Source organism: Ovis aries, chromosome 1, assembly GCF_016772045.2.
Source record: "Ovis aries strain OAR_USU_Benz2616 breed Rambouillet chromosome 1, ARS-UI_Ramb_v3.0, whole genome shotgun sequence".
NCBI classification, from domain to species: domain Eukaryota; kingdom Metazoa; phylum Chordata; class Mammalia; order Artiodactyla; family Bovidae; genus Ovis; species Ovis aries.
This window is the reverse complement of record NC_056054.1, coordinates 235,109,955-235,182,043: the sequence shown is the minus strand read 5'-3', so window position 1 is coordinate 235,182,043 and position 72,089 is coordinate 235,109,955. Positions and strand designations below refer to the sequence as shown.

General features: G+C 38.8%; 1 protein-coding gene across 1 annotated transcript; it reads left to right on the top strand.

The window, feature by feature from the left end:
* Positions 1 to 50,471: 50,471 nt before the first annotated feature.
* On the top strand, positions 50,472 to 55,278 carry LOC114109733 (THO complex subunit 2-like). Its single transcript, XM_027959224.2, is given in 3 exon segments — positions 50,472 to 51,483; positions 51,486 to 52,007; positions 52,010 to 55,278. Coding segments are annotated over 3 exon segments (4,773 nt in total). The 5' UTR covers positions 50,472 to 50,486; the 3' UTR covers positions 55,264 to 55,278.
* Positions 55,279 to 72,089: the final 16,811 nt, after the last annotated feature.

Below are 72,089 nucleotides of genomic sequence, written 5' to 3'. Positions count from 1 at the left end.
AGATCTGTTGTTTTGTCTAAATTTACAGGTGGTAATTGTTAATCATATCTCCTGGCTTAGCTCCGATCAAGTGTGTAATGTACATATTTTGAAGACAAGAGCTACAAGAAAGAAAGAAAGAAAGTAGATTTTCACTGCAAAATGTTCCCAGTAGCAGGGGACATTGCCACAGATTGTGATTTCAGTTTTCCTAAATGCCCATTGGCCAAGTCAATATGGAAACAAATTTATTTTCTATACTATGTGAATTCACAATTCCCATTAGATTTGCAGAGGCAGTCTCAGCTCTGTTAACGACAGTGCATGTTCCCAAGATAGCCACTCCAAATTGAATTAATATTCAAGAGGATGTTCCTATTCATCACATTATAGGTGTGGTTTATTCCTTTATAAAAACTCCATGTTTATTGCCTTGATTCATTGTAAATGTATGATAACAAACTATTGGTTTAATTCAACGTAAATAACTTGTTAAAAATATAATTTCAATTTGATTATAAAAGAGAATAAGCCAGCTCAAGATTTTGTTTCTTTTTAACTCGTACATTCTGTGAAATAAAGTAAACAACTTTTTTTAGTTTTGTCTGTGCCTTATTATGGGCTTTCCAGGTGTCACTAGTGGTAAAGAACCCGACTGCCAATGCAGTGAGACGTAAGAGATGTGAGTTCCATCCCTGGGTCAGGAAGGTCTCCCTGGAGAAGGGAATGGCAGCTCACTCCAGTACTCTTGCCTGGAGAATCCCATGGACAGAGGAGCCTGGCAGGCTACAGTCCATGAGTTCACAAAGAGTTGGACACAATTGAGCACAAACACATTGTGACTTATTATGTTAAATGTCTTAATAATCAGAACTAGATTTTCAAGAGTGCTGTCAAATTCTCATGACAAAAATTTGTTTCATCTGATTTTTTTCAAAGCTAGCACAACTCTCTACAAATCTGAATAGTGAGGTAATTGCGTTTAGGGCAGCCTTCCTTAGCAAGGCTTGATGAAATAATTTAGAGAGACCTTGTTGGCAGGTGGTGCTGTCCCTTGTGTGGTAGCTCCTTTTGGTTGGAAAGGTGGGCCAGAGGTGAGTTTTCTCTTTTCAAAATATAAACGAAGAATGATCTACCTCTGTGCTCTTTGCAAACATCATATGCAATGAAATATTTGGCTGGAAACATGAACAATTATGATTTTCATCTAAGGACCTAAATGTTGAAAACCTGACAATCCTGATAATTACTGCCAACCAAGGAACACTGCCAAGCTTCAGAAGATGCCAAAGGGCATGGCAGCCAAAAGACTCAAAAAAAGAGTAAATCTTCAAGGTAAAGTCAAAAGATAGTGGAGGGAAGCAAGAACATGGGTTTTAACAGTCTGGTTCTGCTTTCTGGTTTTAAGGAAAGGAACCTTGCAGGAAGAGAGCCGGGGAGGATGTGCATAGGAAATCACCTTGTGACAATCTCTAAACACAATTTAGAGTGATCCAACTCCTGATTACAGTTCTAAAGAATATTTGACTGCCCATAAAAGACTTAACTAAACTAAATGAGGGATGTGATAGAATTAGACTGGGAGGCCGTGAGCTATCCCAGCTTTGAGAGTTGCCAAGGCAACTCAGAAAGATTGAATAGGATATCTACAGGGTAGGTTTTCAAAATGAGACCTGGAGGAGGTAGACAAGGGGGAGGACTGGAAAGAAAAAACAGCTAGTATTAAATAGTAGCTAAAGGCAAGAGGACTGGAGGCTCAGCTTGTGAACGAATCTCACTGGGCTCTGCTGCTCATACTGAGCCTTTGGAATTTATACATGAGAGGAATTCAGCAAATCACTGGTTGGTTTCAAATCAATTCTGGACCAAATAATATGCAAAAGCAGGGCTGCATATTAAATATAACAAGGTAATTATATTCTATTTTATTGTTATTGGTGGTACATGTCTCCATTATTTCCTCCATCATTTTTCATGTGTGTTTATAAGAATTCTGCATTTGGAGCACACAGAAAGAAAATCCTAGAATCTCATTCATATTTCAATCGACCAAGATAATGAAAGAAAATTTAGTAAATCTATTGTGCTTTATCTAGCTCCCCAATTTGACATCAAAAGGTTTTACTGTAAGAGAGTGCATATCTAGCCTTCAACAATTTTCTTTCCTCAAATTAGCACTGCCAAATCCCAAACCCAAACCCATTTCCTCTCCCCAATTCCCCCAAAGCCTTGATGTTTTTTGTATGAAAGTGTGTATATGATGAATATTTTTTTCTGGAGTTTAAATCTAATTCAATTTAAAAATAAAGCTCACTTCTTTTAACATGGAATCATTATTTGTGATTATTTAAAAATCCAATCCATTTTCCCAAGGCTTATTTTCAAAACAGCTTTTCGTAGGTGTGTGAAATTTTAATTAAGTCCTGTGCAAGAATGCCTATTCATAGCCTTCGTAAAAGAATTTGATTTTAAGCAACTAGTCCTAAAAAGCATGCAGCCAAGTAGAAAAGTGGATGCTGGGCTTAAAATGTAGCCTTTTGCCACCATCTCATTGTTTGGAACCTACCTATGCCAATTTGGTCATACTCAGTGCCTGAGTTCTTTTGAGCAGATATATGATAGTATCTACTAATGAGGTTTTGAACTGGGTGGACACTACTTATGCGACCATAACTCAGCAGTGTTTTGATAAATGTTTAACAATCACCTTTGGAAAATATGTGTGTGTGTTATAAGGGATGTGAAGCACTTTTCACAAATAGTAACAGCATATATAGTATTCATGATGGCAGATTCCGTATAGCTAATTGAATCTAATCGAATGCCCCACTGATTTTGACCAAACTCTTGCATCTGTAGCCAACCTGAGGTTGCAGTTACTGAATGAATAGATCCTCATGAAGATTAGTTACTGTTTTTGCTTTTGTTAATGAGTAAGGTGGAAGTGAAACACTGAAGATGTATATTGGAGGCTCATTTGACCATCAGTGATATATGTGATTTTGCTGAGTCAGGTATCTTTTCAAATAGAATAGTTCTTCAGTTTTTTGTCCTATTTATAGTAAAAGGCTATATATGTGAAAAACATTTAAATTTAATTTTCATTAATATTTTATCCATCATTTTCTTAAATAATGAAATAATAAATCAAGCCCTGATTTGTAGGAAGTTATTGATAGAGATATGGATAACAGGTACCTTTGAAGAACACTCTTCCTGATTTAAAAGGCAAGTGGACCATGCCACAGGCTACTTACAGCTTTTGGTCTCAGGATTAATGCACAAGCTAAACATATATATATATATATACACACACATATATAATAATTTTATATATTAAAGTATTTTAATATTCATTATAGCTATTGTAACACTGTTATTTAATATCACTGAGATTTATAGGTTATGTATCAACATGTCTGTACTTAACTATATATGCAAATAATGGGGTGCAAGGTCCTAACTTATAAAAAGTGAAGTGCTGGATACTGCAGAGAGTAATGCAATGGTAATATGTACTTTTGTAAAAGAAAAAAAATATGGAAGCACTTAAAGTAAAAAAGTGAAAGTTACTACCTCCTTGCCCACTGTTCTAATCTTATTCCTCTCAGGTAAACAGTTTAATAGCTGATATGTATCCTTTAATTTTGTTCTGCCCACATAGATATTTTGATTAGATTGTATTATAGTATGCTTTACTTATTTTAAATAAGATAATGATATATTATTTTTATTTTTAAGGGACACAATATACATATTGTTAGGCAACATTTGTTTTTTTTCCAAATTATAATAGATTCTGCTTTGTCATATAGCCCTACTCTATATTCCACAAAAGCTGTAGAATATTCTATAGCAATATTCTCCTATTAATAGACGTTGAATCATTATAAGCATTCACTTACCAATAGAAGTTTAGGTTTCCTTCAGGTTTTTACATTTTAATATGCCTTTTGTTTTTGCAAAAAAACAGTAATGAATATCTTTGCACATATGTGTGTAGTGTGTGAATTTCTATAGGAGATAGTATCCTAGAAATAAAAAGTACAGGCTTCTTCAATGACTGATCACATTTGTTTGTTTGTTTTAATTGAATATATATATATATATACATATATACATACATATATATATATACACATATCCAGGTATCAGTAATTTTTACATTTGAAAATATACAATGTTGGTATTACCAAATATAAATCTCTATACATAAAATAGACAAAAAACAAGGTCCCACTTATATAGGACAGGGAACTACACTCAACATTTTGTAATAGGGACTTCTCAGGTGGTCCAGTGGCTAAAGACTCCATGCTCCTAACGCAGGGGGCCTGGGTTCAATCTCTTGTTGGGGAGCTAGACCCCACATGCTGCATCTAAGTTCGCATGCTGCAACTAAGAGTTCACACGCTACGATTAAAGACCCTGCATGCCTTAACTAAGACCTGACACAATTAAAAAAAACAACTTGTAATAAGCCACAAGAGAAAAGAAAACACACACACACTCACACACACACACACACACACACACACACACACAAGGTGTCTTTGTGTTCTTAGGCTTCATTCAGCCAAGTTCCTATTGAAGCATTTCCAAAACACTAACCTTCTCTTTTCCTACCCATAATGTCCAATCTTCTCAGATATTACTTCTCAGATCCCTACTTCAGAAATGGACACACTATAGTGAACTGACCTCAGCATCATTCTTCAGATATCATCTTGATATATTTCCAGACTATTCTGCTAGGGGAGGGGAAGCTGTCACAACATATAAAACTTCTAACCCTGAACTAGTTAGTAACTTAGTTTGTCTCAAAAGGCCTCTCAAAAAGCCCACAACTGGTAAGAAATTCCCTAAATCACTCCTTTAAAATATGGGTTTTAAATTGCAGTAGAATCTCATACAATGAAAGGTCAGAAAAATAAATGAAAAAAAAAAAAGGTAAGTAAATAAATGAAAAAAAGGCAAAAATCACAGTGCATTACTTGGAAATCTTAATGCGTTTCTGTGTCTTTATCTCTGATTATGACATTATCCAGAAGTGGCAAGGATTATACAGACTGCCAACTTTTTTTTAAGGCATGTTCAACACTTTTTTTATTGACGTCTAGATTTACAATGTTTTGTGAGTTTCAAGTGTACAGCAAAGTGACTCAATTATGTGTGTGTGTGTGTTCTTTTCCCTTATAGGTTACTATAAAACAAATGATCACATATTTCTTGTTTTATAATTACTCATGCCATGTTGGGATAAATTCTAGTTTTGTATACAAATATTTGCCAATACATCATCACTAGGTAGTCACTAAATATGCTCCAAGGATACCCCACTTTTTGAGTTCATCAAATTCAACATTATTTTGTTTTTCAATACTCTGTGGTTCAAAATACTCTGTGGTTTGATTCTGGAGTTCACATTTGTTATAGGTGCTTTCGGAGAAGGCAATGGCACCTCACTCCAGTACTCTTGCCTGGAAAATCCCATGGATGGAGGAGCCTGGTGGGCTGCATGCAGTCCATGGGGTCGCTGAGTCAGACATGACTGAGCGACTTCCCTTTCATTTTTCACTTTTATGCCTTGCAGAAGGAAATGGCAACCCACTCCAGTGTTCTTGCCTGGAGAATCCCAGGGACAGGGGAGCCTGGTGGGCTGCCATCTATGGGGTCGCACAGAGTTGGACACGACTGACGCGACTTAGCAGCAACAGCAGCAGCAGCATAGGTGCTTTCATTAATGAATTATCTGGCCATTAATTTTAAGAAGTAAATGAAATGATTTTTTAAACTATGATTATTATTAATAAATCAGAGTAAAATGAATTCTCATTTCAGGGTCCATTAGCACATCTTCAGGATGAGATTGTCAGTATCTTACTTATTTAGGAGAAAAAAGAAAGTCTGTCTATAAGGAATAGTTTTAACTAAAGTGGAGGAAAACATTTAAACTTGTTCAAGTAGAGATTATTGTTCATTCACAGACTAGATTCTGTAATAAATTCTGTGACTTGCTGAGTTATGAACAGGTACATGTGTATTATTCCCGTGATAAGAGATGGAATACAGTAGCAGAGCCCTCAGAACTGAAGCCACTGCTGGATTCTGGAGCAGTCGGATTTTCAAGTCTTAGTGAACTTTATACCATCTGAACCTATGAAAATAGAGTCAGTTTGTTCTTTTAAAACATGTATGGATATCACAAATATATGGCATATTTCTTTTTATTAGATATGTCAGCATCCTTATCTGCAATTATACTAAATGATTTGCAACATAAACTTGCTTCTCATGCATTCAGTGGTGTTATTCAAAGCTTAATTATCTGTTTTAATTTTTTATAAGCCATTCTTTTTTACAACCTTGAAACACTCAGATTGTTCAGACCCAACTAAGTGGAAAATAAGTCTGGCTAAGACATCTCTGATGCAAGCTCTGTTGATGACTAGGAGTGGAGACTGTGTGTTTGGGTATATTTGTACACAAAGCTACTGTATATCTACTCAAATTGGTGACTGAAAATCTGAAGGTGTGGTGATATCTAATCTGACAATAAAACTCACTGGTGCACACTCTTAAGAAATGGACCAGAGTATAAGAATATAGACACTCGGCACCACATGAAATATTTACTGATGGGGGAGCCTGATAAGGTTAACAGAAAAAACTTGAAGAATTCTAGAAAAAAAATGTGCAGGCACCTTCAACCACTGATCATGCACTTATTTTGAAATCATGGAATCATTCTGGTTTCAACCAAAAACCAAGTGCTTGTTTAGAGGACAGAGTCATGGGATCTGAATTGAGCTGATCTCATATATTTTTCTGTCAGTTTACAGTCTAGAGGGACAGTCAAGAGGCTAAATTCTTGAGCCGCTTTTCTTTCTACAGTTGGATGAACTCAGGCATCTGACCCTCAGGCCTTAACATCGTAATGTCAGCACAGAAATTAAAGGAAGTCACTCAGACTCTCACTGAGCTAGCAAACTGGTAGCGCCGAGCAAGGGGATAAGACAATTATGACCTAAGAAGACCAGGGTGTCTCTTCATCTTTACTGAAAGATCATCCGTATTTCGGAGGAGGCAATGGCAACCCACTCCAGTATTCTTGCCTGAATAATCCCAGGGACAGAGGAGCCTGCTGGGCTGCCATCTATGGGGTCGCACAGAGTCAGACACAACTGATGCGACTTAGCAGCAGCAGCAGCACTCATATTTGCTTTATAAGTGTGGCGATTGGGAAAAGGCAGTTAGTGAGACAGAAGCTCCTGAACTATGCTTTCTCTCTGTTCAAAACATTTGATTCTTTTTGATCAAAACCATTTAGGTACTTAATTTTGAGGACATTAGACTGTAGGTTTTAGGAAGGCTATGAGAGTATCTGTTTGCCGTACTCCCCCGCCCCCCCGCCCCAGATTTCTAGGGCCTGGCACAAAATAGGTGCTCAGTGATTACTGATGGATGGATAAATGATGGAAAGGAACTGCATCTTTCCATTAGTGGAGTGTTGAATAAGTATTATCATTATGGTTGGCAGGCTCTAGACTGGCCCTACTGGAGCCAGTCTCTTTTCCTGATGTGTTGTGATCTCTTCTCTTGGAGTGTGGACTGGAGCTAGTGACCTGCTTTTAGTGAGCTCAAGACAGCAGATGGGATGGGATGTCACTTCCAAGATCAGCTTATGGAAAGACTGACTTATCTTGCTTCCAGTCCCACCCCCTCAAAGTCCTCATTCTGGGGAAGCAAGTTATGTGTTGTGAGTAGCCCAACAGAGGGGCCCAGGAAGCAAAGAGCTGATGCCTTTGGCCAACAGCCACATGAGTGGGTTGGCAAGCATAGCCTCCCTGATGGAGCCCTGAGATGACCTCAGCCCTGGCCAATACCTTGATGGCACCCAATTAAGCTGCCTCTTCATTCCTGACCACTACACAAAAATTTGTGAGATAACAAATGTTTGTTGTTTTAAACTGTGACATTTCTGGGTAATTTATTATACAATAGTAGAAAGTCAATACAGTTGAATTGATTTGCTATGTTGAATTTGTTGTAAAAATTTCGTCTAACTGCATAATTCTTGAAAGACATTGACAGTTTGTTGAGAAACACAATTTTTCTATTTCAAAATATTTTAATGGCTGTACCCCACTCCAGTACTCATGCCTGGAAAATTCCATGGTTGGAGGAGCCTGGTGGGCTGCAGTCCATGGGGTCGCTAAGAGTCAGATACGACTGAGCGACTTCACTTTCACTTTTCACTTTCATGCATTGGAGAAGGAAATGGCAACCCACTTCAGTGTTCTTGCCTGGAGAATCCCAGGGACGGGGGAGCCTGGCGGGCTGCTGTCTATGGGGTCGCGCAGAGTTGGACACGGACTGAAATGACTTAGCAGCAGCATAGTTAAAAAACAAGTTATTTTATCAAAGTCACAAATTATTTCAAATAGTTAAAGTAGGGATATTTACCCTGAATTTCTTCATCAAGAATAAGAAGTAGAAACACTCTTGATCTTGTCACTGTTATGTTAGTTTACATTCAGATCAAAATGAATAAATATCAGTACTTATTTAGATATCATGTTCAATGAACTAAACTGTGCCCATGCATTCAGAGGGAATTGCCCATGCAGGGTGCTGTGGGGAAGACTGTGGTCAGTGGTGTCAGAATTTGAGTCTAGCTTTGCTGCTTTATTAACCTAACAAATTTGAGCAAGTTACTTATCTACATCTATTCACCTACAAGGGAAAGTGAATAGGTGGTAAAAAACAAACAAACATAAAATTTATTAAGAAAGGTTTATAGGAGTGATGAGATCCCATGTCCTGATGGCCAATGAAAAATCCGCATTTTGCTTTTTCATGAAGTTTTCTCAAGGAACTTCCATTTTCCCTAGGCTTTTCAATTATTTGGTCCCCTGTTTTGATGGCATTAGTGCATTTCTACATTCACAAAATAAGCAGACGAATTCCACATCAGTGCTCCTTTACAATTTAAAAAAATTTTTTCAAAACCATTCATCTAATTCAGAGTTTTACTGTCATATAAGGTGGCTCTAGCTTTGAGTGGCATTGAAATGTGGCCAGTCCTAATTCACATTGGCTGCAAGGATAAAGTACACCGTGGATTTCAGAATTAGTATGGGAAAAAAAGAGCTAAGTAGATCTTTAATAAATTTTTTGGTGGTGATTGCTGGTTGAAATAAATATTTTGGATAGATTGGGTTAAATCAAATATATTGTTAAAGTTAATTGTCCTTTTTTTTTCTACTTAAAAAAATGTGTCTACTAGAAAATCTACACTTACATATGCGGCTCTCACTATGTTTTATTAAAAGCACTATCATACTTTAAGAAAAATAGCAGTATTCCTCCCTCTTCTCCATTGTCTCCACAACCTTCACCTTCTCTATGTATTTTTACCTCTTTTAGGTCATTCATTTTGGAGATTTGGTCATTATAACTTCTCTGAATAACACAATTTTGCTGCTATTTCTTGATTTTTCAGGCTCAGAAAAACCAGGCTCTTCGAATCCAGTTCCCAGTTTGTTGTCCTTCAGCCCTCGAGCATTATTTCCCAGCCCACAGCTGTATTTGCATCATATGAGAGCCCCATTCATAGCTGAGGCAGTGGGGAGCCATGACTGTCTTTTCTACCCAATTTGCTCTTTGCCTAGGACTAATGTGTCTTCTTGCTTTTTGTTTCATACTCTAGTTTCAGCCTTTTGCCAGCTTCCTGGATCTCTTAAGATGCCAGGTGTGTCTGCTGTTCTCTCAGAAGTCCTTCTCAAAGCCATCAAGTCTACCCCAACCACACTGGGGGCTCTCTCTACCTGGTGCTCAGCTGCCATCTGGGAATCTTTCTTCTGCACCATCCGTGGGATTCCCCTCATCCTGCTCCTCTGCTGGATCGCCTATTTTTTGTACTAGAACTTCCTCTTTCTTGATTGATTTCCTTCTTTTGATAGACTACCTGGTAGTCTACCAAAGATTTTTGATAGGGAGGTAGAAAACAAACAAATTTACCCAATTTTTGAGATGTGCATGTCTGAAAATGTATTTTACACTGATTGGAAGAGTTTGGCTAGGTAGAATTATGTAAAATTTTCCTTTTGACTTTTGAAAGGCTCACTTAGAATTTTCTAGCTTCAAAATCCTGCTATTGAGAAATCTGGAGTCACTATGAATCCATATACTTTGTGACAATATTTTTTTCTCTTTCTGGAAGCTTAAAGGATCATTGTTTTATCCCCAGCATTCGGTCACTTCTACGTACTGTAACTACACTGATGTGGCTCTGCTGCCAACTAACGGCTGTTCCTTCTTTCTGGAACGCTGTTACCCCGTATCCATTTGGCTGTCTCCCTCACCTCTTTCTCAGTGACACTTACTCTGATTGCCCTTAAAGTAGCACTCAGCCCATCCCTCCAGCAGCACTCCTGATCCTCCTCACGCGGTTCTGTTGTTTATTTCCTCATGGCACCTATCACATTATGTCATCAGGTCTACTTCCCGTTTCACTAATTTTCTTGTTAATTTGGCTTAATTTTCTGTTTTATCCCTCTATTTTATTTCAATTATTATATATTTATTTCTAAACATTCTATTTTTTCAGACACATTTGGTCAATTTTTTATATTCTCTTTCTCCTAACTTGTCTTTTTTATTTTGCCTTTTATATCTTTTAACACAGTAAACATATATTTACTTTACATTTAGTATCTAACAATTTCAGTATTTGAAGTCTTTGCTTTTGTTGCTTGTTGTGGCTCTTAACTCCTATTTCCTTGTGTATGTGTGTTGGTAATTATCAGTTCTTAATTTTTTACAATTTTATGAAGGAATTCCAAGAGGACTAGGTGGAGAGAAAATCAGCATTTACTTCTGCTAGAGTGCTGAGGAGACCATATCATCTACTGCTATTTAATAAGATAATGCGTGGAATATTTTGGGACCACCTAGACGTGTGATCCTAGACCTCTGTGGGCTACTTTGTCCTTACTAAATCCTATGGGTATTTTTTTCCTGTTAACTACAACATAGAAGTCAGAGTTTTCTTTTTAGTCCACTATTGCTAAAATGGTTTTCATTTAGATCATCTTGTTTTTATACACATAGTACTACCAAAGCGCCAGCTTTATATGGGGGTGGTGGGTTCAGATGTTTTTATCTATTTCTGCACAGGTACCTGAGACTCTAGGCTACCTACATGAATCCCATTGATGCCCTCAGGTTATGCTGCACATTCAGGCTTTCACACCTGGTGAGGTTTTCTGATTCTATTTTGCTCATGGCTGCAGGGCATAGACTGAAATTTTTTTGGAGACTAGTCCATCAATTAAAAAAAATCCTGTATGGCATTAACATTTTATACATAAAGAAATTTAGAATTATTAGTGTGCCATAATAACGGAAATAAGACACTGGAAAGAGAAATACAGGCATTTTAAAAAGCTATGAATATTATCATACATATATAATGTAAAGCTTAATATACATAATATCCATTCCCACCAACCAGCTTAAGAACTAGAACATTTTCAGTATATTTGAAGCTTCCTGTTTGCTTTCCATGATTACATAGCCCTCCCTTCCTCATAGAGATATCAATTATCTTGAATTTTGTGGTGACATTTGTTTTTCTTAATAATTTCATGACTTATGCAATATCCCTTAAAATAATGTTTACTTTTGTATGTCTTCAAACTTTACATAAAAATCACATTGGTACAACTTATCTGCAACTTGCCTTTTTTTAAATTTGTTGAGGATTGTTTGTGAGATTCTATAAAAAGCTTGTCAGCCCCTTAAAAATAAACTAACCATTATTCACAGAAATGTCATGCCAATGATTAAGCACCATAAAACAAATAATTACTAGAGGGCTTGGGAATTTCTGTCTTTTACTTTTATTGGAAATGAAAGTTCAGTTGAAAAGCTTAATATTGACTAACTGTTCCCCTAATTAGAAAAAAATATTTATCATGATTACAAGGAAAGAAATGCAAATTCTTCTATTGTAGCAGTTTTATATTGTGTTTGAATTCTTCCTACAAACCCAATGTCAACCGCACAATTCCAGATGAGTTAAATAATGTTTAAGTTTAATCTAGCTTTTAAGTTTATAAAGCTAAGCAGGAATTGAATAAATAATAGTATCAAGCTGCTTGTTTACTTCTGTATACACATACAGAAAATGTTAAATTGTTAAGAATTTTGAATGGGATAAAAAGTATTTTCTTTCTAAACAGGCTTATCAGTCTACTATTTCCTTCCTTCTTTGTTTACTTCTGTTTTTTGGGAAAGGCTGCAAAATTCCTTAAAGAATCATACGTCTTACAAAATCCACCCTCACTTTTTCCGAGTCTATTTTCAGATATCCGTGAGTTAATGTTGGGGATGATAGGAGCCAAATGCAGAGAACACAATAAAGAGGGAAGCACTACTGGGAAAAATGTCATCATTTCACCAGAAGAGAGAGTATAAATTCTCAATGTTCTGGGGAATTTCTATTGCATCTTCCATATACTAGTGAGTTAATAAGCCTCAGGCAAAAAAAAAAAAAAAAAAACCAGAAAGGGAGTGTTGACTCCTTTCTTGTTCCACCACAGGCAAATGCCATGCCTTTACAAATAAGTAAATGACTGAGGGCTAGCTACCACTCATCAGACCAGGAGAAAGGGATTTTCCTGAAAAACAAAAGCCAGAGGTCATAAACTACCATGAGATATAGTCTGCCTTAAACAAAGTAGGTACTTAAATGGTTTTTGTGTTAAGTAAATTTCAAGTGTCCATTCATAATTTTACCTTCAACTGCCTCTTAAACATGAATCCTAATACAAATTCTGTTACAGAAACATTAAAAGAACATAGCTTATATTTCTCCCTAAAAGCTATTTAATAAAAAGGGTGCGATCTTTACAGAGATGCCTTAGTACCAAATTTAGCCATAAATATTTCTGGGGTGTTTGTCAACTTTTAAGAGTTGGAAATTATAATATTTTCTGTGGATGTTATCATCTTGACAGTGCTTCTGAAAACACATAGTATGTGTGTTACTTAGCATTTCTGTATCTCACCTTCTGTTTTTTCTTTCTTTATTTGTTCATGTTTTCACATTTCAATCAAATTTTCATTTTCCCTCTGCTTTCTAATTGATATGCACTTGCTACTTTTTCTAAAATATTGTTGGTCACCCTATCACCCCTCCCCAGATGTTTGCTGAGCACCTACTCTATGCTCAGCATTGTTCTGAGGGCTCAGGGAACAAGGATACGAAAGAATAGATCTTTGACTTAGAATTTACTAGTCATTAGGGTCCAGACTCTGCAAAATTGTATATTAACATGACTATAACTGTCCAATTGAAATACCCATGAGTTCTATCAGGCAGAGAATGTGAAAGTGTTAGTTGCACAGTTGTGTCCAACTCTTTGCAATCCCATGGTCTGTCCATGGAATTCTCCAGGCAAGAATACTGGAGTGGCTTGCCATTGCCTTCTCCAGGGATCTTCCCGACCTAAGGATCAAATTTGAGTCTCCTGCACTGCAGACAGATTCTTTACTGTCTGAGCCAACAGGGAAGCCCCTAATTTCATGGTTTGATTGCCTTATAGGATATAATTATTTTTGTGTCTAACATAGGAAATAAATAAGCATTTATTCCACAAATTCTCCTTAGAAAAGCCTTACTTCGTTTGAAGTGAAAGTGTTAGTCACTCTGACTGTGTTAGTCATGTCTGACTCTTCGTGACCCCATGGACTGCAGCCCTTCAGAATCCTCTGTCCAATTCTCCAGGCAAGAATACTGGAGTGGGTAGCCATTCTCTTCTCCAGGAGACCATCCTGACCCAGGAATCGAAACCAAGTATCCTGCATTGTAAACAGATTCTTTACCCTTTGAGCCACCAGGGAAGCCCTTTATCTTGTTTACTATTTTCTTATTAGTAGGTTAAACATTTAATACTATTTCAGGATTAGTATGAGAATCTTGATTTTGACTGAAAATTATAATTTTCAGAGGACAAAGGATGAAAGAGAAAACTTTTCTGCAAAAGGAAGGTTTGAGCTCAAATCTAAATGACATGAGATAGTCACGGGAACAATCGGGACATAGTCCTCTAGACAGACAGAACATGGGCATGCCTATGTGCTCAGTTGGGTCTGGCTCTTTGCAACCCTATAGACTGTAGCCCACCAGGCTCCTCTCTCCACGGAATTTTCCAGGCAAGTGTACTGGAGTGGTTGCCATTTCCTACTTCAGGGGATCTTCCCAACCCAGGGGTCAAACACAAGTCTCCGGAGTCTCCTGAACTGGCAGGTGGATTCTTTACCACTGTGCCACCAGGAAAGCCCAGGGAGATAGAACAGGATGTCTAAAAGCCTGAAGTCTTTAAGGAATGAGTGTGGAGGGTTGAAGGCTCAGAAATTTGTAAAGCAAAAAAGAAGAAGAGTAGGAATGGAGGATTTCAGAAAACTAGTCAGGGGACAGTTATGTAGGGCTCTGGAGATTATGAATAATTACTTCTAAAGAAGGCTAAGCACAGAAAAATTGATGCTTTCAAATTGTGGTGCTGGAGAAGATTCTTGAGAGTCCCTTGGACAGCAAGGAGAGTGAACCAATCAACCCTAAAGGAAATCAACTCTGAATATTCTTTAGAAGCCCTGATGCTGAAGCTCCAATACTTTGGCTACCTGATGCAAACAGCCAACTCATTGGAAAGGATTTTGATGCTGGGAAAAATTGAAGGCAAAAGGAGGAAGGGGAGGCAGAGGATGAGATGATTAGATAGCATCACTGACTCAATGGATATCAATTTGAGCAAACTCTAGGAGACAGTGAAGGACAGGGAAGCCTGTGTGCTACAGCCCATAGGATCACAAGAGTAAGAGACAACTTAGTGACTGAACAACAACAACAAAATTATATTATCTGGGTAATCTTAATTCATATGTTTTTGCTTTTACACCTAAGGTAAGTTCTTTATCCTTTAAAAAAATTTGGGTGGGGAGAAAAACATAAGGATTTATACAAATAAAAGAAAGAGAAAAATAGAAAAAAAAATTCTAATTAAGAAAATATATTGAATCATGCCCTCTGAGATGATGCTTTGATTTAAATTGAAGATGAAAGTGGGTGCAAATATTCCTTTAGGCCCCCTTTTCTTCCTTCTCTCAGTAAAGAGGATAAACTCCCAATGCCAAATTATCAGAGACCCATGGACGAGAAAATAAGAGCAGGGTGCTGTGATCAATTCTGCCCCTGATTGATTGTGTTTTTAATAGAGTTTTAGCTTCCTCAACTCTATAGTGAGCATGAAATTGCCTAGAGATCTGTGTGGTTCCTTTGTGGAAAGATTTAAGACAGATAAAATTAACTGTAAATCATTTTGAATTTCTAAGAGAAAAAGCCCAGACTTTGAGGATTAGGGTTTGTCTTTTTCCACCTTGCTTTGCCTCACATGGCAGACAAAAAAAATGCCCACTATAGTTCCTTTTGTTTCCCTCCTTGAGATCAGAGTGTTCTGTGCCATGAACATTTCACTTCTTAATTTACTAAAGGTCACAGTATGGTGTTTTTTCTACGTGGTTTTGTTTCAGTAAATTGTCTTATTTGCTAAGAAAGGAAATGCAAAGAACTAATGTAAGCTTGTAAGGTATTTTTATTTGTTTTTCACTTGCCTAATTATTCTCATTTCTCTGTTATTAGGCCCTGACCTTTTGGCAAAGTTTATTTTCAGTTTCTATTTTGTTTTCCCTGCATTGTGGAAAGGTCTCAACTGTCACCCAGATGGCAGAAATCCACCAGAAAATCCAAACTGGGGAAATCCTAGAGTTGAAAATACTTTTTTTCTTTATTAAAGAAAACCTTACCAAAATAAACATGCTCAGGGATACTGCTGTTTGCTATCAAGGAGATCTGTAGAAAATTTTAAAATAAGGGATACTGAAAATAAGAAAATACAGGCGTGATTAATTTTCAGAATATCAACCGATGTTGCAAATGTGTCAAAACCCAGCTTCTGCATAAAATATATATTAGCAAACTGCTATGACTTCTGCCACTTTAATTTTGTTTTCAAAAATTTCCATGATGATGTCCAGATATCCACAACCACACTGACACATTTCATGCCAAAATTGGTTTAGGAATTCTGCAGATCAAAAGAGAACGGGATGCTGCAGCGGAGAACAGACACTTCTAAGACATCTCACAAGGGTAAGTTCAGAACTGCATGGTGTCGTGAATACTGTCTGAGTATTGACAAGAAGATTCAAATAGATTCTGTAAACAATGGAGCCTTGGGAACTGCATACATCTTGAGAAGCAATTTGAGTGGCATATATTTAAGACAGTCTTGAGCAAAGACATATTTGAGCAAACTTAAGCAATTCATATTTCCTCAATGTCAGCTTGAATGGGACATTGGGAGAATGGAGATGCTTCACTCTCATTTTAGATAAAAATCATAAGTAATTATGTATTGATCTACATATTAATTTATGTCTCGGAAATATGCCATGTAAGAAAATAAGACCTCCATATGTTGCTGTTGATAGTATAAATTGTATAAAATTTCATGGGGGACACTTTGGAGTTTATATCCAAAAGCTTAAAAATATTCATGATCTTTGACTCATTAATTTTTCAAGGAAATAGGAAGATAGATGTTCAGGATTATACCATTAATTTATTATGTTGCCATTGTGTTTACAGCAATGAAAATTGAGGTAGAGTCTATCAAACCAGAGGTAGAGGAACGATAGATGTGTTTCATTCACACTAGAGAATATTTGGAAGCATATACAAGTGATAATAAAGATTTATAATTATTGACATGAAAATATATTTTTAAAATTTAAAAGATAAAATCAGGCTATAGAATTTTCTCAAAACATATGTGAAGTTTATTAAGCTATAATCTCTAAATTAATCCAGGAGCAATATCCCTTTTATAGTCTCTGGACCCAGGAGGAATATAATTTTCATTTATGTCTCTCTCTACTTTGAAAGAGATATGAATACTAGGATCACAGCAACTGTTATTAACATATGGCATCCTTGCTCTCAGAAGTCTTCTGCTCTTCCGTTAAGCAGAATTTTCTCACTTATGCAACCTATTCTTACATTTTCCCAACCTCCACCGCAAAGTGCACAGTTTCTCACAGTATAGTTGGGACACTTCCTGACTCTGGTGTTTAGCACCTAAGGGGAGAAGTCCTTTGTGGTTCTGAATACTCCCATCAGACCAATTTTAGTTTTTGCACTTTGTACATTTTTAAAAACCCTATTTAGATTAAAAAAAAAAAAAAAACAACACCCTGATCAGTCTCCTAAAAAGACAGGCCTAGGGTTTTATAATCAATTGTGGAAACTATTTTTCTTTCTGCAATCATAGCAAATATTTGTTTGATATTTACTTAACTGAAGTTTGTAGTGGCTGAGATATATTTGGCTCCACTAAAATAAATGCTAAGAAATACATGGTGCCACAAAGAATTTAAGAGTATAGAGATTTCTCTAAGATCTTTTCTGACCATAATGGCATACAACTAGAAATTAACCACAGGAAAAGAAATGAGAAAAAAATGAGTTTATGGAGACTGAACAACATGCTACTAGAAATGAAAGCAGTTCAGGTCAGTTCAGTCGCTCAGTCGTGTCTGACTCTTTGCGACCCCATGAACTGCAGGATGGCAGGCCTCCCTGTCCATCACCAACTCCTGGAGTTTACACAAACCCATGTCCATTGATCAGTGATGCCATCCAGCCATCTCATCCTCTGTTGTCCCTTTCTCCTCCTGCCTTCAATCTTTCCCAGCATCAGGGTCTTTTCAGATGAGTCAACTCTTCACATCAGGTGGCCAAAGTATTGGAGTTTCAGCTTCAACATCAGTCCTTCCAATGAACACCCAGGACTGATCTCCTTTAGGATGGGCAGACTGGATCTCCTTGCAGTCCAAGGGACTTTCAAGAGTCTTCTCCAATACCACAGTTCAAAAGAATCCATTATTGGCTACTCAGCTTTCTTTATAGTCCAATTCTCACATCCATACATGACTACTGGAAAAACCATAGCCTTGACTAGATGGACCTTTGTTGACAAAGTAATGTCTCTGCCTTTTAATATGCTGTCTAGGTTGCTCATAACTTTCCAGCCAAGGAGTAAGCATCTTTGAATTTCATGGCTGCAATCACCATCTGCAGTGATTTGGGAGCCCCCAAAATAAAAGTCTGTCAGTTTCCACTGTTTCCCCATCTATTTCCCATCAAGTGATGGGACCAGATGCCATGATCTTAGTTTTCTGAATGTTGAGCTTTAAGCCAACTGTTTCACTCTCCTCTTTCACTTTCATCAAAAGGCTCTTTAGTTCTTCTTCACTTTCTGCCATGTGATTTCTGCCAGGTGGTTTCATCTGCATATCTGAGGTTATTGAGATTTCTCCCGGCAATCTTGATTCCAGCTTGTGTTTCCTTCAGCCCAGCATTTCTCATGATGTACTCTGCATAGAAGTTAAATAAGCTGGGTGACAATATACAGCCTTGACGTACTCCTTTTCTTATTTGGAACCAGTCTGTTGTTCCATCTCCAGTTCTAACTGTTGCTTCCTGACCTGCTTACAGATTTCTCAAGAGGCAGGTCAGATGGTCTGGTATTCCCATCTTCTGAAGAATTTTCTACAGTTTATTGTGATCCACAGTCAAAGGCTTTAGCATAGTCAATAAAGCAGAAGTATATTTTTTTCTGAAACTCTTTTGCTTTTTCAATGATCCAGCAGATGCTGGCAATTTGATCTCTGGTTCCTCCGCCTTTTCTAAGACCAGCTTGAACATCTGGAAGTTCGCAGTTCACGTATTGCTGAAGCCTGACTTGGAGAATTTTGAGCATTACTTTACTAACATGTGAGATGAGTGCAATTGTGCTGTAGTGTGAGCATTCTTTGGCATTGCCTTTCTTTGGGATTGGAATGAAAACTGCCCTTTTCCAGTCCTGTGGCCACTGCTGAGTTTTCCAAATTTGCTGGCATATTGAGTGCAGCACTTTCACAGCATCATCTTTCAGGATTTGAAACAGCTCAACTGGAATTCCATCACCTCCACTAGCTTTGTTCATAGTGATGCTTCCTAAGGCTCACTTGACTTCACATTCCAGGATATCTTGCTCTAGGTGAGTGATCACACCATCGTGGTTATCTGGGTCATGACAATCTTTTTTGTACAGTTCTTCTGTGTATTCTTGCCACCACTTCTTAATATTTTCTGCTTCTGTTAGGTCTATACCATTTCTGTCCTTTATTAAGCCCATCTTTATATGAAATGTTCCCTTAGTATCTCTAATTTTCCTGAAGAGATCTCTAGCCTTTCCCATTCTGTTGTTTTCCTCTATTTCTTTGCATTGATTGCTGGGGACGGCTTTCTTCTCTCTCCTTACTATTCTCTGGAACTCCACATTCAAATGGGTATATCTTTCCTTTTCTCCTTTGCTTTTGCTTCTCTTCTTTTCACAGTTATTTGTAAGGCCTCCTCAGACAGCCATTTTGCCTTTTTGCATTTCTTTTCCATGGGCATGGTCTTGATCCCTGTCTCCTGTACAATGTCATGAACCTCCGTCCATAGTTCATCAAGCACTCTATCAGATCTAGAAATAAAATGGCAGTGTTTAAAAAACAAACTATCCAGAAAAATGTATGGATGTTTTCCACATATGAAATCTAGGAATAGCAAGCATGGACTTGAATTTTCCTGGTGCGTTAGATGGTAAAGAATCTATCTGCCCATCATGCTGGAGACCCAGGTTCATTCCCTGGGTTGGGAAGATCCCTTGACGAAGGGAATGGCTGCACCCTACAATATTCTTGCCTAGAGAATACCATGGACAGAGGAGCCTGGCGAGCTATAGTCCATGGGGTTGCAAAGAGTCAGATATGACTAAGTGACTAACACTTTCACTTTTCAAGCATGGCCTTAAAGACATGAAAGGAACAAAATATTGTGTTCCTTGCTAACACAGGTCCTTAGTTATCCTACTGATCTCATGTGCTGTCCCAAGGAATATTTAAGCCCATTTCAATGTTGATACATCATTGAATCACTTTTGCAAACATAAAGCCCAAATATTACAATGCTTTATTCTAGTTAAGTTCTAATATGCATGAAAATTCATCTCTGCTACAATGCCTGAAGATTTCATAAAATATTTATGACCAATTCAGTCTTTGTTGAGAATAAGAAAACATGGGAAGTGTGCAAATTACGTTTCCTCTGGTAAAAAACTCTATGTGCCCTTAACTTTATTGGAAGATTTAGGCTACAAATAAATGTAGGTTTTCAACAAATCTGATCCATAGTAGAGTCCAATGTTTTGTCCCCCTGCCATAGGTCACTATGTTCAAGTGCATATGTTTAACAAATTATGAAATAAAAATTATTGACTATGACCTGATTTATAATATTTCAAGCTTTATTTCATTTGGAGTGGAACTGCAGTATAATTTGCAGCTCTGCAACTCAGGAATTCCCTGACTCCCTTATTAAAAACCACATACTTTGGACTCTCTTCCTTATAAATACAGTGGCCTTCCAATATCTCTATTGTAGCATTATTGTTGGTGTTAAATGATATAACGTGGGTAAGGTGTCTAATACAGTGTTTGACACTTGGCAGATTCTCAGGGAATGCTAGTGGCATATCATGTTTTTTTCTATCATTTATTCCAACAAATATGATCACATAAAATATATGCAGGAAAGACTCATTTGGATAAGCTTGAAGATTCAAGCCTCAAGTGCAGCAATAAGTCAGAGTTTGAGATGGTTATTCAGACTTCTAGCAATTTCATGGATCTCTGAAGGTGACAGATTCCAGGATGGAGAACCCACCATATGGAGAGTGTTCTCTCCCTCGAGGGTCCCTTTCACAAACAAAGGTTTGTACACATTTGAGATAAATCACATTTTTGAGTCGTCTTCACAATTTTCCCTATAAATCTAAATCTATTTTAAAACATTAAAAAATACCCTCTGAGAAAATGACCCAAAATGAGAATACACCCACACACACTTTTTAAAAAAGGAATTTATTTTAATTGGAGGCTAATTACTTTACAATATTGTAGTGGTTTTTGCCATACATTGACACGAATCAGCCATGGGTGTACATGTGTCCCCCATCTTGAATCCCCCTCCCAAACCTTCCCCATCCCATTCCTCAGGGTTGTCCCAGGGCATCGGCTTTGAGTGCCCTAGTTCATGCATTGAACTTAGACTGGTGATCTATTTCACATATAGTAATATACAGGTTTAAATGCTATTCTTTCAAATCATCCCACCCCCGCCTTCTCCCACAGAGTCCAAAAGTCTCTTCTTTGTGTCTCTTTTGCTGTCTCGCATATAGGGTCATCGTTACTATCTTTCTAAATTCCACATATATATGCATTCATATACTGTATTGGTGTTTTTCTTTCTGACTTACTTCACTCTGTAGAATAGGCTCCAGTTTCATCCACCTCAGTGGAACGGATTAAAATGCAATTTTTAAAATAGCTGAGTAATATCCCATTGTGGATAGGTATCACAGCTTTCTTATCCATTTGTCTGCCGATGGGCATCTAGGTTGTTTCCATGTCCTAGCTATTGTAAACAGTGCTGCGATGAACATTGGGGTACACTCACATAAACACACTTTTGAGGTGGAAAATTTCAGCAGTGAAAATTTGGAAATAAATTGGGTCTGAAGAATTTTGAACATAACTGAGTGGTCCACAAATAACCGTGGATGCTATATTGTCATTTAAGATTCCAAAAACGTGGAATATCCTGATAAATGGAAAATTATTCATCAGTGAGATATGAAAAAGCAAAACATAAAATAGTATGTTTACTCTGGTTATAAAAATTTCAGAAGATAGCCATATTCACATTAAAAATAATTTTAATGTGAAGATATAACAATGAGGTAGTGACATTTCAAATTTGTGGATAATTTTCTGTGGATGTATCAGGTAAAATATTCTTAAGTATTCCCTTATTCACATGGAAACAATCCTCTCCTTGCTCAGACTTGTTACTCTGAAAATTTATTTTTCTCAACCTAATTGTTAGATTCTTGATGGAAATTACCCTCTTTATTCTATGAGATAGTCACCCAGCTAGCTTACTATCTCCAGCCCTGGTATAAAGTAGGAATTCAGTGAAAGCTCACTAAATAAAAACATTAATTTGTTAAACCTTAAAATCTTTTCTAGACCTTTCTGTTCAATATTATAACCATGTAAACATTTTAAAAATCTAATTTTATTGTTAACAATATACAAACAGAAAAGTACTGAAAGGTGTTCAGCTTGATGAATGTGGTAAATAGAATTATTGCTTAGCAAATATGCATTCATTCTTCTCTCCCCTCACCCCGACCCCACAACCTTTATGGGAGGAAGAATACTCCCCAGCCCTTTGATGTTGGATCTGGCCATCTGACAGGTTTTAGTCAAAGAGATGTTTATAGACATGACATGAGAAGAAGCTTCAGTAGGCATGTACAGTTGGGTTTGAATTTTGCATTTATCCCATTATATGAGAACTTGGGTAGCCACTGGTTCCTAGCAGTGAAAGACATGTGAAATAGACCTGGTCCAACCCTCTTCTGGAGCCAACTTTGATCCAGCTAAATCTCACCTAGATCAAGCACTAATCCATAGATCCAAAAGAGGGAAATAAATATTGTCCAGTGACACTGAGTTTGGGGATGACTTGTTACACAGTTTTATTATGACAATTACTGATGGATACATTTGATGTTGTATTGAATCTATAACAATTTAAAGAGACTGACATCTCTGTATCAAGTCTTCTAATACATAATTGTGATTTACTCTTCTGTTCACTTAGGTATTCTTTAATTATTGTCAGTAATACTCTATGGTTTACTGAATGATTATCTTGAAATCATTGATTATTCTTGGGTTATTTTTATTTTTGCAAATGGCATATTTTTAAAACTTTGAAATTTTTGATGGAAATATAAACATTATACTATTCACCAATCTTGCTAAAATTTTTTATTTAGTCTAATACTTTATCTGAAGGTTATTTCAGATCTTCTATGTACAATTATGTTGTCTATAGATAATGAGAACTTTATTTTCTCCTTTGCAATATTTATATCTTTCATTTCTTTTTTGTCTTTTTGCACTGACTAGGACCTTCAGGCAGAATGTTTAGTAGAGGTGGAAATAGTGGACATCTTTTATTTAATCATGATCTGTCACAAGTTGGGTGGCCTCAGAAACAGATCTTGAGATGGAGATTAGTGTGTAGAAAATGTGTTAGAGTGGTCCTGGGATCTACTGGGTAGATGGGATGAAGTCACAGGACGACTGTATTGAAAAATAGCTGGGCTACAATGTGATCTCAGAGAATGCCTCAGGCAACCCATGAGGACCTCTGAAGCCGAGATATCTCTTTGAAGTCCCTCCAAGTGGGAGAAGAGGACCAAGCCTTGCGTCTCTGTATTAACCAGTGACTGGTTGAGGACTCTCCAGGTGAGGAAGGTGATGTACCTTTGAATGAGGTGATTCTTCAGTCAGTACAATTTCTAAAGGAGGTGGACAACTAAAGGCTCCCTGCTGGAAGTACTCCCAGAGGCTGGGGTAATAAGTCCTTCAGTTATGAAGGGCTCTCTAGCGAGCATCCACTATATAAGCTTTCAGTGGGAAAGATGTTAATTTTACAATGTTGTGTTTTAGTGTTCCCTAAACAATAAATGTGACAACACTAAAAACAGTGATGATAAAAAGAAAATGATAAATAAGAATAACTGATATTTCTGTAACAGAGTGTAGAAAGGTCCTTTCCCCATTGTTTTAGAGTATCAGCTGAAGGGTACAGTTGACATTTCAATGAGGGCTTGCTAAAAAGTCTATCTATAATTTTGTGTCTATTACTTCAAAACAAACTATGTAATAAAAATGTGAGAAATTTAAAAGAGAAAAAGTTTTCTGTGTTATAGTCTTTACTCTCTTAAGACAAAACCAGGGGATTTCTAAAGAGATTTGTTTTTGTTGTTAATGTTGTTTGTTTGTGCTGGCTTTTATTTTGTTTCAGGAGAAGAGAATTGAATCTTATTTCCCAGCTGGACATTTATTTAACAGCATAAATGTATTGTTATGACATGACAGTATAAATAGCGTGAAAAGGCAAAATGATAGGATACTGAAAGAGGAACTCCACAGGTCGATAGGTGCCCAATATGCTACAGGTGATCAGTGGAGAGATAACTCAGGAAAGAATGAAGGGATGAAGCCAAAGCAAAAACAATACCCAGTTGTGGATATGACTGGTGATAGAAGCAAGGTCTGATGCTTTAAAGAGCAATGTTGCATAGGAACCTGGAATGTCAGGTCCATGAATCAAGGCAAATTGGAAGTGGTCAAACAGGAGATGACAAGAGTGAATGTCAACATTCTAGGAATCAGTGAACTAAAATGGACTGGAAAGGGTGAGTTTAACTCAGATGACCATTATATCTACTACTGTGGGCAGGAATCCCTTAGAAGAAATGGAGTAGCCATCATGGTCAACAAAAGAGTTCAAGATGCAGTACTTGGATACAATCTCAAAAATGACAGAATGATCTCTGTTCCATTTCCAAGGCAAACCATTCAATATCATGGTGATCCAAGCCTATGCCCCAACCAGTAACGCTGAGGAAGCTGAAGCTGAACGGTTCTATGAAGACCTATAAGACCTTTTAGAACTAACACACAAAAAAGATGTCCTTTTCATTATAGAGGACTGGAATGCAAAAGTAGGAAGTCAAGAAACACCTGGAGTAACAGGCAAATTTGGCCTTGGAGTACAGAATGAAGCAGGGCAAAGGCTAATAGAGTTTTGCCAAGAGAACGCGCTGGTCATAGCAAACACCCTCTTCCAACAACACAAGAGAAGACTCTACACATGGACATCACCAGATGGTCAACACTGAAATCAGATTGATTATATTCTTTGCAGCCAAAGATGGTGAAGCTCTACACAGTCAGCAAAAAACAAGTCTGGGAGCTGAGTGTGGCTCAGATCATGAACTCCTTATTGCTAAATTTAGACTTAAATTGAAGAATGTAGGGAAAACCACTAGACCATTCATGTATGACCTAAATCAAATCCCTTATGATTATACAGTGGAAGTGAGAAATAGATTTAAGGGAATAGATCTGATAGACAGAGTGCCTGATGAACTATGGACGGAGGTTCGTGACATTGTACAGGAGACAGGGGTCAAGATCATCCCCATGGAAAAGAAATGCAAAAAACCAAAAGGGCTGTCTGAACAGGCCTTACAAATGGCTTTGAAAAGAAAAGAAGCAAAAAGCAAAGGAGAAAAGGAAAGATATTCCCATTTGAATGCAGGGTTCCAAAGAATAGCAAGGAGAGATAAGAAAGCCTTCCTCAGTGATCAATGCAAAGAAATAGAGGAAAACAACAGAGCGGGAAAGACTAGTGATCTCTTCAAGAAAATTAGAGATACAAAGGAAACATTTCATGCAAATATGGGCTCAGTAAAGGACAGAAATGGTATGGACCTAACAGAAGCAGAAGATATTAAGAAGAGGTGGCAAGAATACACAGAAGAACTGTACAAAAAGATCTTCACAAACCAGATAATCATGATGGTGTGATCACTCACCTAGAGCTAGACATCCTGGAATGTGAAGTCAAGTGAGCCTTAGAAAGCATTACAATGAACAAAACTAGTGGAGATGATGGGATTCCAGTTGAGCTATTTCAAATCCTGAAAGATGATGATGCGAAAGTGCTGCACTCAATATGCCAGCAAATTTGGAAAAGTCAGCAGTGGCCACAGGACTGGAAAAGGGCAGTTTTCATTCCAATCCCAAAGAAAGGTAATGCCAAAGAATGCTCAAACTACCACATAATGGCACTCATCTCACATGCTAGTAAAGTAATGCTCAAAATTCTCCAAGTCAGGCTTCAGCAATACGTGAACCATGAACTTCCAGATGTTCAAGCTGATTTTAGAAAAGGCAGAGGAACCAGAGACCAAATTGCCAACATCTGCTGGATCATCAAAAAAGCAAGAGCGTTCCAGAAAAACATCTATTTCTGCTTTATTGACTATGCCAAAGCCTTTTACTGTGTGGATCACAATAAACTGTAGAAAATTCTTCAGAAGATGGGAATACCAGACCACATGACCTGTCTCTTGAGAAACCTGTATGCAGGTCAGGAAGCAATAGTTAGAACTGGACATGGAACAATAGACTGGTTTCAAATAGGAAAAGGAGTACGTCAAGGCTGTATACTGTCACCCAGCTTATTTAACTTATATGCAGAGTACATCATGAGAAATGATAGGCTGGTTGAAGCACAAGCTGGAATTAAGATTGCCAGGAGAAATATCAATAACCTCAGATATGCAGATGACACCACCCTTATGGCAGAAAGTGAAGAGGAGCAAAAAAGCCTCTTGATGAAAGTGAAAGAGGAGAGTGAAAAAGTTGGCTTAAAGCTCAACATTCAGAAAACGAAGATCATGGCATCTGGTCCATCACTTCATGGGAAATAGATGGGGAAACAGTGGAAACAGGGTCAGACTTTATTTTTGGGGCTCCAGAATCACTGCAGATGGTGACTGCAGCCATGAAATTAAAAGACACTCTTTGGAAGGAAGGTTATGACCAACCTAGATAGCATATTAAAAAGCAAAGACATTACTTTGCCAACCAAGGTCCATCTAGTCAAGGCTATGGTTTTTCCTGTGGTCATGTATAGATGTGAGAGTTGGAAAGCTGAGTGCCAAAGAACTGATGCTTTTGAACTGTGGTGTTGGAGAAGACTCTTGCGAGTCCCTTGGACTGCAAGGAGATTCAACAAGTCCATCCTAAAGGAGACCAGTCCTAGGTGTTCATTGGAAGGACTGATATTGAAGCTGAAACTCCAATACTTTGGCTACCTCATGCAGAGAGTTGACTCATTGGAAAAGACCCTGATGCTGGGAGGGATTTGGGCAGGAGGAGAAGGGGATGACAGAGGTTGAGATGGCTGGATGGCATCACCGACTCGGTGCACATGAGTTTGGGTGAACTCCAGGAGTTGGTGATGGACAGGGAGGCCTGGTGTGGTGCGGTTCATGGGGTTGCGAAGCATCAGACTTGACTGAGTGACTGAACTGAAGTGATGCATTGTTATGCCTTATGTTTCTCTTGCTGAACTTGAGAGCATCAAGAAAGGTATGTTGACATAGAGCCTAGCACCTGCATTTGGTCTGAGGAATGCTGAAGTCTGAGATAGGTTAGAGCTAACCATAATAGCAGGAGGAACAATGAAGGCAGTTTTGGCATCAGCAGCCTGAATGCAAATTTCTATGGGTCAAGTGAATCCACTGAAAATACCCACTTATGCCATCTTGGCCGAATTCTATTGAAGGAGGTGGTTTAAGAAGTGTGAAAATCTTAGCTGAAAGAGTCTGTGGGTTCACCACTAAGAGAAGGGGAAAGGCAGCAGAGCTGAGAGGAGTCATGAGAGGTCAGCAAGAAAGGTCATGACCTGTGTCAGGGGTCGGTGCCCTGTAGGGATCCTGTAGAGGGATTCTCCAGACAATCCTCGAATTTTCTCTAGGAAAGAGCCTGCATTTAGAACTTCCCACAGCTGAGGGCATGGGTGGGTTATAATAGCACTAGACAAGCAAGATTCTGACCTTTTCTTTAAACCTCTCTCCATCAGCTATTCTCATCTTCCAACTTTCTTCTACCCCCAAAACCCCAGCAGTGCCTGTGCCAGACCACATAAAAGAGAAAGAATAAAATGCCAGCAAACTTTCTCAAGCCTCAGATATGACCTGAGAGAATGGAGTCAAGGCGTAAGAGAGTAGAGGTTTTATTGTAGGAGTAAATACTGAATTAGATATGGTATGAAAATTTTGATTTAGTCTGAAACTAGTTTTCTAAGCAATTACTGTACCTGTTTATGACATTGCCAAGAGGTAGAAAAGGGTGATTTAACTCACTGCTTAAAGACAGTGAGAGAAAAATACAGCCCTGATTCTCCACTAATATCATACAATAACAACAACAATAATAATTAATAAAATTAACCACAAACCTATTTTCAGGGTTTTACCTTTTATGAAACACTTTCTTGTTGTCTAAGTCAGGGAAACCCAGTCCCCGGGTCATAGACTATTACTGGTCTGTGGCTTCTTAGGAAGTGGGCTGCACAAAATGTGAGCAAGTGAAAAACTTCATCTGTATTTACAGCCACCCCCCACGGGCTTGCATTACTACCTGGGCTTCACCTCCTGTCAGATGAGTGGCAGCATAATCTCCAGCTCCACTCAGTCTACGGAAAAATTGTCTTTTGTGAAACCAGCCCCTGGTGCCAGAAAGGTTGGGGATCACTGGTCTAACTTATAGACATTGTGTTCTTGGTCTTGCTCAATACAATAATCAATTTTGCTTTTCTTTCTGATACAGGATAGTGGAGTAATCTGTAGCCTCTGCTGGAATGCTCTTCCTTCTATTTTAACTTAGTTAACTCCTACTATGTCAGAGTCCAGGTCAAATGTCTTTGCCTCAAGGAAGACATCTGTGGTCCTCCAGATTTACCCTTACTATGCTTTCATAATGCCTGCTATTTCTAATTCATAATACTCTTCATAATTTTACTTAAAAAATATGTAATTAATTAGTTAATACCTAGTGTTAGCTTCATAAGAGCAGGGCCCTACTGGATCTCACTCAGCATTAATTTTCTGGTACCTACCACAGAGCCTTACACATACTAGGGGCTCAATAGATTTTAGTTGAATAAATAGAGAAAAGATGAAAGATAGAACCAATACGCCTTGAAATTCCTTGTTCCCGATTAAGAAGAGTTCCTTTGGAGTCATGGTTGATAACGTTTCAGGACCAAATGCCTTTCTGGTAGTAGTCATTTGAGGCTGCATTTGATGTTATACTGTGGCCTGTTAAGAAACACTGAGCTGGGTGGGGAGGACTATCAGTGTAGATGGCTGGGAAGGGTGGATCACAGGTGGACTTGTTACTTTTGTTTTAGATGGCAATTCTATTCATTAGCAAGTCCCTTGTACTTTCATCCTTGTAAAGATAATGGGATAATGACTTTTTTTTTAAAGCAAGTTCTTTGGTCCCTTTGAAGGAGAGTGTTATATAGGTCCATGATGTTATTTTTTACTAATCAAAGGGAAAAAAATGTCAGGCTAACATCAAGGACAATGCTTTTGATAATTTTTTGAAAGGTTATGCATGCTTTCATTTTACAGTCAATTAGACATCTTCTTGTTTAAACATAAAACTGAGCAGCTGAAATTTCTTTTTAATGACATTTTCTTACCATGAAAAATTGAGCATATTTTCTAATGAATTACTAGAAAAGATCAACCACCCATTCATAAGGACTTTTAAGGCCACTATATCCCTTCCCTCCTGGCATTTTAAAACATTAAAATTAACTTGGTAATGTTTTAAAATTCTCATTGTAAAATACATAAGTAAAGGTTTACCCTGAGGCTTCCAATTATGCTAAAGCAGATTTCATTTCACTGAAATGTTATTTCTTCTTTGACTTTTGAATATGATGATTGTTAAAGAGCTTTCCAGAGTTAGATTGCTATTGACTCATTTTCCTTTCTAAATGGGTTGGGTCTTCAGTCTTCATTTGCTGATGACTAATTATCAACTGATCAACTAAGAGATACCATAAAATATAAGAAGGAAGGGTATTTTACTAAATTAAATTTCAGGATACATAAAGCAAATCAATATGTTGTACACCTAAAAGTAATACAATATCATGTCAATTATATGATAAATAATTTTTTTCAGGAGGCTTCCTAGAAGGTTAAAATATAAATGTAGTCAATGACATTGTCTTAACTAAATGCAGCAATTTATAGAAAGAAGTAAATTATTTATTTTATTAATAATGATGTTGATCTTATTGGCCAATAATTACATGACTAATAATTATATATGATGTAATATTCATTTCTTTAATCATGAATCAGTTTATAAGCCAAACATATGAAAAGTTTATGAATAAAGGGGCTATCTTCCCTCTATTAATCTGGTTAAATTATAATTATTGGCCAAATAATTTTCATGGGGAAGGTAATCAAGGCACACTATCAAACTTGCCAGAATTTCAGAGGTACACCTGCCTTAGGTTCAGGCTGAAAAATTCGTTTTCAATCATGAATTTTCAAGATGAGCATGATAAGGATCAGAGTCATATTAGCTTAAATATTAAAAGTACTATGACTTTATTTTGTGTTCCCCAAGCTGGTAACACTTAATAGATGTACTGAAGTCAGTACTTAATTCAGAAAAAAATTGATCTTGTGAATAATATTTAATTTCCCACTCAATGATATAGCATTGCTCCTTATTTATTCAACACATTTATTTTTGTCTCTAATGGAATTTTTGGCTTGAGCTTAATGGAGTACACCTTTGGATTCTATCAATTTTAGGTGTATCTGGGAAATTAATGGGCAGTTCCCCTGAGGCTTGATTGCATGAGAGAATGAGCCTTCTGCTAGAATAAAATGAAGTCTCAGGGAACAGAGTGTCAGACAACTAGTGAAATGAGTATCAAATTCTTGAACATAAGTGAGGAACAGGCAAGACTGAGAGGTCTGCACAGAGCACAATATTTATCTCCTGTTTCAGTTGCATTCCCTTCCCTCAATTCTTATTCATGTCTAAATTTCCAGAGGAAGCACTCTGAAATCAAAAAAGGAAAATACTGTATTCCTATAAACTGCTCCAGCCATGAGATCACAAACATATGTCTTTGGCACTCCTTTAATAGATTATCATCCCAAATGGGAGAGGGGGCTTCTCCAGCCTTCACCACAGGACACAGTGCAGTGCTAAGCATAGGATTCAGTGAGTAAGTAAGACTTGAATCAACGCACAAGGAGTTTCTGGCCAACGCACTGGAGGTAGCAACTCTGCCCGGCTGCAAGGGACAGGGGTGGGGGGAAGGATGGGAAGGGGCAGAAAGAAGGACTTTTGGGGAAGTGGTGTACCCACCAAAGAAAGCTGGGGGACCCAAAGGAATGGTGGAGTTCAACAGAAGTGCAGAAACAGAAGAAGGAGCACACGTAGGAAATGGAAGTAGGAATGGAATATGCTCATTGAAGGACATGGTTCCTGGAGTAAAGCCCTTGGGATAAAGGGAAGAACATCTGCAAAGGGAGGCAGAGCAGGGAGGGAAATTTCTATATGGCTGTTGGCTTCTCAGCTCTGGTGAGACATTCATTTCCTGTAGGCTTCTGGATGGGGAAACTTTGCAGGAGAAAAAAATTCTGAAAGATCAGGTGGGACAGGTTCCTGTGGATGTGGCTTACTGATGTTGGTGAAATATAATTTCAATTTTTGGGGCTGGCATCTTCAGTGGAAAAAGGCCTTGGTACTCTCAGCAGCTTTCCTCATAGAGTCTTAAACATTACATGAGTTGGTTGGTTTGATTTTCCATAGCTAGAGTAAGTTGAATTTTTTTCTGGCTTTATAATTTAATTAATCTATTAGTCCATCTAGTTCTCAAATAAACAAAATCTTGAAAAAATTACTGAAGTAAATTATAATAAAAACAAAGTAAGAAGTGCCAAAAATTAATGTAAACGTGACAATTGAGTAGGAAATGAAAAGAGGATTGCATTTTTCAAAAAAATGCAACAATTTGCAAATATACAAGCAGTTCATACAACTTAATACCAGGAAAACAAACAACCCAAATCAAAAAGTGGGCAGAAGATGTAAACAAACATTTCTTCAAAGAAGACATACAGATGGCTAATAAACACATGAAAAGATGCTCAATATTGCTCATTATTAGAGAAATGGAAATCAAAATTACAATGAGATATCACCTCACACTGTTCAAAAATCTACAAACAATAAATGCTAGAGAGGGTGTGGAGAAAAGGGGACCCTCTTGCACTGTTGGTGGGAATGTTAATTGACACAGCCTCTATGGAGAACAGTGTGGAGATTCCTCAAAAAACTAGGAATAAAACTACCTTATGATCCAACAATCCCACTACTGGGCATCTACCCTGAGAAAAACATAATTGAAAAAGACACATGTGCCCCAGTGTTCACTGTAGCACAATTTAAAATAGCTGGGACATGGAAGCAACCCAAATGTCCATCGACAGATGAATGGTTAAAGAAGCTTTGGTACATATATACAGTGGAATGCTACTCAGCCATAGAAGGGAACACATCTGAGTCAATTCTAATGAAGTAGACCTAGAGCCTATTATACAGAGTGAAATAAGTCAGAAAGAGAAAAACAAATATCGTGTATTAAGGCGTATATATGGAATCTAGAAAGATGGTACTGATGAACCTATTTGCAGGGCAGCAACAGAGATGGAGACATAGAGAACACACTTGTGAACACAGTGGGAGGAAGGAGAGGGTGGGACAAATGGAGAGAGTAGCATGAAAACATAAACTACCATATGCAAAATAGATTAGTTCAGTTCAGTTCAGTTGCATCCGACTCTTTGCGACCCCATGGACTGCAGCACACCAGGCCTCCTTGTCCACTGCCAATTCCCAGAGTTTACACAGACTCATGTCCATTGAGTCTGTGATGCCATCCAACCATCTCATCCTCTGTTGTCCCCTTTCCGCCCCCCACTTCAATCTTTTCCAGCATCAAGGTCTTTTCCAAGGAGTCAGTTCTTCGCATCAGGAGGCCCAAGTATTAGAGTTTCAGCTTCAGCATCAGTCCTTCCAATGAATATTCAGGACTGATTTCCTTTAGAATGGACTGGTTGGATCTCCTTGAGGTCCAAGGGACTCTCAAGAGTCTTCTCCAACACCACAGTTCAAAAGGATCAGTTCTTCAGCACTCAGTTTTCTTCACGGTCTAGTTCTCACATCCATACATGACTACTGGAAAAACCATAGCTTTGAATAGATGGACCTTTGTTGGCAAAGTAATGTCTCTGCTTTTTAATATGCTGTCTAGGTTGGTCATAGTTTTCTTCCAAGGAGTGTAAAATCGATAGCCAGTGTGAATTCGCTGTATGACTCAGGGAACTCAAACTAGTGCTCTGTGACAATCAAGAGGTGTAGGATGGAGTGGGTGGTGGCAGGGAGGTTGAAGAGGGAGGGACATAACTATGGCTAATTCATGCTGATGTATGGCAGAAAACAACACAGTATTGTAAAGCAATTATCCTTCAGTTAAAAATAAACTTTAAAAAAATAGAAAATACAACCCATCTATGAGATTTCATTATAGGTTAACTATCTCAATAGGATGTAAAATAAATTTTGAATATTTTGGTAGTGAAAACAAAGAGAAAATTAATTTAGATTATATAATGCTTTTATATTTTTTGCATGATATTACCCTCATTTTTTTACCCTCATTTTAAATTACTGCTTAGCTCTTTCTAAGTGGTTTCTCTTACAAGCAATCTGCAAACATATCTCATTTAAACAATTCAAACAAAATGTGTACAATAAAATATGAATTCTACTCTCCTTCTCTGTCAAAAATACTTTTAACATATGATACATGTCCTTGCATTCTTTTTTCCTATGTATTTTTGGCTGTCAATACATAAAAAGGAAGCCCTAGAGAGATCTGTATGAGAAGGCTTACCTGTAGGAGTTCTAATTGAAGTGAGCCTTGTCTTTGAGGGTTGTATCTTACACATATTAAAAAAGAAAAGGAAGGTGATCACTAAAATGTTAATATTTCCCTTGCATATAGAAGAATAATGCCTTAGATTTTTTCAAAGATCCCTGTATATTTCAAATGTTCTACATTAACTATGTGTTAAATTTTAAATTAAAAGAAACAACCTCCCTCCTCAAAACTACTTGCCAATTTAATAATACCAGTCAGTTTCTATGGGCACAGATGCAAAAAGAATTTATGGCTTCTCAGAGGCTTAAATTTTAGGCCAGTTGGTAATGCTTGGATGGCTAAAAAAAAACAATCTGCTATAGGTTTGTATATTGTTTGGCAGTACTAGTATGCTGCACACAGCTATTTTCCCCTCAGTTTTATGAATAACCTGGTTTCTTAATAGTCAAGTCACAGTCCCAGTTTAGGATTTTTTTCCTCCATATTCAGACTTGGTTCCTGAACAAATATATTATTCAAGCATTGAAGGCCCACAAATCAACTTAGAAGTCATGGAATCGTGGATATTCTTTTATAAATCTCCATTAACTCTGTGTAGATTATATAATATCACCTGTATCCCTGGAGGAGGGCATAGCAACCCACTCCAGTATTCTTGTCTGGAGAATCCCATGGACAGAGGAGCCTGGCGGGCTACAGTCCATAGGGTTTCAGAGTCAGACACGACTGAAGCAACTTAGCACACACACACATATCCATTTGTTAAACTTTTCACAACATATATTTGCTGAGCATCTACTGTGTGCTAGACATTTTGCTAGGTAACAACAATATCTAGCAAAAATAAATGACTGTATCTTGCTTTAAGCCTATCAGTAACAATCAGTTAGATGAATGAAGGTACGTACTTTGAGGGGTTCTGGCATATATAGAAGCAAAAAAAAAAAAAAAAAAGAAGAAGAAGAAACTGAAGAAAGAGAGCTAATATGAATTCTAGTAAGGTACAACTGCCTGTAGCCTGGCTTATTTTTATTTCTCAGTAACTAATATAGATTCTTCATTACAGACCTGGTATAAATATTTAAAAATTAACAAGGGGGTTCTTTTAAATTTCCTTTGGTTTTGGAGTCCTAAATGTCATATTTCATAACTAGGCTTTAGATGTAGATTTTCCATTTATTAGTAACTGTTCTCTATACTTTGAATCAAAATTTGTTCTTCTTTTTAACAATCAGCTCAAATTTGAAGCATAATTCACCACGCAAGGCTTCTAGGCTCTATTCCACACTGCAGTATAAGTTAAGGCCTTTCTAACAGCACCGTATTGAGGACTGTTATTTGTATAGCTTAATTTTGTTGCGTAGGTTCACAATCAAGCTGTGATCTGCATGCTATCCAAGTGGGAGCTAGCTCATTTGAAAAGAATTAAGATCCAGTTGAGAACTGGCTGATAAATACACAAGATTTGCTTAACCAAGTAAAGTACTTATAGGGCAGCGATTACTTGTAAGAGTTTTATCCTTTATGTTTAATATTCATGAGTGCTGATCTATACATGAATTCTCTTAGTAAGCTCCCTCAAATACTAATTACATGAAAGTAGGGATATTGTATCTGCTATAGCTATTTTTTTGACAGATTACATTGTAAGATGTTTGCCCAGAGTGAATGTTCTAACACCTACTCAAGAGTTTCAGCAGAAGCAGTTCTTTTCCAAAAATTTAAGCTCTGATGAAAGCATCTTCCAGACATATGATGCACAGTGCCTTGAAGAAATCCAATGAAACTCGCTTTGTTTTGGGAAATATTTACTGAATTGCACTGCACTAGAACTATTAGATGAGTTATAACAGGCTTGCACATCTGAAGAAATCCTTAGAGTAGATCTAATGCTTTTTTGAATTTCTAAGAAATTAGTTTTTCTTTTTTAAAAAATTCTTTTAGTTTCATTCATTTTCAGTGTAAATGTTCTGATTCATTTCTGTCTTGACAAGGGCTTGATGAAACATCTTTACTAATGTCATTTAAAATTGTGAACTTGTTCATCATCTGTGTATTTTAAGCTTAATAATCCAAATTAACTTTAACTTTGAAAAGCTGAAGTGGTAGTGAAAACTAATAGCTTCTTGTTTTAGTCTGAAATTTAGTAAGTAGGAAGGATAAGAAATTATTTTTCATACCACAATGATTGGCTATTCTCAATCACTATTGAAAATAGGACATGTAGAAACAGAGGGAGGAAATAAACTTCTAAATAAGAGCTAATGGGACTATGGAGATTAGTAGGATCCAGAATGTTTAACTGAGGTTAACAGGTTTCAGACTAATCCTTTCCCCCCTAAATCAAAAGTGACTTTGACTTTGTGGGTAAACACCAAAATAAGTTTAGATATTAACAATACAAATGAATAGCATGAAGAATTTCTAGATGAATGTGGAGGTTTTCTGCAGCAAGCTAACCATGGGTCTAAGAGTGTGATAAAATACTTTCACAAAAATAGGATCTCTGGCCCCCTGCAATATTTCAGCTGGCAATTTTAGAGGGCATGTTGTAGAAAGAAAAAAAAAATTTTTTCAGGATTAAAACTTAGGTTCAAGGATTCAATTTAATTGCCAATCTGACTTGGCAGTCTGCTAATAGGCCCAGTGGGAATGTTTTAAGAATTGAATGAGAGATACGAATGAACCTACTTACAAAGCAGAAAATGACTCATAGACCCAGAGAACTCATTTATGGTTGCTGGGGGATAACCACCAGGACCTACTGGGAACTCTGCTCAATCTTATGTGGCAGCCTGCATGGGAGGGGAGTTTGCGGAAGAATGGATCCTTGTGTATGTATAGCTGAGTCTCTCTGCTGTCCACCTGAAACTATTATAACATTGTCAATTGGCTACATCCTAATACAAAATAAAAAGTTTAAAAAATATATATGGGTAAGAAAAAGGTGGAGCCAAGGGAACAGAAAGAAAATACCAGCTGAAGAGCAAGGAACCCAGAGTTCAGTAATGGTGAGAGTGAAAGTCATTCAGTTGTGCCCGACTCCTCATGACCCCATGAACTATACAGTCCATGGAATTCTCCAGGCCAGAATACTGGAGTGGGTAGCCTTTCCCTTCTCCAGGGCATCTTCCCAACCCAGGGATCAAACCCAGGTGTCCCACATTGCAGGCAGATTCTTTACCAGCTGAGCCACAAGGGAAGCCCAGAGTAATGGTAATGGAAGCTTATCTTAAAAGCTCATTAATAATCTTATCAAAGCTCCTATTAAAAGGCTTTGTAGAATCTGCCCAAATTCTTACACAGAAAGGAGGAGGAAGGATGGAAATAAATTACAATTCACATGAAGCAACTGATTTAGACATGTGTTGGCTGATACCTATAATTACTATTTTAGATATTTGTTGTTGGTTACTTATTTTTTTAAAGCATGTATTCAACCAGATCATGAGAATTCAGGCTTAAATTGAAAAAAGTAGGGAAAACCAATAAGACATGGTTTTGTGACCAAAATGTGAGATGTGACCAAATGAAATCCCTTATGATTATACTGTGGAGGTGATGAATAGATTCAAGAGATTAGATCTGGTAGACAGAGTGCCTGAAAAACTATGGATGGAGGTTCATAATTTTGTTCAGGAGGCAGTGACCAAAACCATCCTAAAGAAAAAGAAATGAGAGATGGCCAAGTGGTTGTCTGAGGAGGCTTTACAAATATTAATAGCTGAGGAAAGAAGAGAAGTTAAAGGGCAGGGAAAAAGGAAAAGATATACCCAACTGAACCTAACCAGACCTAACAGAAGCATAAGATATTAAGAAGAGGTGGCAAGAATATCCAGAAGAACTGTACAAAAAATGGTCTTAATGATCCAGATAACCATGATGGTGTGGTCACTCAACTAGAGCCAGACATCCTGGAGTGTGAAGTCAAGTAGGCCTTAGGAAGCATTACAACCAACAACGCTAGTGGAGGTGATGGAATTCCAGCTGAGTTATTTCAAATCCTAAAAGATGATGCTGTGAAAGTGCTACACTCAATATGCTAGCAAATTTGGAAAACTCAACAGTGGCCACAGGATTGGAAAAGGTTAGTTTTCATTCCAATTCCAAAGAAGGGCAATGCCAAACAATGTTCAAACTACTATATAATGGCACTCATTTCACATGCTAGCAAGGTGATGCTCAAAATCCTTCAAGCTAGGCTTCAACAGTTCGTGAACCAAGAACTTCCAGATGTACAAGCTGGATTTAGAAAAGGCAGAGGAACCAGAGATCAAATTGCCAACCTCCATTGGATTAGAAAAAACAAGGGAATTCCAGAAAAACATCTACTTCTGCTTCATTGACTATGCTAAAGCCTTTGACTGTGTGGATCACAACAAACTGTGAAAAATTTTTAAAGAGATGGGAATACCAGACCACCTTATCTGCCTCCTGAGAAACCTGTATGCAGGTCAAGGAGCAATAGTTAGAATTGGACATGAAACAGCAGACTGGTTCAAAACTGGGAAAGGAGTACATCAGGGCTGTACATTGTCACCTTGCTTATTTAACTACTATGCACAGTACATCATTAAAAATGCCAGGCTGGTTAAAACACACACTGGAATCAAGACTGCTGAGAGAAATATCAATAACCTTGGTTATGCATATGACACTACCCTAATGGCAGAAAGTGAAGAGGAACTAAAGAGGCTGTTGTTGAAGGTGAAAGGGGAGTGTGAAAAAGCTGGCTTAAAACTCAACATTCAAAAAACTAAGATGGTCCCATCACTTCATGACAAATCGATGTGAAAAAAAAAAAAAATGGAAACAGTGAAAGACTTTATTTTCTTGGGCTCCAAAATCACTGTGGATGATGACTGCACCCATGAAATTAAAAGATGCTTGCTCCTTGGAAGAAAAGCTATGACAAACCTAGGCAGTATATTAAAAAGCAGAGACATCACTTTGCCTGCAAAGGTCCATATAATGAAATCTATTTTATTTATGTATTTTTTTTGAATCACATACATGTGACTCATTCATCACATGTATGGATGTGAGAGTTGGATTACAAAGAAGGCTGAGCACTGAAGAATTGATGCTTTTGAACTGTGGTGCTGGAGGACTCTTGAGAGTCCCTTGGACTGCAAGGAGATCTAACCAGTCAATCCTAAAGGAAATCAGTCCTGAATATTCATTGGAAGGACTGATGCTGAAGCTGACATTTCAATACTTTGATAACCTGATGCGAAGAGCTGACTCACTGGAAAAGACCCTGATGCTGGAAAAGATTGAAGGCAAAAGGAGAAGGGAGTGGCAGAGGATGGGATGGTTAGATAGCATCACTGACTCAATAGACATGAATCTGAGCTGACTCCAGGAGATAGTGGAGGACACAGAGCCTGGTGTGCTCCAGTCCATGGAGTCAGACCTTACTTAGTGACTGAACAGCAACAGCATTCAATCCTGTTAGGTTAAATTGCATAAGTGAGGGGATGCAGGTAGGCCCTGTGATACCAGAGTGTCACTTATTATTATGACTTTCCCCTAGTGCTTTTCTGTGATCTAAATTCTGTGGCATATATGCAACAGTTAATGTTCCAGAGTGTGTGCCTGTGGCATTTGAGACATAATGTTTCAGGTTGTGGTATCTTATTTTTATCATGAATTTATACTTGTTCATCCATACCCACACACCCCCATCTCCCAAACTGGGGATCATTTCTCAAGGAACAGGTGACTTTTGTTGGCTTTTGTTCGTAGTTTCCACTGACTTTAAGTACTTTTGATAATCTATTTTCACAAAGTTTCAATCTGAAGTCAGAGGCTCAGACAAAAACTCTACTGCCTAGAGACTAGGAGTCCTAATGAAATTTCCAGTCTGGTCCAAGGGAAAAAAAAAATTGTTAGGGGCAAGAAAGGTGGGGCATATAGTGGGTCCTGTAATGAAGAGATGGCCTCTAGAGATAGAGCCCAAGAAATGTAATCAAACTTCAGCTTCCATCATTCACAGGATGTATACATATGAATTTACTTCTAGTGGTCCTCTCCTTTTTTTTTTTTTTACCTTTCTTATATGGCCTTTGTAGGCATTTTAGTGTGACTGCTACATTGTTGCTCTATTAAACAATGAACACAATTTGCATGTTGATGTTTAACTTATACCCCTCATTCATCACTCTGTAGAATAGTTATATAACTGAACACACTGTATCTAACTCTTATTTGACCCTCATCCACCTCCTCCTTCCATTGCCCCAAACTCATGGAGCCCTTGAACAATTTTAAATCCTGCTCTAACCCCTTTCCTGATGCAGGTCATTACCAGTGCAGGCAACTCAATAAAATAATGCTTTCACTGTATATCACTGCCCTGTTTAAATGCCTACTGAGGTTCCCTGTTACTTATTAGATTTAGTCTATTTCTCTTTTTAAAATTTTAGCCCTCCTAAAACATCTTTCTGGTACTTTCTCCTACCACTTCTGTGTTTCTTTAACTGGGCTGATAATTAAAATCCCCTGGGAAATGTTTTGAAAGAGCACTTTTCCTGACCTGACCTCTAGAGCTTATGGTTTAAGTGACCTGGGGTGTGGACTGGAGGATAAGCGTTTCTCTTTAACTTGCTGCTGCTGCTGCTAAGTCACTTCAGTTGTGTCCAACTCTGTGCGACCCCATAGACGGGGGCCCACTGTCTCTGGGATTCTCCAGGCAAGAACACTGGAGTAGGTTGCCATTTCCTTCTCCAATGCATGAAAGTGAAAAGCAAAAGTGAAGTCGCTCAGTCGTGCCCCACTCTTAGCGACCCCATGGACTGCAGCCTACCAGGCTCCTCCGTCCATGGGATTTCCCAGGTAAGAGTCCTGGAGTGGGGTGCCATTGCCTTCACCGCTCTTTGAGTGAGTGAAGAGTGAAGTCGCTCAGTCATGTCCGATTCTTTGCAACCCCATAGACTGTAGCCTACCATGCTCCTCTGTCCATGGGATTTTCCAGGCAATAGTACTGGAGTGGATTGCCATTTCCTTAACTTAGGTATTTCTAATTTGAAGCCAGGTTTGAAAGCCACTTATGCAAACTAGTGGTTCGAGACCAGGAGCATCTGCATCACCTGAGGACTTGCTAGAAATGCAAATTATTGGACCCCAACCCAGATCTTGTGAATCAGAAATCCTTGGGATGAAACCAGAAAACTGTATTTCCATAAGATTCTGACATATCAAAGCTGTGCTGTCTAATGTGGTAGCTACCTGTGGTTATTGAGCACTTGAAATGTGGCTAGTCCAAATTGAGATGGACTATAATATCAAGAACACAATAAAATTTAAAGATCCAGTACAAAAGAGGATATGAAAGTCATGTAAATGATATTCTAAATTAATAAAATGTTGAAATTATTTTGGGCAGGTTAAAGGAAATGTACTGTTACAATGAATTTTACCTATTTCACTTTTTTAATGTGCCTGCTAGAAATTACATATATGGCTTGCATTGGGCTTCCCGGGTGGCAGAGTGGTAAAGAATCTGCCTGCCAAATGGAGGAAACACAGGTTCCTGGGTGGGGAAGATCCCCTAGAGAAGGAAATGGCAACCCACTCCAGTATTCTTGCCTGTGAAATCCCATGGACAGAGGAGCCTGGAGGGTACAGTCCATGGGGTCACAAAGAATTAGACACGGCCGAGTGCACAATTGCATACACACATAAACACACACACATTTCTCTCGGACAACACTGACTTAACATTTGAGAACCACTGATCTATGCCATCATTATTTTCCTACACAGAATTTTTTCAAAGTGGTTTAACCAAAACACAGACTGGATTTTGACTCCACACCTCTGCCCCTTTCATGCATCATTTCCATCCTTAGACAGTCCTTCCTACCCCTCCATGCTTGAACCATTCTGGCTGATTCTTCCAGGCTGAGCTTTTCATGTCTTTTTACTTCAAAAGTATCTCCTGGCTACTCTATCTCCTGGCCTATGATAACTCTCTTTCTCTATTTTTGTAGTTCCTAATTCCAGAAAGTAAGGGAGATTCATACTGGAGAACTCATAGAAAGGGGGCAGCTGTCTGAAGCTTCAAGGTTGGTAGAATCACTAAAAGGTGGAAGAGGAGGGTACCAGGCTGTCATACGGAGGTGGCGAGGTCTGGAGTTCCTAAGTGGCAGAGCCCAGTCCCCTTTATTTGTATCCTCCATATTTCAGGTTGGGCTTCCCAGGTGGATCAGTGGGTAAAGAATCCACCTGTAATACAGAAGATGTGGGAGATGCAGTTTCGATCTCTGGGTTGGGAAGATTCCCTGGAGGAGGAAATGGCAACCCATTCCAGTATTCTTGCCTAGGTAATCCCGTGGACAGAGGAACCTGGCAAGCTACAGTCCGTAGGGTTGCAAAGAGTCAGACACAGACTAAAGTGACAGAGCACACACACACACACACTCATGCACATAGCACAGGTCAATTTGTGTCCCACAAGGCAGGAGCCCAGTAGATATGTGTGGCTGATGAAGGTGATGGACTTTAGAAGCCAGAGTGAGGGAAGGAAAGCTGCTGGAAGACTGGATAAAAGCCATAGGATCCAAGAATGAGGCTTCTTTTGAAAGAAAAAAAAATCTCTTTGTGTTCCCATTTAATGAGATGGTGACAAAATTCATGGGTTAATTGGTTTCAGTAACTTGTAGAAATCAAGCCATGTATTTGGGGCTTTTATGATTATGGGAATAGGGGTGCCAGCAGAGAGAACATTTAAGTAATACTTTAGGGGCTTTTTCTAATTTTTCCATGATCTATTTTATATCAGGTACAATTTTACTTAAAGGGTATAAGAGAGACTAGATAACCTCAAAATATGACTTTCTGCTCAAAACTCTACTCCCTACACCATGTAAGGCAGACCCATGTCCCTTCTCTAGTCTATTTAAAATCCCACAACACTCTCTTCTTGGCAGCTTTTTTCTACTGATACCTCTTCAGCATTCTCTTTCTTGTCATTTCCCACCATTGTGTAACATTTAGACAAAAGAATGATGATGTTAGGGATGTGAAAGGGGAGATCCTAAAGCAGAAAAATTAAAAAGCTAACCATGTTTCTTCCTATATGGAACTTGTTTGCTAACCCTCAGTCCACTCTAGTACATGAATTCATTTTATTCTTTCTATAATCGTGCAATTTTAGAAAGCTAATGTTTAATATTTCTCAGAAAGAACCATTTAAACTACCAGATGCTTTAACAGTTGCTTCAAGTTCTTCAGAAAGTTCTTGCATGAAAACATGAATTTGATCTTTGAAAGGCTCCTCAGGGAAACAAGTAGTAATGCTTGAATTGATTAGAACTTTCTGCCTCCAGAATCCTTTAATTCTCATTAATAAGGAAGAAAAATATCTATTAGCAAATACTTTCTAAGACTCAAATAGTGATGTTTTATATTCAATCAAGATATATGAGTCCCAAGACAATGAAGCACCTAGGTATGATATTATCAAGTTATAAATTACCCATTTCTCATCACCACCTGAAAAAAATGTTTGTTTTTTTTTTAAATGAACCTACTTGCAAAAGAACCTGTAAAATACCACCAACCAAGCATGAGACTGGGATAAAGCATTTCATCAAAATGTCTATAGATCATTTCTCTAAAGTGTTAAATAAGTATCTTGCAAGTTATCACATAGTGCACATTTTCAGAGTCACTTTGGGGAGAAATGTGATAGCATATATTTTTATGAAAAGAGGCAATGTGATCAATAAAATAAAAGGGCAGATTTGAAATGCAGAAATCAATTTTAATTGAGGAATGAATGACAAAAATAGGTTATTTAGTTTCCAAAACCTGTGTGCTGTCTTGGTCTATTTTATTTTGTTATATCTTTTTTTTTCCCCAACTGCCCTTTTGGTTTCCATTCCCCAGGAACCCTCTATGCTATTGCCAAAGCTGTGTTGCTGATATAGGTTTTCAAGATCAGGAATGGTTCTAACAATTCTCTTTTCTTTCCCAAAGATGACTGACATCTTTTCTCCCTGCCACCCCTCTCCCCAAACAATTTCCTATAAATAGAATTTTACTCCTTTAGAAAGTAGCGAAGGTAAGAAGTTAGAGGGGATACCTGTATATCCTCAGAATATTCACTAGAAATTAATAATAAGCACTGTACTCATAAATCTACTTCCTTATGCAGAGCAACCTTTGGGGTTGCAAATTGGCTCTGGATCCCCCAGGTTTTGTTTGGGTAGCTGCCTCTTCAGAGACTCCATGTCTTAACCAGCTTTCCTTATGCAAATCCAAAGATTCACTAAATGTGGAGAATCTTATATCTAAACACTCTGCCCTCAAATAATGGCCCTCACCTTCCTAACAGTAGCTGCTCTCAGTTTCTCTAGTGGGTGCCCAGTTAATGTGTTGACTTTGAGTCTATTTCTCAAATTTCTCCTGCCCTGGTTTGAATGGCAAGGAATGACCTTCCTCAGGCTGTGGGTAGGTTCATTCATCCAATGGGAGGCAAGAGTGGGGTCAGAGGAAGGAAGATGGCAGTGATGTTTTCCTCTTTTTTTTTTTTTCTTTTGATTTTCATGGCATTTATGGCAACACCAAGTGGTGCTGGAGGTAAAGAATCTGCTTGTCAATGCACAAAACATAAGACACGTGGGTTTGATTCCTGGTTCCAGAAGAACCCTTGGAGGAGGGCATGGCAGTCCACTCCGATATTCTTGGCTGGAAAATCCCATGGACAGAGGAACCATGGGCTACCGTCCATAGGGTCACAAACAGTCAGACATGACTGAAGCAACTTAGCACACATGCCTGCGTGGCAGCATCTCTTTCCTAGTTCTGACTTCTGCCGGGCAGCTCCTCTTCCTATGGTCCCAGCTCCTTCTGGTTAATGCCTGCCATGTCTGCATCCCACAAAACATCCTGGCTGTGGGCTCTTATATCATTTCTGCTTCCCTCCAGGCCTAGGAATGATAGCTTCTTTCTGCTTTTGCCAAACTCTGGGTGGCCTCACCATCTCCTCATAGGTGTCTCTGTTTTTTCACCAGCTGTTTCAGGAGATAGTGCAGCTCCTTCTAGGTCTCCTTACTGGCCTGAGGTACCCATTGCCCTGCTACTATGAGTTTTGACTGCTGAGAGTTCAAAGCCAGCCTCCTTCTCTGAGATGTATCTGATGGAGTTGACAGAGCCGCCGCAGCCAGTGCTGATGGTTATGAAATGCTGACCCTTTTTTGTCAAGGGAGGGACAATTCTTCTGCAGGGTTTATGACCTAGAGACCACTCCCTGTGGATCAGGCCAAGGCTGTGCATGGCTTGAGTCCCATCTTTGCTTGGTTCTATCTTCTTCTTTATCCTGATTTGCTCTCTCCTTCACTTTTCTTAAAGAGCACACCTTCAGAAAAATCACATGTGCTCAAATCCTTGTCCCAAGCTGTCATTTCTTGGTGACCCAAATTGAGGAAGCAGTGTAATTAAAGCCCTCTGTTTGGAAGTCTTAGAGTAGTTTGTGTTTTTCTGACTGTGTCCTGAATGATACAGAAAGCTTAAAGTAACTCTCAGCATCTCACTTGCAAAAAATAAGCACAATGATAACATCTGTTTGAGTATTATAATACAAAAGCAATCTCATGCCCACTACTTATTTGATTGTCCTCACCCTTCTCTGAGGTAGAGTTCCACCTCATTGTCTCCCTTTAATCTCAGTGGTTTTCTTTTAGTTTCTTTAATACAGTGTATTTCTTCCTACCTCAGATTAGTTTCCAAATGCTGTTACTTTTTCTGGAATGGGGTAAGGGATATTACATGAAATGTCTATGTGATATCTCATCCAGGAGATAAAACTGGGTTATAAAGATTTTCTGAGACCCAGGATAGTGAGTTTTCTGTTGCCCCACATCCTTCTAATTAGGAAGCAACCAGGCAGAAAATACTTTTTAAAGAGGAAATTAACAATAAAGTAAAGAGATCTTTCAGGTTATACTGCTAACTTCCTGTTTTGCATCGAGAACTAAGTTCTCTCTCCTTAATGCTCATTTAGAGACCTTAGATCTTTCTGACAAGAAGAGCATGGGCCAAGATAAAACTCAGCCTCCCAGAGATAATTCTCACTGGCATCTTTACCTTCTCCTCCAGGCAAGAGAATGTACCAATCAGTGTAATTCTGAGGATCCCTGAGAAGTGAGCTACTGGGTGGTGATCATCCTTCCGCTGAGGACCACTTCCTTCCTCTCCACCCCAACTTGCACCATCATTCTGCTTACTCTCAGCTGTAAATGAATGAGTTCTCTGATGCCCTTGCCCCTTCATGGTGCTTTGATCTCTGTAACTCCACTGGCTTTCACATTCACTTGCTCTTATCATGACTTGGAAGTCTCCTCCTTTGAATCATGAAGCTTCATTAACTTGCCATCAAAGAACAATCTCATATTTTTCCAGCTCTTACTCCGTCACCCTAGCATACGCATTAGTCTCATCAAATTAAATTTACTTGATTTATTTTTTCCAATTTCTCAGCTGTCACCTTCACTTTGTTCCTGACTTTGCTTAGAATCTATAATCTCTGATGTTCGGCTACAAAGAGCACAGTAATCTACTGAACTGTTCTCTTGCCAGTATCCTCAGCTCCCATACTCCCTTTCCATCTTCACCACTATGGCAGTATTCCAACCTAGACATCTACAATTTTCTCTCAGCTCCTATAACCAGATGAATAAGTACTACTGAGGAAGCCAAAAGTCACCTTGGCACTGTGAACTATGGCACCTTGCCAATTCACCTTGGCACTATGAGGAAGCCAAAATTCACCTTGGCATTATTTCTATCTATGAAAAGATAGAAATCTATTTCAGTTGGACTATTGAAATCATTAAGTATGAAATTACCAAAACTTACATATTCTCACACATCATTCCAGTCTGATGATGATATGTCCCTTCCCGTTCAAAGACAATTGAGCCCAGGCAAGATATTCCCTCCCATGAGTTTACTGAGAATACATATAATGCTTTATCCCTATTTCATCAATATTAGAACCTGGAACATGATAGGTAGTCAATAAGTATTCTATTTAATGACTCACTCTCTTTCCTGTATTTTTCTGTAGCTTGTATCATATTCATGTCTATCTACCTTACTAAACAGTGAGTTCCTTGAGGACAGGAATTGTTTCTTAGTCATTTTTTATCCCTTATACCAGGCAATGTCTGAAACATAGTAGGTGTGAGTGAACAAGGGGAAAGGAAATGAATACCTAGTGACATAGTCATTTTTGTGCAATTAAACTGTTAATAAATGGATGTCTAAATGAGGAAATTAGTTACAAGTCTAAGTGTACAGCTACGATAACTCAATAAATTCTAACTTGCTTTATTACCAAGTGAATTTAGATAATTATTTCCATCTCAAACTCAAGTCAGTTTATTTTTAAAAAACTAATTAGATGATTTTTAGCCTGAGAATGGATGATCGGAGAGTCCCACATTTTCCATTGCCTGGGTTCCCTTTAACACAACTTGACTGATCTGAAGACAACTGTGCAAAGACCTAAGTTCTTGTTTTGAAATCTACTCTTTCTTCTCTTTGGTTATTTACTTTAGCTGCTTATACAGTTTCTTTGGGATGCCCTGCTTGGTGGTTTTTTTCTTTTGTATTATCATAATAGAAATCATCAAAGAGTTAAAACTAGTACTTCCTAATCCACTATTTCAAGTCTATTTATTGCTGGCCATTGTCTAATCATGGCAAACATATGCACCAATATGATATAGAGAATAAAATTAAGATTATGCAACACTTACAGTTGCCTACAGAATACACAACTAAAGTTGTATACAAACTTTTCAGGCCCTTTCTAGATTTAAATAAGCCACAATCAAACCTCCAGATGGTGCATTTGCTTATCTGAGGTCTCCATACTGACCACTCAGTAAATGTTCAGAAATGTGACTTTTTGTTTTTAACTGCCAAAGAATCTCACCATGAACTCTTACTTTACCACAAGCCTTCAGGAAAGTCAGATGAGAACAAGCTTTCCTTTCCTCTTACAAAATTCAAATTTCTGGTGACTTATGAAATAAGAAACCATGCTTTAGCACAAGGGCACTTGATAATTCCCCAACACTGTCCATCCTTGATTATCCAGGGGTGTTAAGTTATGTACTTCTGAGTTTTCTGTAGTTTATAATTCTAGGTTGAATCTTCCCTTTGCCATCAGTTCAGTTCAGTCGCTCAGTCATGTCTGACTCTTTGCGACCCCATGAATCGCAGCACGCCAGGCCTCCCTGTTCATCACCATCTCCCGGAGTGCACTCAGACTCACGTCCATCGAGTCCGTGATGCCATCCAGCCATCTCATCCTCGGTCGTCCCCTTCTCCTCCTGCCCCCAATCCCTCCCAGCATCAGAGTCTTTTCCAATGAGTCACCTCTTCTCATGAGGTGGCCAAAGTACTGGAGTTTCAGCTTTAGCATCATTCCTTCCAAAGAAATCCCAGGGTTGATCTCCTTCTGAATGGACTGGTTGGATCTCCTTGCCATACCTAGCTCTAGATTATCTTTCCTTATATCATTTGTGTGTGGTTAAGAGCTTACAAGCTTTAACAACATTAATCTATCTAATACGTTGCCCCCAAATCACATAGGACTCTCAAAACCAAAAGTAAAGTGTCTGCTGCATGGCCCAGATTCCCCTTCCAGGCAGAAACTCTCATTTTCCTAACCTCCAGGGCTGTGAGAGGCCTGCAGAGCTCTCCCAGCAGTCTCTCCCCGAGAATTGCCCTTAAGTGAAAAGACCTGCTTTGCCCAATATTCTAAGCAATACACATCCAATGACTCTTAAATATAGGAAGTTACAAAACTAACCTCTGATCCCCTTTCTTCACCACCCCCATGTACTACTGGGGTGAGTATTCCAGTTTCAGAGCTCCCCATGTGATCAGCTGAGACTTCCTTTGCAACTGTTATCAGTTTAATTTCTCCCTCAACCCGACCCTGTTTCCTTCACTTCCTTGTGGGTGTTAGTTATAGGAGTTTCTCCAAAAACCCACCTGGATGCAATGGGATTCAACCTACGGTTGTTAATGTCAGGAGTCATCCTAGAAAGGAGACTGAAGATTTTGGAGTTGGGTCACCTACCAGTTGGCTGGTAGATTATGGGTACCCTGGCCTGCTGTAGTGGTGAAACTGTTAAACTTTCAAGGTGGTAAACTTGGAGGGAATAGGGACTGTCCCAGGTATTATAAATTTCAGGAAGGAACAGTAATATTAAGAAAAGGGGAATCAAATGATTCATTCTAGTAATGCCTTCGTTGTGCCGTGTTTGCTCAGTCGCGTAGTCATGTCTAACTCTGCAACTCCATGGACTGTAGCCTGCCAAGCACCTCTGTCCATGGGATTTTTTTCCTAGCAAGAATACTGGAGTGGGTTGCCATTCCCAGCTCCAGGGGATCTTCCCATCCAGGGACTGATCTGCATCTCTGTGTCTCCAGCATTGGCAGGCAGATTTTTTTTTTTAAATCACTGCATCACCTGGGAGGTCCTTGGTGCCTTTAAAAGGTAGCAGAATGTCACCCCAAAATACAACTGCAAGAGTTCAGAGCATGCCACCCTAAAATATGCCATTTTGGTATATTGATTATTTTGAGCTGTAGGTACTTGAAAAACAGCAAATGCAGGAAGAGGTTTTCTCTGAACTCCCTTTTTTGCCTAAAGACAGATCCTCCAAAAGAGACTCAACTGTCATAGATCCCCTCCCTGGGAACTGCATCAGTCAGGGGAGATTGACTCATCAAAGAAGAGAAGAATAGAAGGTGACAACGTGACAAACATTGTCACAGACTATCATACCTACCATCTAGTCTTCTTCTTTTTTTTTTCATTTTTTTAGTTTTTTATTTTTTTAATTTTAAAATCTTTAATTCTTACATGCATTCCCAAACATCTAGTCTTCTGAAAAGGCCCACTCATCCTAAAAATTATTTATTCTTCCCTAAGAATCCCATATTCCCCTTCCCTTTCTATTAAGATGGTTGTTGTTGTTTAGTTACTTAGTCATATCTGATTCTTTGCGACCCCACAGTCTATAACCTACCGGCCTCCTTTGTTCTTGGGATTTCCTAGGCAAGAATAATCGGTATCCATTTTCTCCTCCAGGGATCCTCCCGGCCAACAGCCTGAATCTGCATCTCCTGCATTGGCAGACAGATTCTTTACTGCTAAGCCACCAGGGAAACCAGTAAAGATGGTATTTAAGTCTAAAATTTAAGCTACTTTGGAAAATTACTCATTTTTCCCTGAGTATCTCCCATGTATACCATGAAGTATGCATGTTAAACTTTTGATTGTTTTTCTTTTGTTAATCTTACTACAGAAGTCTCAGCAAAAATTCAATAGGGTAAAGGAAAATGAATATATTCTCCATACTCATTAGAGAATAATAATAAAGGCTGAGGGTGATTAATACTTAATTTAGGGAAAAATATGAAAGTTAGATGGTTTACTGGGTGGCTATATATATATTTGCCTCCTGCTGTGAAAGGGCAGAAAAACTTGCAGAGTTAATTCTAAAGGTAGTGGATCTCTGGACAAAGTTGCATTCTCCACTTCTACCAGGCAACTCTACTTACTAACGTCAGTTTGTTGGTTAGGCAGGAGTGAGAGACCCCGAGATCTGTGATGGTGATATTTGAGTTTACACACTGAAAAACATGGCCTAGATTTTTTCTGGACAATCTGGTTATTCATCAACGGCTCAATTCTCCCCATTGAAAATTTTTCATTCCCCCTTTGCTTGAGCAGTCTCCGGAGCAATCGGCCTGCAGAGACAGGCACCGCCATGCTGCAGACCGGCGCCGTACAACTTCCGGTTCCGCCTCTGTTACTAGTGAGGGGAAGATGGCGGCCGCAACTGTGGTGATTCCCGTAGAGTGGATAAAGAACTGGGAGAAATCAGGGAGAGGCGAATTTTTACGTTTATGCCGGATCCTCAGTGAAAATAAAAGCCACGATAGTTCAACTTATAGAGATTTCCAGCAAGCTCTTTATGAATTATCATACCATGTCATTAAAGGAAATCTAAAGCATGAACAGGCATCTAATGTTCTTAGTGACATTAGTGAATTTCGTGAGGATATGCCCTCCATTCTTGCTGATGTGTTCTGCATATTAGATATTGAGACAAATTGTTTAGAAGAAAAAAGCAAAGGAGACTATTTTACACGATTGGTATTAGCATGTTTGTATTTAGTTTCAGACACAGTTCTAAAGGAACGCTTGGATCCAGAAACATTGGAATCGTTAGGGCTTATCAAACAATCACAGCAGTTCAATCAAAAGTCAGTTAAAATCAAGACAAAACTCTTTTATAAGCAGCAAAAATTTAATTTGTTAAGAGAAGAAAATGAAGGTTATGCCAAGCTGATTGCTGAACTGGGGCAAGATTTATCTGGAAATATTACTAGTGATTTAATCTTAGAAAATATAAAATCTTTAATAGGATGCTTTAATCTGGATCCCAATAGAGTTCTGGATGTCATTTTAGAAGTGTTTGAATGCAGGCCAGAACACGATGACTTCTTTATATCTTTATTAGAATCTTACATGAGTATGTGTGAACCGCAAACACTGTGTCATATTCTTGGGTTCAAATTCAAGTTTTATCAGGAACCAATTGGAGAGACTCCTTCATCTTTATACAGAGTTGCAGCAGTACTTCTACAATTTAACCTTATTGATTTAGATGATCTTTATGTACATCTTCTTCCAGCTGATAATTGCATTATGGATGAACACAAACAAGAAATTGTAGAAGCTAAGCAGATCGTTAGAAAACTTACAATGGTTGTATTGTCTTCTGATAAAATTGACGAGAGAGAGAAAGAAAAGGAAAAAGAGGAAAAATGGAGAAACCACCTGACAACCAAAAACTTGGTTTGTTGGAAGCCTTGTTAAAGATTGGGGATTGGCAGCATGCGCAGAGCATTATGGATCAGATGCCGCCATACTACGCAGCTTCACATAAACTAATAGCCCTTGCTATTTGCAAGCTTATTCATATAACTATTGAGCCTCTCTACCGAAGAGTTGGTGTTCCTAAAGGCGCTAAAGGTTCACCTGTTAGTGCTTTGCAAAATAAGAGAGCACCAAAACAAGCAGAGAGCTTTGAAGATTTGAGGAGAGACGTCTTCAATATGTTCTGTTACCTTGGTCCCCACCTTTCTCACGATCCCATTTTATTCGCAAAAATGGTGCGGATAGGCAAGTCGTTTATGAAGGAGTTTCAGTCTGATGGAAGCAAACGAGAAGATAAAGAGAAAACGGAAGTTATCCTTAGCTGTTTGCTTAGCATTACTGACCAGGTATTACTTCCATCTCTTTCTTTGATGGACTGCAATGCTTGTATGTCTGAGGAACTATGGGAATGTTTAAAATATTTCCGTATCAGCATAGATACCGTCTGTATGGCCAGTGGAAGAATGAAACTTACAACAGTCATGCACTTTTAGTAAAAGTTAAAGCTCAAACAATAGACAGAGCCAAATATATCATGAAGCGTCTAACCAAGGAAAATGTGAAGCCTTCTGGAAGACAAATTGGGAAGTTGAGCCACAGCAATCCAACCATTTTGTTTGATTATATCTTGTCACAAATACAGAAGTATGATAACTTGATAACACCTGTAATCGATTCATTGAAATACCTCACTTCGTTGAATTATGATGTCTTGGCCTATTGTATCATTGAAGCTTTAGCTAATCCAGAAAAGGAGAAAATGAAACATGACGACACAACAATCTCAAGTTGGCTTCAGAGTCTGGCTAGTTTCTGTGGTGCAGTTTTTCGTAAATATCCAATTGATCTTGCTGGTCTTCTTCAGTATGTGGCTAATCAGCTAAAGGCAGGGAAAAGTTTTGACCTGCTTATACTGAAAGAAGTGATACAAAAAATGGCAGGAATAGAAATTACAGAAGAAATGACAATGGAGCAACTAGAAGCCATGACTGGTGGAGAGCAACTAAAAGCTGAGGGTGGTTATTTTGGCCAGATAAGAAACACTAAAAAATCCTCCCAGAGATTAAAGGATGCACTATTAGACCATGATCTTGCTCTTCCTCTCTGCTTGCTTATGGCTCAGCAGAGGAATGGGATAATCTTTCAGGAAGGTGAAGAGAAACATTTAAAACTTGTGGGAAAACTCTATGATCAGTGCCATGATACCCTGGTACAGTTTGGTGGTTTTTTAGCATCTAATCTAAGCACAGAAGATTATATAAAGCAAGTGCCTTCAATTGATGTGCTCTGTAATGAATTTCACACACCTCATGATGCAGCATTTTTCCTGTCTAGGCCAATGTATGCACACCATATTTCGTCAAAGTATGATGAACTTAAAAAATCAGAGAAGGGAAGTAAACAGCAGCATAAAGTTCATAAGTACATCACATCATGTGAAATGGTGATGGCTCCTGTTCATGAAGCAGTGGTTTCCTTACACGTTTCCAAAGTCTGGGATGACATCAGTCCTCAATTCTGTGCCACATTCTGGTCATTGACAATGTATGACCTTGCAGTTCCACATACCAGCTATGAACGGGAAGTCAATAAACTTAAAGTCCAGATGAAAGCAATTGATGACAATCAGGAAATGCCTCCAAATAAAAAGAAAAAAGAGAAGGAGCGATGTACTGCCCTTCAGGACAAGCTTCTTGAAGAAGAAAAGAAACAGATGGAACATGTACAGCGAGTTCTGCAGAGACTGAAACTGGAAAAGGACAACTGGCTTTTAGCAAAATCTACCAAAAATGAGACCATCACAAAATTTCTACAGTTGTGTATATTTCCTCGATGTATTTTTTCCGCAATTGATGCTGTTTACTGTGCTCGTTTTGTTGAATTGGTACATCAACAGAAAACTCCAAATTTTTCCACACTTCTTTGCTATGATAGAGTTTTCTCTGATATAATTTACACAGTCGCAAGCTGTACTGAAAATGAAGCTAGTCGATATGGGAGATTCCTTTGCTGCATGTTAGAGACTGTGACCAGGTGGCACAGTGATAGAGCCACATATGAAAAGGAATGTGGAAATTATCCAGGATTCCTTACTATATTACGAGCAACTGGATTTGATGGTGGAAATAAAGCTGATCAATTAGACTATGAAAATTTTCGACATGTTGTACACAAATGGCATTACAAACTAACCAAGGCATCAGTACATTGCCTTGAAACAGGTGAATATACTCACATCAGGAATATCTTGATTGTGCTAACAAAAATACTTCCTTGGTACCCAAAAGTTTTGAATCTGGGTCAGGCTTTGGAAAGAAGAGTGCATAAAATCTGCCAAGAGGAAAAAGAGAAGAGGCCAGATTTATATGCACTGGCTATGGGCTACTCTGGGCAGTTGAAAAGTAGAAAGTCATACATGATACCTGAAAATGAGTTTCATCACAAAGACCCCCCTCTGAGGAATGCAGTTGCCAGTGTACAAAATGGGCCTGGTGGTGGGCCTTCTTCATCGTTGATCAGAAGTGTATCTAAGTTGGACGAAAGCAGTATCGAGGACACTGATAAATTGAAGGAGAGATCTCAGTGTCGTGTGAAAGCTGTTAATAAAGCTTCTAGTGCCGCACCAAAAGGGAATTCAAGTAATGGAAATAGCGGCTCTAACAGCAGCAAAGCTGTTAAAGAAAATGACAAAGAGAAAGGAAAAGAGAAAGAAAAAGAGAAAAAAGAAAAGACTCCAGCTACTACTCCAGAGGCCCGAGTACTTGGTAAAGATAGTAAAGAAAAACCAAAGGAAGAACGGCCAAATAAAGATGAAAAAGCAAGAGAGATGAAGGAAAGAACACCTAAATCTGACAAAGAGAAAGAAAAATTCAAGAAGGAAGAAAAAGCTAAAGATGAGAAATTCAAGACCACTGTCCCGAATGTAGAATCAAAGTCAACTCAAGAAAAAGAAAGAGAGAAGGAGCTGTCCAGAGAACGAGATATAGCAAAGGAAATGAAATCAAAGGAAAATGTTAAAGGAGGAGAGAAAACACCAGTTTCTGGGTCCTTGAAGTCACCTGTTCCCCGATCAGATATTGCAGAGCCTGAAAGGGAACAGAAACATCGCAAAATTGATACCCATCCTTCTCCATCACATTCCTCAACAGTAAAGGTTACAGCCATACTTCCCAAAGTTCCTCTGGGTTCTGAGAACTATGCCAGCTCACCTGTCATCTCCATTCATTGTCTACAGGACAGTCTCATCGAACTCAAGGAGTCTTCAGCAAAGCTCTACATTAATCATACTCCTCTACCACTGTCCAAGAATAAGGAGAGAGAAATGGACAAGAAAGATTTGGACAAGTCAAGGGAAAGATCCAGAGAAAGAGAAAAAAAAGATGAAAAGGACAGGAAAGAGCGGAAAAGGGATCACTCAAACAATGACCGAGAAGTGCCACCAGACTTAACCAAGAGGCGGAAAGAGGAAAATGGAACAATGGGGGTTTCAAAACACAAAAGTGAAAGTCCATGTGAGTCTCCTTATCCAAATGAGAGAGACAAGGAAAAAAATAAGTCAAAATCTTCAGGCAAAGAAAAAGGTAGCAACTCATTTAAATCTGAAAAGATGGATAAAATCTCCTCTGGTGGCAAAAAGGGCGTGGACAGACCCCTAAGCTGAAGGTCTCCCAGAGAAGGATGCCAAAGCTCCATGCATCACTCTCAGAATGATATCTCCTATAACTGAGAGCTTCTGGTGCTTTAAATCAGAAGATGTATACACACCACCATCCTCTTGATGAGACATTCCAAAGTCATTGGCTTTCAGAAACCAAAGTCATTGGTTTTCAGAACATTATTTTCACCTCCAGGCAGTTTCTTGCAACAAGGTCCTGGTGTATACAATTTTTACCTGAGATTTGCCATTCAGAAGCAGCATCTAATAAAAATTTCACTAACTGTTTTAAGTCATCCTTCTTTCTCAGAAAGGAGACGACATCACGTCCTGGAACAAGTCCCTTAATTTTGTAGATAGGCTGTATTTGTGTGATAACTTTTATGAGTTTTACAATATTGGTATGATTATATTGCTTGAGAATTTTGGTTTCTTGTAAAAATTTTAATTTCAGTTCCTGGGAAAGATGATCTTCATATGTTCTAACAGTGATACCAATTTTATCTTTTAATGTGTCCCTAAATGTGTCATCAAAATTTCCCTTGCCCAGTAATTATGACAGCTTCATGACTGAAACAGAGAAGGCAGTGACAACCCACTCCAGTACTCTTTCTTGGAAAATCCCATGGTTGGAGGAGCCTGGTGGGCTGCAGTCCATGGGGTCGCTAAGAGTCTGACATGACTCAGTGACTTCACTTTCACTTTGCTTGAGAAACAATTCAAAAGTCATTGTTTGGCAAAGAAATATGCAGCTTCCTCCCTTCCAATCTGTCTACACCTTTTCTCTTGGCCACCAGACAACAAAACTACAGTCAAGAGACAAGATGATCTGGTCTGGGAAGTGCTGGGCTTGTTAAGGGAGGGAAGAGAGTGTCATAGGACTTAGGAAACATACTATCAGGAACTGGTGGGTATAGTATTGACTTGGATGTGACACAGGACATAATATGCTGGCAAGGACCCTGGGAATCAGTGCCAGGAGGCTGTGGGTTTTTAGAATCCTGGAAAAAAGATGACCCTTACTAATTAAGCTAGAAATTCCAAACTGCCATGCGAACAGTAGAGATCAAAAGGCTTAGAGAAGTGTGAGTGCACAGGAATAGATATGTTATATAAGGTCCAAATGTTTAGCAGCTGACTAAGTTCTGTGGGAGGGCCCAGAGAACGCACTATTTACCAATATGATAAGAAATGCACCAGTGAGAGGAACCCCAGTATCACTGAATAACTTAGGGTCTTTCAGGAAAAGATCAGTGTTCATGGTAGGTTTCCTCATAGCAATAGGGTTGATAGGACCAGAAGATTAAAAAAAACAGGCGGTGGCATTTAACAGTCAGAAACAATGTGGGTATAATCATCATGATGGAGTGGCACCAGGGGGCTTGATTAACAAACTGTGGAGATGATTAATGAAACATTCGTAACTAGTGCTGTGCTGTACTTAGACATTTAGTCGTGTGAGACTTTTTGTAACCCCATGGACTGTAGCCTGCCAGGCTCCTCTGTCCATGGGGATTCTCTAGGCAAGAATACTGGAGTGGGTTGTCATGCCCTCCTCCATGGGGTCATCCTGAGCCAGGGATTGAGCCCAGGTCTCCCAAGGAGGCAGGCAGAATCTTTACCATCTGAGCCAACAGAGATGGGCCAACAGAAACTATTCAATGTATACAATCTAAAGAAATCAAAGTTAAATGATCAGGAGCTTGAGGACGCTGTCCTAACATAAGTTCATATTTATCTGCCATTTTCAAACTCAGCCAGTTTTCTGACCCAGAAGTCGCGAAAGTAGAGGCTGGGTCCCCATAAGGAAGTGCCTTGAATTGCTGCTGCAAGTAGACATGGTGATGATTCTTCTGGTTCTTTGTCAAAAGGACATGATGCTTTATGTGGGTAAACTTATACTATGAGAAAGAGAAAATCCAGACATTGTAATGATTCTTGAACATGGGGTTTGCATTAATATTAATACCGAGGGACCTCAAGTACCATTACAGCTCTTGTGTTAGAGTAGGGGCATAGAGGAGCCAAGTAATAAGTGGAGTCCTATCACAGGTCTGGTTTTCAGTAGGTTCCTTTTTCTATACCCATAGGTGGGTGATGTCACCAGTTCCCCAAATGTATAATTGGAATGGACGCACAAAGGAATTGTAAGAACCCTAATACTAGACCTGTAGAATAACAGTTATTTAATTGGGAAGGTCAAGTGAAAGCTGCTGAAATTGCCCACATCTGCCAATACTGTAAGTTAACAAAGATAACAAGCTCAGAAAGAAAGGCAGAGATCAGTGCCACTCTAAAGACATAAAGGTAGCTGTGATGGGAAACAATTTCATGTGGAATTTCTGGTAAGCTCCACTAGAAAAATCACAACCAAGTTCATCAGCATTTTGGAATAAGATCATGCTATTTGCAGGAGGGAATCACCAATCTTCTCAAAACATTTCCAGGCTTACTTCTGGGTCTGATAGAGTTAGGCTCTCTGACCATGGAATATCACATGACCGCATGGTCCATCATTTATAAAAGGGCTGTCCATGATAAGCTGGTTTTTCTATTTTAAACCAACTTTGTTTTTTGGCTGAGCTGGGTCTTTGTTACTGCATGTGGGCTTTCTCTAGTTGCGATGTGTGAGGGCTATTCTTCACTGCAGTGCATGGCCTTCTCATTGCTGCAGCTTTTCTTGTTGCGGGGCATAGGCTCTAGGTTCATGGGCTACAATAGTTGCAGCAGGCAGGCTCAGTAGTTGCAGCTCATGGGCTCTAGAGCACAGGCTTGGTAGTTGTGGCCCACAGCCTTAGTTGCCCCGAGGCATGTGGGGTCTTCTCAGACCAGAGCTAGAACTTGTGTCCCCTGCATAGCAGGCAGATTCTTATCCACTGAGCCACCAGGGAAATCCAAGCTGGGTTTTCTTGAACTCAGAAAGTCATAAGAGTAAGAGTCCTGCCATATTCCATCATGAGCAGCTCTCTCTTATTAGAATGTCCATCCAGGATTCTGCACATGCAGCGCTGGGCAGCACAAATAACCTGCTTTAGCAGGTGGCCCTAGCTACCCAGGTCATGCACTGGTAAAGAATCTGCCTGCCAATGCAGGAGATGCAAAAGATATAGATTCAATTCCTGGGTCAGAAAGATTCCCTGGAGTAGGAAATAGCAACCCACTCCAATATTCTTGTCTGGGAAATTCCATGGACAGAGAAGCCTAGAGGGATACAGTCCACGGGGTCTCAAAGAATCTGACAGGACTGACCATACACAGACAAACAGCAGGTGACCCAGATCCATAGGCATCTCCAACAGTTACATTCATGCCTCTCTCTCAGTTCACACCTACAGCATTTTGATTAGCTGATGAAGAAGGAAAAAGTCTTAGTTTGGTTTATGGGTGGGTAATCGTTGGGCAAATCCCCTGGAGAAGGGAAAGGCTACCCACTCCAGTATTCTGGCCTGGAGAATTCCAAGGACTGTACAGTCCATGGAGTCTCAAAGAGTCGGACACGACTGAGCAAGTTTCACTTTTCAGTCTCTATGTTTAACCTGAAAGTGGACCAATGCTTACTATAGTCCCATTCAATTGTGGCCATAAAAGCTGGTGACCAGTGAAAATTCTCTCAAGGACAGAGCTTCAGGCATCAACCCAGGACTTACTTTATATATGAAGGGAAATGGCCCAAATTAATGCTATATATGGACTATATACGGACTGTTGCTCAGCTAATGAACTCCTTATTGCCAAATTCAAACTAAAATTAAAGAAAGTAGGGAAAACCACTAGATCATTCAGCTTTGACCTAAATCAAATCCCTTACGATTACACAGTGGAAGTGAGAAATAGATTTAAGGGACTATTCTGATAGACAGAGTGCCTGATGAACTATGGACAGAGGTTCATGACATTGTACAGGAGAGAGGAATCAAGACCATCACCAAAAAAAGAAATGCAAAAAAGCAAAATGGCTGTCTGATGAGGCCTTACAAATAGCTGTGAAAAGAGAAGCAAAAGCAAAGGAGAAAAGGAAAGATATACCCATTTGAATTCAGAGTTCCAAAGAATACCAAGGAAAGATAAGAAAGCTTTCCTCAGTGATCAGTGCAAAAAAATAAAGGAAAACAATAGAATGGGAAAGACTAGTGATCTCTTCAAGAAAATCAGAGATACCAAGGGAAAATTTCATGCAAAGATGGGCTCGATAAAGGACAGAAATGGTATGGACCTAACAGAAGCAGAAGATATTAAGAAGAGGTGGCAAGAATACACAGAAGAACTATACAAAAAAGATCTTCACAACCCAGATAATCACAATGGTGTGATCACTCACCTAGATCCAGACATCTTGGAATATGAAGTCAAGTGGGCCTTAGGAAGCATCATTATGAACTCAGCTAGTGGAGGTGATGGCATTCCAGTTGAGCTGTTTCAAATCCTAAAAGATGATGCTGTTAAAGTGCTGCACTCAACACGCCAGCAAATTTGGAAAACTCAACAGTGGCCACATGATTGGAAAAGGTCAGTTTTCATTCCAATCCCAAAGAAAGACAATGCCAGAGAATGCACAAGCTACCGCACAATTGCACTCATCTCATATGCTAGTAAAGAATGCTCATTATTCTCCAAGCCAGGCTTCAACAGTACGTGAATCGTGAACTTCCAGATGTTCATGCTGGATTTAGAAAAAGCAGAGGAATGAGAGATCAAATTGCCAACCTCCGCTGGATCATGGAAAAAGCATCAGAGTTCCCCAAAAACATCTACTTCTGCTCTATTGACTATGCCAAAGCCTTTGACTGTGTGGATCACAACAAACTGTGGAAAATTCTGAAAGAGATGGGAATACAGACCACCTGACCTGCCTCTTGAGAAATCTGTATGCAGGTCAGGAAGCAACAGTTGGAACTGGACATGAAAAAACAGACTGGTTCCAAATAGGAAAAGGAGTACAGGAAGACTGTATACTGTCACCCTGCTTATTTAACTTCTATGCAGAATACATCATGACAAACACTGGGCTGGATGAAGCACAAGCTGGAATCAAGATTGCCAGGAAATATCAATAACCTCAGATATGTAGATGACACCACTCTTATAGCAGAAAGTGAAGAAGAACTAAAGAGCCTCTTGATGAAAGTGAAAGAGGAGAGTGAAAAGTTGGCTTAAAGCTCAACATTCAGAAAACTAAGATCATGGCATCTGATCCCTTAACTTCATGGCAAATCAATGGGGAAATAGTAGCAGACTTTTTATGGATGGGTAGGCTCCAAAATCACTGCAGATGGTGACTGCAGCCATGAAATTAAAAGATGCTTACTTCTTGGAAGTAAAGTTATGACCAACCTAGATAGCATATTCAAAAGCAGAGACATTACTTTGCCAACAAAGGTTCATCTAGTCAAGGCTATGGTTTTCCAGTAGTCATGTATGGATGTGAGAGTTGGACTGTGAAGAAAGCTGAGCACTGAAGAATTGATGCTTTCAAACTGTGGTGTTGGAGAAGAGTCTTGAGAGTCCCTTGGACTGCAAGGAGATCCAACCAGTCCATCCTAAAGAAGATCAGTCTTGAATTCATTGGAAGATCAGTTTGTTGGAAGGACTGATGTTGAAGATGAAACCCCAATACTTTGGCCACCTGATGCGAAGAGCTGATTCATTGGAAAAGACTCTGATGCTGGGAGGGATTGGGGGCAGGAGGAGAAGGGGACAACAGAGGATGAGATATTTGGATGGCATTGGTGTGGCTTCTTGATGAGAAATTGTAAGGAGAAAATGGAAACTTTGAGGGATCAGAGGTCTGAAGAAAGGGCCTGATGATGGGCCTGTCATAGTGACAGGTCCATGTATAACTTGTTACGCCTGCCGGGGAGCATTTACCATGAAAGAGGCTCCAAACAGCTAGACAGACAGAATGACTCTCTGCTACTGGCAGACATGTGACAGCCAGCCTGCTATCAGCAACTGCAGTGCTGGCACAAAAAGAGCATAGATAGGGTATTCATGGTGTCAGGATAGACACTAGGCATGGGTCCACCCAATGTCATGGCCTTGCCTTGACTATGGCTGATCTATCTACCTGTTGCTGTCAGATGTCCAACCAGACAGCAACAAAGACCAATACTAAGACTTGATATGGCACCATCTCTAAGGGATACCAACAAGATACTTGGTGGCAACTCAGTTATCTCCTGGAAAATGTAGCAATTTATCTTTACTAGAATCAGGATATTTTCTAGGTATCAGATTGAATTCTCCATTTATAGGACCTCAGCCATCTCCAACATTTACATAATGTTTGATTCACATACATGGTATTACACCTGACAATGTTTCAGACCAAGGACCACTTTAAAGCAAAAGAGGTTTGGCAGAGGACTTATAACAAAACAATACACTATTCCTATAACAGACCATACCACTGAAAAGCTACCAGACCTTTAGAGTAATAGAACTGCCTTTTGAAGTTATAGCTGACACCTAAGCTTGAAGATAATACTCTTCAAAGATGGGGTGTCATCCTCTAGGACATAGGACACGTCCTAAATTAGTGATCATTATACAGTGCTATGTCCCCAGGGAATAAAAGATGTGAAGATAGTGAGTAGCCCCTTTTGCTATCAGTCCTACAGAGCCCCTTGAAGAATTTGTGCCTCTGACTCTATAATGACAAGCTTCACAGGCCTAAAATTTCTGTTATCAAAGATAAATGCTTTTACCAACAACACTTTTAAGTTCGGTTTTCAGTCAACTAGCATTTCGGATTCCTTGTGCCAAAAGGCCTGAAAACAAGTTACCATCCTGGCTGAGATAATGGACCATGATGATGACGAGTCTATGATACTGCCATTACATATTAGGGGAGGCAAAAATACCTCTGGCAGCCTGGAGATCCAGCATGGTGTTTCTTGGTATTCCTTACCCAATTCTGACTGTAAATTGTCAAGTACTGACACCACAGTTTGAGAAGGGCATGGTGATCAGAGGATTAGAACTTTTAGGAATGAGGGCTTGGATTTCCTCATGATGTAAACCAACTGGACCAGGGGATGTGCTATTTGAGACGGAAGGGAATCTAGAAGGGATAGTAAAGAAAGGAGATGAGTATCAGTTGTGTTCCCAAGACCAGCTTCAGTGGTGAGGGCTGTAGCTGTTTCCACCTAACCTTCCTCTTATACATCAATCCTGTCTGACTCTTGCGACCCCATGAAATGTAGCCCACCAGGGTCCTCTGTCCATGGAATTCTCCAGGCAAGAATACTGAAGTGGGTTGCCATTTCCTTCTCCAAGGGATTCCCTGATCTGGGAATCGAACCCAGGTCTCATGCATTGCAGGCAGACTCTTTACTGACTGAGCTATAAGGAAAGCCCATACATCAACCCAGAATCCTAGAAAAGATTATTTTAGATGGTGAGCTTATATGAAACAAGAGGATCTGAATTTTGCAAGTTCTGAGCTATATCTGTGGATACTGCACTCTGAAATCCAGATCCCCATGTCAGGATCAATGCCCTCCTTTCCCTAGCTGTTATGAGTGTGGTTGATTTTGTTATAGAGCTAAGTTCTTTTCTAGGAATTGCCTCAACGGAAGGGAGCTGCACTGCCCAATGTTAGGACCTTTCCCCCCTGGCTACCCACATCTAGTGACTGCTCCATGTTGGCTGGTGATGGTATATTAAAAGTACATTTGGGTGACCTCTGAAGAGCCATTCAAGATTCAGGGTTCCGTGTGGGATTTGCTGAGGCTCTCATGCAATCTTTTTCAACTTCTCCCTCTCTCGAACCCTGCTTCTGTTATTCCTTACTGATGCGAATCCAAGGTTACTCTCTAATGAACTCCTGCATGAAAATCTGTCTCTATCTGTTTCTTGGAGAACCTAACCTAAGATACAGGATTCATGTTACAAACTTGTTTAAGAACTAGTTTAAGACTTGGTTTATATCACCAGCTGTTTTCAAATTTACAAGGGTGCCTGCAGCGTCTAATAGTTTTTATTTTTTGCATTTCATGACAGCATTTAAAACTCCAGACTTTGTACTATTTTAAAGGGTAGGAGTGGGGGTACTAGGGATACATGCTATAAAATCTTTTCTCCAACAAGGCCAGCATGGATTCTCCTCACATCAATGCAAGACAGAAAATGCGTAAAAGCAGCTCATGCTATCGCAATTCACTAAACAAAGTAAAACTATTTTTACAACTTTTAAACACAGACACTAACTAGAAGTTAGTTCAAATGTAGCAATAAAATACAAGTATTTCCAGATTGAAACACAACGATGATGAAGACATTTAAAAAATGCCTTTTCTTTTGATAATCTATTTTTTAAACTTTGGATATTGGGACAAACCACCTGCTAACTGTGTGGACATAAAATTCTTACTACTGATATTTGAACTGTGTGGAACATTTATTAGAGGAACTAATCTTTCAGGGATCAAAGAGTGAAGATAAATACTAAAGAGTGAAGGTAGAGACGTTAGGTGGTTGAGGTCCTACGGGATAGTTCCTAAGTACATTTGTGCTTTAGTTTTACTAGTTCTTTGTCTTAAGAGAAGATCAGCAACAATCAAAACTGTAAGAAATCCACGAATGAACAGACTTCTCACCTTCCCATGTGGGAAGGGTGAGAATGGCTGGGAAAGCACACAAAACACAGCTCTCTGGCTCATTACCTACACGTAACTGACTTCAATCTTCTGGCAGGGTTTGTCCTATCCCAGGTTCCATCTGACCCCAAGGACTCCAGTAGACTTCATAATTCCCATGTGGTTTTATCTTTCTCCACTTCCTAGAGCTCATATTCCTCAAACACAGAAGAATAAGATATAACTACCATCAGTGGCCTGCCATTCAAATGAGCCTAGCCTCATTACTTGGAAATATGTCTTCCTTTTCTTTCTGGACTGAAATTAATTTGAACTTGGTCAAACTATGTCAAGAAAAATTTTAAAAATAAATAAGTATAGTCCTACTGAGAAATAACTAACAATTGCATATACAAGAGAAGATGAGCCCTTTCTTTTTACATTGGAATCTATGTTTCATGGAAATTCTGAGACTCATTTCAAGGATTAAAATAAATTGGGAATTTTGCCAGTTCCATTTGTTGCTGTCTTCTTGTGCTAGGAAAAACTGCACGTTCTGAGGAAAGTCCATGCTGTTCCTATATCCTCGTTGCTAAGGTGATTGGGGAGGATGAAAACACACTGGCAACTCACTGTTAATTTGTTTACAAAAGAATATGAATGAGTTTCACCTCCTGCAGTCAGGAGCACTTTAGCTTCTGCCTAACTCTTTGAATCCAACTGTAGGGGGCAAGGTCATTCTCAACCAAACCGCTTGCAAATTAAGTAAAAACTCCTTCAGTTGTTGTTAAGATACAATTACTCTCAGCAGCCACGTATGCAATCTGTTAAATAGTCCCAATTAACTACTATTTAGAGCACAAAGTGAAAAACAGAATATATGTGAAACTAAGTGGGAAAAAGATCTTTCACTCCCCAAATTAAATGTACCTTGCTTTTCAGAGCAAGCACCTTAACCCCCAGTGTATCAAAATGGTTTGGCAAAACAGTGACTTGCAGGGTTCTGTGTGTGTGTGTGTGAATATGTAGAGTAATACATTGTTATTTGTTCAAATAATCAGTTATTACTTTATATAACTGTGTCTTTTTGGACAGGGGTGGGGAATGGGACAGAGACAGTGGTGACGGTCTCTGTTTGTATCAATAATAAACAGGGAATTTAAATAATGACTATTGTTTTTCTGCTAATGGGCTCCGTTTTATTGCTTTGTATACTTCCTCTCAAAGCCTAGGCTTATCTTTGATCATGACTGCATCAGAAGCAAGACTAATCATGGATCACTGATTCTGCTTTATGCAATAGCTGGTAAAAAGAATCTTAATGTGATGTAATAAATAAAATTCATACCATGCTACAGGAGAATATTATTTATGAGAGGTAATATAGTGAAATGACTATGAACATAAACTCCAGTGCTCAACTGCTGAGGGATACTATTTGCTATTTCATGATCTAGGGGCAAACACGTTAACTCTATGTCCTGTTACATCCTCTGTAAAACTGGAAAAATGAAAGTAACTGAATTATAAATGAGTGAATTTCATGTTAATATAAATTAAATGGAGAGTGAACACTGTGATGATATTTGTTATTTTTAATATATATGTAATATTTTGAATTCTTCAATTAGTATATAGAGAAAATTACCAAACACTTTGAATTCTAGAACTGGAAAGTGTTTTTCTTCATATGAGAAAACTGAAATTTTATATGGCTTTAACACAAATTTCTACCAAGACCTTTTGTTTCCCATCTCTTTAACTGTAAATTGACTTCTCAAATTATTTGATTTGCTAGAAGTTGAGCTAGAAGAAAGTATGGGAAACCCCTAAACCATTCAGGTATGACCTAAATCAAATCCCTTATGATTATACAGTGGAAGTGACAAATAGATTCAAGGAATTAGATCTGATAGAGTACCTGAAGAACTATGGACAGAGGTTTGTGACATTGTACAAGGGGCAGTGATCAAGACCATGCCCAAGAAAAAGAAATGCAAAAAGGCAAAATTGTTGTCTGATGAGGCCTTACAAATAGCTGAGAAAAGAAGAGAAATTAAAGGCAGGAGAAAAGGAAAGATATACCCTTTTTGAATGCAGATTTATAAAGACTAGCAAGGAGAGATAAGAAAGACTTCCTCAGTGATCAGTGCCAAGAAATAAAGGAAAATGATAGACTGGAAAAGACTAGAGAGTGCTTCAAGAAAATCAGAGACACCAAGGGAACATTTCATGCAAAGATGGGCTCGATAAAGGACCGAAATGGTAGGGACCTAAAGAAGCAGAAGATATTAAGAAGAGGTGGCAAGAATACACAGAACTGTACAAAAAAGATCTTCATGACCAAGATAACCAGAATGGTGTGATCACTCACCTAGAGCCAGACATCTTGGAATATGAAGTCAAGTGGGCCTCAGGAAGCATCACTATAAACAAAGCTAGTAGAGGTGATGGAACTCCAGTTGAGCTATTTCAAATCCTAAAAGATAATGCTGTGAAAGTGTTGCACTCAATATGCCAGCATATTTAGAAAACTCAGCAGTGGCCTGGACTGGAAAAGGTAAGTTTTCATTTCAATCCCAAAGAAAGGCAATGCCAAAGAATGCTCAAACTACCGCACAATTGTACTCATCTCACACGCTAGCGAAGTAATGCTCTAAATTCTCCAAGCCAGGCTTCAACAGTATGTGAACTGTGAACTTCCAGATGTTCAAGCTGGATTTAGAAAAGGCAGAGGAACCAGAGATCAAATTGCCAACATCTGCTGGATTATCAAAAAAACAAGAGAGTTCCAGAAAAACATCTATTTCTGCTTTATTGACTATGCCAAAGCCTTTGACTGTGTGGATGACAGCAAACTGTGGAAAATTCTTCAAGAGATGGGAATACCAGACCACCTGACCTGCCTCTTGAGAAATCTGTATTTCTCAGGTCAAGAAGCAACAGTTAGAACTGGACATGGAACAACAGACTTGTTCAAAATCAGGAAAGGAGTATGTCAAGGCTGTATATTGTCACCCTGCTTATTTAACTTCTATGGAGAGTACATCATGCAAAATACTGAGCTGGATGAAGCACAAACTGGAATCAAGACTGCTGGGAGAAATATCAATAACCTCAGATAAGCAGATGACACCATCCTTATGGCAGAAAGTGAAGAGGAACTAAAGAGCCTCCTGATGAAAGTGAAAGAGGAGAGTGAAAAAGTTGGCTTGAAACTCAACATTCAGAAAACAAAGATCATGGTATCCAGTCCCATCACTTCATGGGAAATAGGTGGGAAACAGTGGAAACAGTGACAGACTTTATTTTGGGGTCTCCAAAATCACTGCAGATGGTGACCGCAGCCATGAAATTAAAAGATGCTTACTCCTTGGAAGAAAAGCTATGATCAACCTAATAGCATATTAAAAAGCAGAGACATTACTTTGCCAACAAAGGTCCATCTAGTCAAAGCTATGGTTTTTTCAGTAGTCATGTATGGATGTGAGAATTAAACTATAAAGCAAGCTGAGACCAAAGAATTGATGCTTTTGAACTGGGTGTTGGAGAAGACTCTTGAGAGTTCCTTGGACTGCAAGGAGATCCAACTAGTCAATCCTAAAGGAGATCAGTCCTGAATATTCATTGGAAAGACTGATGCTAAAACTGAAATTCTAATACTTTGGCCACCTGTTGCGAAGAACTGACTCATTTGAAAAGACCCTGATCCTGGGAATGATTGAAGGAGGGAGGAGAAGGGGACAAGAGAGGATGAGATGGTTGGATGGCATCACCGATGTGGATGGACATGGAGTTTGAGTAAGCTCTGGGAGTTGGTGATGGACAGGGAAGCCTGGCATGCTGCTGTCGATAGGGTTGCAAACAGTCAGACACGATTGAGCGAGTGACCTGAACTGAGCTGTTACCCACCTTAGACTAAAAACCTAGGAAAATCCTAATATTGTATGACTACTTTTCCTGCTCTTACATTTAACCTATTTTAATTGAGGAAAGGAATACAGATTTATAGAGTCCTAGAGTTGAAAGAGGGCTTCCCTGGAGTTGAAAGAAATCTTAAAAGGCAAAACTCTATCCAATACAGTGCTCTCATTCACTCATGTATTTATTCTGTTGACTTTTTTTTTTTTTTTTAGTACTCCTTACGAGCAAGGACTGAACCTTATTTTAATTCTCTATGCTTTACCGTTGATATAGTGTCTGCACTGAGGGAATGCTTACTTGGAATGGAATATATTTATTCCTCCATTAAGCACACACTGAGTATCTAATAAATGCCAACACTTGGATAAGCTATGGTGTTATAAAGATAAGTAGAAATAGAGTCTCTGGTCATAAGGAGCTCATATCATGTTGTAAAAACTAACTAAATATTATGTGTTAAGTGCTAGACCAGGTGGATGGACAGAGTATAACCGCTTGTATATGAACTGCAGTGCTCTCCGTAAACTTTGGAAAATAGGAATGATGCTCTTGGTCTCACATTTTCTTTCCAACAACCTGGCCTGTACCCCAGCAATGGCCAGCTCTATTCAATACTTTGACTACCTGGTGCAAACAGCCGACTCATTGGAAAAGACCCTGAGCTAGGAAAGATTGAGGGCAGGAGAAGAAGGGGAGGCAGCAGACGAGATAGTTAGATAGCATCACTGACTCAACAGACAGGAGTGTGAACAAACTCCAGAAGAAGGTGAAGGACAAGGAAGCCTGGCCTGCTGCAGTCCACTGGGCCGCAAAGCATCAGACATGACCTAGTGACCAAATAACAACATAGAATAGCAATGAGTAATTCTTAAGCTGGAGAAGGCAATGGCACCCCACTCCAGTACTCTTGCCTGGAAAATCCCATGGGTGGGGGAGCCTGGTGGGCTGCAGTTCATGGGGTCACTAAGAATCGGACACAACTGAGCGACTTCACTTTCACTTTTCACTTTCATGCATTGGAGAAGGCAATGGCACCCCACTCCAGTATTCTTGCCTGGAGAATCCCAGGGATGGGGAAGCCTGGTGGGCTGCCATCTATGAGGTTGCACAGAGTCGGACACGACTGAAGTGACACAGCAGCAATTCTTAAGCATGACTTGACATGTAATGGGGGACTATGAGGACTTTCAACAAGTCCCTGTCTTTTGGAGTTTTAAAATGTCCATTTAATGTGGGTAACAAGAGTCAAAGTGTGGGCTGGACTAAGAAGGAAAGGCTTCCCCATGTTTAGTACACTTGAAACACTGAGACTGTGAGCCTTAGAGAACTGTCCTTCAGCATCAGCCCCTGCCCCTCGGCAGTGTTCCTTCACAGGATGCTTATTCCGGGAAGCTCAGTCGTGGGTAAGGGAGCCCTTTCTATCATCAAAAGTTTCTCATGTTAAATCTTTATATACCACCCTGTAGTTATCAATCACCAGTGCTATTTCTGCCACCTAAATCGGATGTAAAATAAAGCCCTCTAGTGTATAACATACATTCAAACAAGAGAGGATGTTCTCATTGTTATATCCCTTTATCTTTTTTTTAACTTATATTTTGTATTGGGGTATAGCTAATTAACAATGTGATAGCTTCAGGTGAGCAGTGAAGGGACTCAGCTATACATATACAGATATCAATCCCTTCATCTTTTATTAGATTAAATACTCTATTTCTTCAGACTTTCCTCTTATTATAATTTCCATAGACTTCATCACTCCCTTTTCTCTTTCAGAAAAAGGGAGTCAGTGAACCTCCTAAAATTGTGAAACTTGGGACTGAACACTCTGAAGGACTCCACACAGTACTGAAACTCCACACAGCTTCATAGGAGGCCCACATTGCATCTTAAAGAACAGAACACAGTTTGCAGAAAGAAAATAGAATCACTCTCAAACTGTGTAATATTGTGTAGATTTTCTCTGGTGTTCTTTAAATCACATACATCAAAGGAGTCAAATGACCTTGTTCAGAGCCAGTGGCTCAGCAATACCTGTAATAAGGGAAAGTAACATTAGTTATTTCTTAATTAAGACTCTTGTAGCATAAGAAGGTGCTGGGAAATTAATTTGACAGGCTAAATTAACGTGCATTACTTTATCAATTAACTCTGATTTATTTTGGAGAAGCTAAGCAAGTATTGATTCATTTCTCCAGCCTTCTATGAGTAATCACATTCAAAGTAAACAACATCAATTATTAAGAATCTGCTTTTGCATGGTAACTAATTTTATATCAAAAGAATAAATGTCAAAACACATTAGATGGGAAGGCTTGAATTGATTTTCTGATAACTTTAAGAAAAATCTCACTAAAAGCTAACATTTACAGTACATGTCTTAGTTTCTTTTTATATTATTTTTCAGAGAGTTGTCACCCACATCTTTGTACTAGAAGGAAACTCAAGGATCATCTGGTCCAATTCAAATAAATATCAGTAGGTGGAGATAAGGAAGTTATTATAATTGTGAGAAGGATATTTAGTAACCAGATTAATTTTTATCACTGGTCAGTTATTTATCACTGCTCCAGTTAGCTGGAACAATTAGCACTTCGACATTTAATACTTACTACTCAGCCATGATACACTATAATTGTCACTAAGGGGCTTCCCAAGTGGCTCAGTGGTAAAGAATCCATCTGTCAATGCAGGAGACGTGTGTTCGATTCCTGGGCCAGAAAGATCCCACATGCCATAGAATAACTAAGCCTGTGCACCACAACTGCTGAAACCCTAGAGTCCATGTTCAGCAACCCAAGAGAAGCCACCGCAATGAGGAGCCCTCACACTGCAACTAGAAAGAAGACCCTACTTGCTGCAACTAGAGAAAAACGCACACAGCAAGGAAGACCCAGCACAGTCCTAATTATAAATAAATCAAATTATTAAAAAATTAATTGTGGTTAAGGACTAATCCTAGCTGACTTTACTAAGGAGAAGAGTGAGGAGACACACTGATAGGTTAATGGTCTATTTCCTCTCTACGCAATGTACTGATATTTGCAGTTGAAGGTAAGCTTTATTGGTCACTAAAAATACATCAAAATGATTTGTTGATGTAAAATATGGTGGCAGTGTGGGGTCATAAATGGGGAGTTTTAATTTCCTTTTGTTTATTCTTTTCTGTGTCATCTAAGTTTTTACATTGAATATATTCATAATTTGAAAAATCAGATGCATCAATATTTTAGAGAAATATATTGTCTCTGATTCTATGCTATAAATAGAAAACTAGGGGGTTACAAATGAGTCCCTATTAAAAGTCCAAGGGGATTATAATTTATTTAAGAACACTTTTTATTTTGGCATTTAACCTTGTGGCCTGGTAAGAGGTACAGTAAAGGTGAAGTGAAAGTGAAAGTCACTCAGTCATGTCTGACTCTTTGTGACTTCATGGACTGTAGCCCACTAGGCACCTCTGTCCATGGAATTCTCCGTGAAGAATACTGAAATGGACTACCAGTTCCTTCTCCATACACAGGTGATAGTGCCTATGACACAACCAGAGCCTTTGCTTTGATTTTTCCCTCCCAGATTCAAGTCCTTCCCAGCCCCATTTTTCATCTCCATTTACAAATCAAAGAGATGGAGAAGGGGCAGTAGGCTGCATGCAGTCTTGGTGGTTGTTGGATAGATTTCTTTTCCAGGATGATGACAGAGTAAATACAGATGGTTATACATAGAAATATCTGCAACAGTGTTGTGGTAGAATGACTGATTTAATTATTGCTTTTCCCTCTATCTATATGTTCTGATTTTTCCATATGGTAATATTATTTAATCTAAAAGTCAGTGAAAATTTTGTAAAATATGATTGTGAGCAGCAGTGCTATATACTGCTTATCAACTGGCTTTCACAATAGCTTAATTTTCATTATTTGCAATGTAGGAAGGATGCAGAATTCTAGAAGAGACCAAGATTAGTGATTTGCCTGTGATTACACAGCAAGGAAATGAAAGCACTTTAAAATAATTTTCACTAGATAAATACCTTTTCCTGACATATTTATTTATCTTTAATCTTTTACACATAATCTTAAAAAAGATGATGCAAGTCCATAAGAAATGGAAAGAGGAAGCCTGGAAACACTTAGCATTTAAGAATAAAATGCATTACACTGGATTTTTCTCCCTCAAAGCCCAACACTTGCTCCTTTTTTTCCTCTCATAAATATCCAATGCTACAGTCTTTAGAAGAACTGAATTTGGAGCAGTAAGATTCGAGGGATTAAAAATGTATTTTGCAATTTATAGTATAAACAAAGTCAATATTGACAAATGCTCAGCACC